Source organism: Macadamia integrifolia, chromosome 6, assembly GCF_013358625.1.
Source record: "Macadamia integrifolia cultivar HAES 741 chromosome 6, SCU_Mint_v3, whole genome shotgun sequence".
Classification (NCBI taxonomy): domain Eukaryota; kingdom Viridiplantae; phylum Streptophyta; class Magnoliopsida; order Proteales; family Proteaceae; genus Macadamia; species Macadamia integrifolia.
Window position 1 is genome coordinate 28216207 of NC_056562.1, and position 69786 is coordinate 28285992.

Here is a 69786-nt window from a genome sequence, read left to right on the forward strand (position 1 = left end):
AGTGAAAATATCCAATACAATAGGTGTGAACTGTGTACAAAATTGCATTTTGAAATCCTTGAGTTCGGCAATGGAGATTTTAAAAACTCTCAAAGGTCGAATGACCATTGAATTTTAAGGTCTAAGATTGGTCCACCGGAGCTGTTGACCTTTTAATTATTTTTATTTTGTGGATGACAGCTTAATTATTTTAATGCATCCTTTTTTATTTCATTATGGGATTTGCAAGATTGCAACTTGTGTTTGTGTGGGAGCCTTTTAAGTTTAAGCTACAAAGAAAGTTAAAGTAAGAAAAAGATTGAGGAAGAAAAACAGATGTCCTTTTTGTTCCCTCTTCTTCCTTTTGTCAAGGGGTGTGCATTGATTGAACTTTTCTTTTCAAAAAAATAAAAAAATAAAAACCATTTTCTTTGTTTTGATAAATCCATCTTTCATGTTTTCAGCAATCAATGGAAGCATGCATCACAAGTTTCCATGAGATAACAATTATTATATGATTGGAGCCCATCAAAGAAAGTGTGTGCGTGTAGGAACTAGGAGGAAAGGGGATTATTCATCTCATGATCATGTACTCTCATTGTTTTGAGGTTATAATGCAACTTTGCCACCGAAAGAAGGAATAAAGGGAGACAAAGATGAATGATGTTGTTGAAAATTCAACAAGATTAAAGTTATTAACAAGAAATGTGATTTGGACTAATGGTCGGGTCCTCGGGACTAATGACTCTCATTGATGTTTGATGATCCACCTTTAAATGATGACTTCTTTTGGTGATTTGGCTAAACATCATTATATCTATTTTTTACTTAACAATTGACAATTAACATTATGTGAGGAAAATGCAGTGTTACAGATACCACGGCTAGGAATATGCTATGCAGCATATGTAGGACATAATGGCTGCACTCAATTTATTGACTTTTAAGACTCTGTACGTATAAAGCTCTAGGTTGTACATAAAGTTATCTTCATTAATAAATTCCATTTCGTCAAGAAAAAAAAAATAATGGTAACATTTAAGCATCAACTGACTCAAGAACTTTCATTTAAATGGTGAGGTTTTTTTACCAATAGAAATGCATTAGATGATAGGTGAAATTAACCCCAATTTCATCATAATTAAATAATTAATGTATTATAGTACAGTAACCCAATCTCCACTGTTTCATCACCAATATCTAGTGGTTGGCTCACTTATCTGGATGCCTAATATACACTCAATTTAATTGAAGACCAATATTTAAACTACCCATAACCACTTCATCCTCTTCTCCCACCGCAGTTTATGGAATTTTCCTTACACTGGATTTAATGGACTTTGGAGAAGACCAAGTTAGGCCCAGCCCTTAAGCCTGGAATCTGTTGATTGGGCTTAGAATCAAATGATGTTTTTGGCCCTATTCAAGCCTAGAATGCCCGAAGGCCAAGACGCCTTCATACCCTGGGCCCGGGCTTGGGCCTAGAAATGCCACGCTCCTTTGGGGATTTGGCGGGAAATCGCGTTAGACGCGCGCCAGACGATTGAGGAGACTCCCAACTCCAAGGCTCCAACTCGGATAAAACTGAGAAACCCCAACGCTCCGAGTTGAGAGTTGAGAGTTGAGAGTTGAGTCGAGAGCGCAAGGCAAGCAGAAGCGGAGGGCGGAGATGGAAGTAAGGAATCTACCACTCTCACCAACACAGAGAGCGAAGCTGATATCGGCGGGCTACACTACTCTTTCATCCATCTCTGCAATCTCTCCCCCACACCTCGCTCGCGGTACTGCTATTCTTCTTCTTTCCTTCTCTTATACGTCTTTTACCTTACTTGAACGAGAGAAATTGTATTCATCATCTCTCGTTTTCTCAGACTTGAATATTTCTGAGTACGAAGCACTGGAAATTCTGAAGGTGGTTGCTTCACAAAGCAGTAGGACATTAGATGGAACTAAAGCTATTGTAGCCGGTACTCTCTCTTTCTCTCCTCCTTTACTTGTGCTATTGTTACTGGAACATCAAATAAATCTGCAACATTCAATAATTTGTCCCAAGTGACTGTAAGGGTTTCCATTGTAATATCAATTCCAAGGAGTGTTAACATTTGGAAAGATCATAGACATAAGAGGTACTTAGCATCAATAATCTTTGCTGAGTTCCGGGAAATGGAACCCGATAGAAGGAGTGTTAACATTTGGAAAGATCATAGACCTAAAACTTTATTTCTCCGACTTCTTAAAGAGTTGGAAGGCTTGGGTCCTATTGGTTCCCTTTGTGCAGATCATACAAAATTTCTTGGTTCTTTAGGTCAAATTGGACTGCATTGGCTATGGAAAGGAGGCAAAGTCCTTAACTGGCCCGGCTATTTCTTAGTCACTGTGGGTAACAAGGGGCCAGTTGATATTTGCAACTTCTGAAATTTATGGGAGTTGGAATCCTAGGGTAGGTTCTGGTACCTTTGGATCCAATTTCCCTAAGGACTTTGATAAGGGACTAAACCGTCTGAAACGCCTAGTTATAGCCACTGTCCGTTGGGGTGGATCTGAAGTCACTGAGATCATTGGCAAAGTTCAGTTCGCAGCTGCATTTGGTCTTAGTGCACGTTGAAGTAAATTTGTGTTCTGCTGCTTTTGATGCTAGGTTTTAGACTGAAAGGCCCAAATTATCCTCTATGAACTACCATCCGATATGTCAACTGAAACGCTTGTAAATTGTTCACTTAGTTCTGGTAGCCTGGTTCAACAACATATTGTGAATGGTTGAGGAAATAATATAGGAGTTGATAATCTGTTGATCTGTACGAAAGACCCACACTTATTTTTTTAGTATTATATTCTTTGTTTACCACAGGGGCACAGACTGCCTGGGATATGCTTCATGAGGAAGACTTCATGACACGAATTACTACATCCTGCACAGTGCTAGATAACATTCTGGGCGGTGGAATAAGTTGCAAAGAAGTTACTGAAATTGGTCTGTAGTTTCTTTGTGGGAAATGTGATGCTACTGTGGGCATTAATTGGTTCAGTTTCTCATTTTTGTTTAGGTACATAAAATTGTACACAGATCCTTTGATACAAAAAAATTTACATCATTTTTTCCCTTTTGCATGTACTCTTTTACAGGTGGAGTACCAGGCATTGGGAAAACACAACTGGGGTATGGCTTCGTGAAATTTCAACTAGGCTGTGTGTTACAATGCCTGTGATTTAATAATAACTCAATCCAGAATGTGCAGGATTCAGCTTGCAGTTAATGTTCAGATTCCGGTTGATTATGGTGGCCTAGGAGGAAAAGCAATTTATGTAGGTATGCCTCTTAACTTATTTGAAAGTGATTAGTGCACCTTTTGGAACTGTCCACTCAAATATTATATTTTCATGGTGATCAGATACAGAAGGAAGCTTCCTTCCAGAGCGCGTTTTCCAAATTGCAGATGCATGCATCAAGGACATGGTGGAAAGCTATCCCTTTCAACGGGAGGATTTTCAAGCTTTCCAAGACAAATTACAACCGAATGCTTTCTTGGAGAACATATTCTATTTCCGGATATGCAGTTATACTGAGCAAGTTGCATTGATAAACTACTTAGACAAGTTCATTTCTGAACATAAAGATGTAGGTGTACTACAGTAGTACACAATATGTGAGATTATTTGATTTTAGTTAGAAGCGATACACTGGACACAGACTTGCACACCCTTGATAAAAGTTCTTGACTCCACTTGGTGGTCACAGAAATTCCAAATTTCCCACACCTCAGAAGTTTTCGGGTTTGCACCATCCATAAAACCTTTAACACCATATCCATGATCTATTATGAAATTTCCATGCTCAATGAATACAGGCCTGGAAATGGTGTGTTCAAGTTGGTGCAAGAACTTTTTTGGGCTGATTTTGGGGGATGTCCAAATTATAGGGAAGAAAGTAGCACCATTTGAATGGACAGGTCCTCAAATGTATTTTTCTCAAATTAAAGAAATTGCACCAACTGTGTTTCATGTTATGCAAGAGAGGCTGTTATGTTTCTTTGAACTCCTTAGTATTCTAAGAAGCGTCCATATACATACACATTTCTTTGCCTGCAACCAGTCTCTGAACTGATTTGGAATTCCAGTCTCATCGAATGCCTCAATTTGCCAACGTATTATTTTGATTTTTTCCTTTGCACCATTTTTTGTACAAAAGCCAGTTTAGTCTCAATGGTTTTCTTACATTTTGATTATTGTATATTCCCTATGTGTTCACTAGCTACCTGTCGTGATATTATTTTAATGAATTATTGTTTTACAGGTAAAAGTTGTAATTATCGATAGTGTTACTTTTCATTTCCGCCAAGATTTTGATGACTTGGCCCTTCGAACTCGAGTACTTGGTGGTTTGGCTCTGAAATTGATGAAACTTGCTCAAAAGTTCAGTTTGGCGGTAAGCATTAATGTGTGCTCCATGTTGATATAATCATGCACACACACAAGCATAGAACACATTGAAATGGTAAACCAAATTTTTAACTACATAGAGGTTTTATTCGAAGTTTGTGGATTTGTTTGCATTTTTCATTTCCTTCTTCTTCTTTTATTTTTTATTTTATTTTATTTTTAATTTTTAAATATAATTGTCCATAATATTCTTTTGCTTGTCAATTTGAGATAGAGGGGCCATTGCCTGGTTGGCTGTATCGTAGAAAGCTTGGGCTGCCAGCATGAAGATGCTGGTTCTAGTCTTGAGAGTGGCCACTTTGTGCAAAAAGGCTAAAGGTTAGACTGTCTACAGTCCACATCTCCTGGAACCCTACAAAGAAGAATTTGCACCAGGTTACAGCCCTTTATTTCCATTTGAGGGGGAAAGATGGTGAAATACATTATGCACATCTATATTATTTACCACGTAACTTCTACGTCCATTTTTCAAACCTCTGCATGGGTGTCTGTAGGACATGGTCTAAACTGCAATTAGGAAATTCCTTCAATTTATGTAGTTGCTTCTGCTTTAAGACTGATAAAATACAATTCGTTTATGTATCTTTTAACTTTTGGCCATAGAAAATATGACATTACCTTCCACAAATTTGTAATACATGGCCATGTCAAGCACTTGTTTTTTTTTTTTTTTTCTCCATTTCCTTGCTATGCTTTGGGACCAATGTGCCAGTCCAAAGTCTGTAACCACAATCTGTATAGTCCGTTCATAGGTGGGGACTTTGATCAAGTAGATCCATCTAGTGTGTACCCACAAGTTATGACAAACAAAGGGTGCATGAGGGGTCTTCTGGACAACTTATTCTTGCCAATATTCTTTTCTCAGTCATTCAGTCTCTCCAACTTTAAAACTTGTTGGAATTCTGAAACATATTCCAGCTCAAGAGGAGATCTTATGTCACTTAACACTGGCCCCTCGCTAAATTGATTTATATGTCATAGTATTCTTTGATGTGTGGTTGGTAATGTTAAACTATGTACTAGGTTTGGTTTTGGTTGGTCACTTAGTCAACTGAACTTGACATGAGCCACGCAATGTATATGGGTTAACATATTGTCTATTTTATTATATACGGAATGCAAGAAAAAATTGGTTAATTCAGTAGTGTTAGTATTATTCAATATTGAAAATTATTGAATTCAAATTTCTTTATGTTCATTTTAATTACTCCTACTTTATGATCTTTATGTCAATTTAACCGTAAGTTGAAGTTGAAAAATCCTAATGGGCCTAAACACCCTGCATGTGTCTCACAGAATTTATTATGATCTAATATGTATATTTGTGAAATGGTTTTTAGACTCAAATTATCTCCATTTATTGAGAAATTAACTTGCTGTGTCTCTGGTATCTTACTACCCCACCCCTTTCTCTAGGTTGTGATATTGAACCAAGTAACCACAAAATTCAGTGAAGGTTCAGTTCAGTTAGCTCTTGCACTAGGTAATCACGTTCTCCACTAGGCATTTGGATTTTTCTTGAACCCATATCATTTGTTCCTTGTTAATTGCCTTGCTATAAATATTTGTCTAGTTGTAGAACTGCTGTAGCATTTATGTGCTTCTCGTTTCTACTTTCTGGTCAAAGCATATGTTTCCTAGATATCAATGAGGGTAATTTGACATCACTAATTAAGACTTTTCCCAACTGCTTGGGTTCAGCTATATTAATCCTGATCTGCATTATCTTACAGAAAAGTATGCGTTTTACAGTTAATGACCTTTTATCGTTCCAAATTATTTGAATATGCTTTATAACCTCCTTTTCCTTGATCCACTTGCAAACTCATTTGTGCGGCATATATTTCAAAGATATACCATTTGAGGGTAATGGGCCCAACAGATATAGGAAAGTTCTCCCACCCTATCAAATAAGGATATGCTTACTCATTGGGCAATTATGGGTTAGATTGGCAAGCCCTAGGGTGACTTGTTCTGTATTCGGATTAGGTTTCAAAATAGGGTGTTATGAAGTTAGTTTGTGATTTTGGAACTCTTATAGCCAAGAACTAAGCCTGACAGCAATCAGCAGCAAGTAACAGTCCATGGTAGAATCCAGTAATGGTCACAATGATAAAAGCGACCAGTGGGGAACTCCCGAGACAAGAAGAAGAAAAAGCCCACAAAATGTAGACTCTCAAATCTCAAATGGAATGTTAAAAACCAGCTAAACAAGCATACTACTTTGCTATGTAGTGAAGTGGGAATGAATCTCAGAGAAAGTGAAAGAACTCTGTACTCCTGGGGGATGCATGGCCAATAGCTTCGGCTATTGGTCCTTCTCCATCCATGTTGGCTTTGCAGCCTTCTAGAGAAGATTCTAGTGAGTGCTATGTGGTGCAAGGAGGTGTGGCTACTGGTGGTGAGAAGGTAGGAGTTTCTTCTGTCCATGCTTTTAGAGATTCCTACTAGGAGAATGGGGAGTCATCTATGGGAAAGATGGATGCTATCAATGGAATTCCTTTTGCTTCTTTATTCTCGCCGAATGTATGGAAGAATAAGGAGGGTTTTCAACTCAAGTTCATTGATCCGGTCATGGTGGGTGATCAAAAGGTTGCTAATTGTCCTGTTGAAGTTGTTAGAGGACGGATTAGTAGATGGAAAAATGCTCGTGTAGGGCATTTCATAGGGAAGAGACCACCTTTTCATTTCACTACGGAGTTTCTTCTCAATAAGTGGAAGTTTCAGGCAATGTTGAGATAAATCTACTTGAAAGTGGTGTTCATCTTCAGGTTTAACTTGCAAGAGGATAGAGATAAAGTCTTGGAAGGAGGTCCGTGGTATGTTTAGCGTAAGCCTCTTGTTCTTCGCTCTTGGAGCAAAGAGGTATCGTTGGGGCAGATAACTTTAACCTCTATCCCGGTGTGGATTTCTTTATCCAATCTTCCCTTTCAATTCTGGTCTCTAGAGGCATAAAGTGCTATTGGGAGTGTTATTGGGCGTCCAATTTCTTTAGATGTGAGGACCAAGAGATTGGAGAGATTATCTTTTGCAAGGTTGTGTGTTGAAGTTAATGCTTCTAAAGAACTACCTTCTATTATAGCTATTAAGGATGAAGAAGGTCACATTTTTAATCAAGAGATTAGATATGATTGGAAGCCTCCTAGATGCAATGTCTACAATGTTTTTGGCCATTCGGTGGAACATTGTAGTGGAGCTTCGGTGGTTCAACAAAATCAGAAAACAAAACCAGTTTGGAGAAAGAAGGAAGATGGTGGAGAGCCTACACTGTCGGCTGAGAATGGTGGACCTTCTTTGCACAAGAGTAGTGACCTGAGCAAGGATTCCGGCCCTACAATTATCCAAAGTTCAAATTCAAGTTTGAATTTTGAAAAAAGTGGAGTAGATAAGGAAGGATTCATTAATGGCATATTTAGGGGTAAAAATATTCCAAACATAGAGGAATCAGTTACCCATGTTAATGCTTTCTCTCTCCTTGAAGGGTTGACCGAAGATGTGCCAATTTCAATTTTAAAAGAGTCCTTGGCTGAGGATGAGGAGGATGAGATTTATGAGGAAGAAGTTTTGGAAGGTCAGTATATTGCTAAGGTGGATTCAGGTTTCAACTTGGTTTACTCAAATGTGTTAGCGATTGAGGAGGAGAATATTTTGGTGTGCAATAAGGATATCTCGCTAGCAAATAGGGAGGAGGATTTGGAGGAAGGTGAGTTGGCAATTATTCCATATATTAATGGCGTAAATAATGGGGAATTGATGGGGAGATTTTCAAATGAGGATGAATTTCCTCATCAAGATACGTTGGTTCTCTCTTTGGAGAAAAATAAGAAGTTTGATGGAGAAAAATTAGGGGAGGAATCGCAGAATTTGAATTTGGAGGACAAAGTTAGTAAGAATTCAAATTCTAATGAAGAAGTGTCTGAGGTCGTGGAACGCACCAAGGGACGAGATATTATCTCCAATTTGAACCTTATCTAGGATTCTCTTGACATTGAAGGTTTGCTGGATGATGAGGTGGCAAAGTCAACATACTTTATCAAGTAAAAGGGGGGTGACTCTGCCAAAGAAATCTCTTATACTAATCATTTGACCACGGTTTTGCCTTCCTCAAAAAATCTGGTGGAGAATATTCCTAAAAGAGACAATGTTGATGTGGCAGATGGAGAGAATAATGGTAGGTTGATTGAAGATTTGACTCCCAAATCTGAAGCAAATGCGACTTATTTCAAGGGAGCTGAGAATCTTGTAGATTCCGTTATTTCTTCAGAGGAAGAGACAGTTGAATCATAGTGAGGAGGTGATAGATCAACTTGAGTTAAACCACAGTGAGGAGGTGACCCATCAAGATGATAATATAGAGGGTATACATTTGGATTTTTCAGAGGAAGCATCAGAGTCAAATGAGGACGGTGGCCCTGAAGTCTCTAGAAACCTGACCCATCCAGTAGTGAGAAGCTTTCTGCGGAAGAGTCGTCGCATGAAAAGTGCCCCGTACTTTCTTCGCTCCCGTGATTGGGATACTTAACTCTTTCTTAGCATCTTTTCCTAATTGTTAAAGCTTTTCTTTCTATATTAGATGAATTGTGTTATAGGGTTTGTCCTGTTTGATTTAGGGACCTCTCAACCATTCTTTTGGTCTGCCCAAAGAAGGTTGTAGGGGTTGCCTTAGTCTGTATTTTTATATTTTTCTTTTTCCTTAATACATACAAATTACCTATCAAAAAAAAAAAAGACTGCTACGTAGACCTAGATATCTCCAACTACCATTTGGAATGCAACAAATTATTCCTTTTATCCGGATCTGATTTAAATCCAATAGGGAGAGTGACGAAACTAAACCTAACAATAAATTTCCATGCCAAAATCTAAAGAAATAGACTAGTCCCTGCTTAATGTTTCTCCCACACAATACTGTGGCTCTCAGTGTCATAGAACAACCAATGTTTTCCCAATTTTCTGTTGCCTCCATTGAATTGACTGTCAGGGGCTTCGAGTGTAACCTGGCCTGTTTCAGAATCTAGCCCGTTGTGCATCTAACTTGAGCATAAGATTATTCAGTCCTCAACTAAAATTCTTATTTAGAACGTAGAACTAGGACCCTTTGTCACAATGCCTCTTTTATTCTACTTCTTACTAATATGTTTTTGAGCTAGGGGTGCTATCGAGCTGGTTTGGCTGGGTTCATTAAAACCCTAGCCCAACCCTAGGTCTACTTAGCTCAACCTAGGCCCAGCCCAAGGTCATACTGGGATATTGCAGCCCAGGCCCAGCCCTACCGGGCTCAACCCAGCCCAGCCCAATGTGGCCCTTATTGACCCTTGATCCAGATTGGCACTGATTGACCTTGGCGGCCCTTATTTTTAGGGAAGGCTGGGCTAGCCCTGTTTTTGACTGTATGAATGATATTGTTGTGTGTATGTTTTATATTTATCTACACAAGGTCGGGCTGAGCCCCAGCCTGGCCTGGAAATTTCAAGTCCGTGACTTGGGCTTGCCGGGCCAAACTTGCACCCCTTCTCTGAGCTTTTCACAAGCAACAATATTTGAAATACTAGTACAATTTCTGTTTTAGCAAGGCAGTTGTTTCCCTTGAAAGGTAACCATAACATTTTTTTTTTTGTTCACACCAACCATCCCTGTTTCCTTGTTGTAAAATGTAGCAATAAGATATAATGGAAAATAAACCTGCAAGTGAGTTGTCTTTCTTTTTTTTTTTTTTTTTTGGTTATTTTTACATCTGTTCTTTTCATTTCAAGGAAGAATCAACTCCTTGGATTGTCATGGAGACCCAGTTCCTATATCTAAAAAAAGACTGAGGAACTTCGAAATCCAAAAACTATTCCACATAATATATAGCCTTGCTTATGGCTTTGTCAAAAAAAGGGTACACATAGTTTTTTTTTTTTTTTTTTTCTTCAGGGAAAGGCTGAGGGTTGTATCTGCCCATTGAACATTTTAACTTCCTATCATACCAGAGCTTCATAGCTTCTCTAGGCCACTTTGCCGAGAATCATAATTTCACCTACGGAAAAAGTTTTATCCAGATGAGTTTAGTTTGATTTATGTGCTGAAAGACTATCTTATGAGTGTATTGATATCTTGGCAAAGGTTTTTATGATGCTGGAAGCCGGCCTGACAGACGAAACCTCCTGCTTTGCCTGGCCTTGGGACTGGCAACCAAAAACACTGGTGGATTTTTCAATGTTTGGGTCATAGGATTCTTTAATTGGGTGTAATTATGTAAATTGATATGCTGAGGCACTTCTTCGTCGTGCCTGTAATTACATTAGTCCCAGTACTAGGGTTCTACATTCTTATGTCATCTGAGTTTCATGCAACCAAGCAAATCCTCTTTTGTTTTACTGGTTTCACTCTGTGGAGTATAGTCCTTAGTGTGACACCAAAGAAATTTTTTTCCCTTGGTTTTCTTGGTGCAGGTGATAGTTGGTCTCATGCCTGTACCAATCGGATAATTCTGTACTGGAATGGGAATGAAAGATATGCATACATTGACAAGTCACCCTCATTAAAGTCCGCTTCAGCACCATATTCTATTTGTGGCAAAGGGGTGCGAGATGCTGCTTCAAATTGTAAAAGGATCAAAATGATGTAATATATGTTGGGAACTGGCTGTAAGTAAGAGTAGTCTTATTCCTTCCCGTTAGCCACCATAGTCACTGGTTTCTTACATTTTTCTGCTGCTTTGCTCTTGATTTTGGATAGGTCACAAGCATGTGTCATATTTCAAACTCAAATTGAATCAAATACCTTCCCATGTATGTTCACAGCTATCTATTTATGTACATATAACCTCTTGTGGTCCCAGTCACCTTTAGTGTTTCATTTAGCTACTGGGCAAACTCTGTTTGAGTTGAAACTCGACAAGTAAACAGGTGGCCTTGGGGTTTTACCTGTTAAGTTGCACTATTGCAACATGTTGGTCATAGATTCGAAAAGTAGAAACAAGTTCTCCTGCGAAGCATGGGTAAGGTTGCGTACATTTGCCCCCCTCTTCCGAGACCTTGCAATAAAAGGAATTTTGTACTGGGTTGCCTTTTTTACCAAAAAGGGACTTCTAGGTAGAGAAGGCTTTCTCTCTCCCGACAACTACTAAGAAAATTTTAGCCAAAACTAATGATTGAGATAAAAATTAGAGGTTAAAAAAAACGTTTTAGTACTTTTCATCCATAGATCTACTATTTTGACCTTGTCTCTCTTATATTTATTTATTTATAAAGATTTTGTAAGAAAATGCTTCTCTCTCTCTCTCTCTCTCTCTCTCTCTGTATATACAAGAATCATAAAATAAATTTTGTACATGTGTGCATAATCATATTTGGTTGCTACAGTGTTACCCAGTCTCCCAACCAAAGAAATGGAATCTTGGCTTTTCCATTGATTAAAAACATTTCCATATAATGTTTTTAATGGATAATAAATCATGTGTCATGATTTTTAGTTAAAACTAATGATTGAAATAGAGGTAAAACAAGAATGTTTTAATCATATTTCGTGAGCTGTCGAAATAGTACCTGATGTTTTTAATGGTAATAGGGAAAAGGTTCTCAAGAAGCTTTTTTCACTGGCTCCTATCATATAGATACCATGCTTTACCAAAAAGAAAAAAAAACTAAGGATTATACCATTTTCCCATATAGATACCATGAGGATTATACCATTTTCCGCATCGTCATGATGTGGCGTGGGAGATCCCTTAAATAATAAATTGAGTGTTATTGTCTTATGATTATTATTTTTAGGAAGAAAGAATATTACCGGTTTGTGGTGACAGCTCCAGCTTGAAAAGTTGGCGTCCAGTGTAAAAGGTTGTGGGATCGAACCCTGTCATATGCATTGTGTGTGTGAGTGTGGGTGTGGGTGTGTGTGTTTGTGTAGGTGTACCCATCCATGGGTTGTCTAGATGGTTATAGTGAATTGGAGATTGGTGGCGATGGATTGCTACGCTAGTCTCTCCGAGGATTAGTCGAGGTACGTGTAAACTGACCCCGACACCTTGGTAAAAAAAATATATATATTTACCGATTTGTGTTCCTCACACCTAGGCCATAGATACATGAAAAAGTGAAGTTGGGTTATAAAAAGACACCCCTCCCCACCTCCATTTTCCCATGTATTTGGTTATGGGGAATACAAGCGAAAGCGTTCTTTTTCCTTATTTTTACTATAAAATTGATCCTAACTATCGTTAGTATTTTTTTAAGTTCTGGTAAAGAAATATCATATGTAATAGAAAGCTACTAAATAGGTGTTGTATAACGTTTACGTTTTAAAAAAATTGTTAATAGAGATAAATTACCTTAGTGAATATTCTATGGTTAGGTCAATTTAAAAATGAAGGTTTCTAAAGCAAATGAATGAAGTAATAATGATTAAGGAGAGGATTGGTGGGTAAAGCTGGAAATGTGATGCTACCTACTCCACTCCCCAACCTGCCAACCCTACCTCCCTTTCACTTCCCACACATAGGATAGGGACTGAATCATATTCATGAACCGGGTTAGCTTTAAGCTCCTTTGATTGACCTTAATTTCTCTCTTTGTCCCCTAATCCCCATTTTTGTGGTATTAAATGTCAAGAATTAAAATAAGTGGGAGAAATATTATACTTCACCTTATTTTACAGTTTTGGGCATAAAATTGTGAGCACAACTTAGAAGTTTAATTTTATCTTTTCCTTTTTAATTCTGATTAAACAAAATCTTGTGTTTTTTTTTTTTTTTCTAATGATGGGGCCTAAATGAGAACCATTCAACTTTCACTGAAAGTAGTGAAGAGCACTAAGCACCCCATATGAGTGGTCCAAAGTGTACCTAGTGAGAGTCGAACTTGGGACGTCCGAATTTACAGCTCGTACCAAGTTCGTTGCTCACCAACTGCACTACCCCCTTGGGTTAAACTCTCTTGTTGAAAACTTTAAATTTTGTTTTGCGTTTCTATCTATTTCATGTTGAAATTATTACTATAAAAAAATTAAAAAAATAAAAAAAGAAGAAGAAGCTTTAAAATCAAGCATTTTGCTCTATTTTTCTTGTTTTGCAAGGTTTTTATTTTTTAATGGGTATGTCGCCCTTGTCTTTGCATAGCATTGGGTGAAATGGTGGAAGGTACTCCTGAGCAAGGATTTAAGGCCCTATTTTTTAATGGGGATGCTGATACCGATCTGAATCGTTGGGTATTGATCGATTTTGCCACATTAATTTTTTGCTATTTTACCCCTAAACCGATTCGAATTGATCAAATATTAGGGATCGATCTCAGTCGATACCATACCAATACTTGAAATCATGTTCCTGAGTCATTGCAGCGCCTAGAATTCACCATCAGGGTTGAAGCCCCCTTGCCCTTGTTTTCCTAGTACAAGCATTGAAATAATATTATCACAGCATTTGAAATATTGAATTGAATTAAAAATCAACACATGATTTGGATTCGGACACCATGATATAATTTATTTATTTATTTTAAAAATATAAAAAAAAAAAAATTGAGTCTCAATAAATACTACAATGTCATGAAAACAACTGGTTTCTAAGAATGCCCTCTTAGAGTGTCATATCTAGGTTCCTCAACCATAATAAAATATATGTCTTAGGTTATATAAATTTCATGTAAAATAATCCACATGGTCTAAAAGATTTTAGATCAGGTTAACGCTTACTAAGAAAATATTAATCAATCTATGCAAAATTAAACATCAATACACTGGCGTTAGGTAGGTGTTTCCAAAGATGCCTAGAGAGTTGTAGGCAAAATGAGATACAGAAAATGGGGAGCTTTGGATAGGGCATTACCCTCAAGACACGCGTATGGGATGGCTTCGGTGAAGGTGGCTCTTGTTCTGCACAGATACTTGTTGCCTTTGTTCTCATATTCGAGTGTTGCCTAGGGAAGTGGTCCTTGGTTTGTCTATCCCTTTTGTCAGGTGGTTTTCCTTCAATCACATTGAAGGCTACGTTTGATTGTAATGAAAATGGAAATGAAAAGAGAAGCGAAGCGAAGTGAAGTGAAGGGAAATGAAGCAATTTTTTTCTTTCTCTTTTGAGTCTTTTGGTTACAACAGAAGTAAAGTGAAATTAATTTACCATAGTTGTTTGGTTTGATGTAAAATTGATGTAAATTTTTAAAAAATTAATAATTCAACCAAACTCCTCAAAAGAAATTGGGGAGGGGGGAGGGTATTTTTCAATCCAGAACCCAGTTAGCTCCTCAAAATTTATATTGGTAATGTGATTCAGGTCATTCAAGGTCTGTACCAAATTAAACCAAATATCATCAGATACTATATTCTATCACTAACCAAAATAAACCATTTCATTCTATATATCAAATGAATACAACATAAATAAATATTTAAAATAGTATAAAAGATGATCACAAAGAAAATAGTAATAGATTACAAGTGATAACGACTGAAAGGCCCATTCCAAAAGTCTTTTGGTCTAAACAAACTCAATTGAGTCGTGTGAGATAGAGAGATCGTTGATAGTCATGAGCGGGGTGAGAGTCGCAAGAGTGGGAGAGATCGTGAGAGTAGGGTTTTTTTTTTTTTTTCTTTCTATTTTGGTGGGGAAATAAAAAGGGAAATTTTAATGGTTAATTGAAATATTTTTCACATGTAAAATATATTTCCCTTGCAATCAAATATCTAAATTTATTTTTTCTGGGAAAAAAATTCCACTTTACATAAAAAATTTGCATTCCCCTTACAACCAAACAAAGCTGAATGAAAAATCCCTCGCCTATGAGTTTGGGAGTCTTAGGATGAATATCAGGAACAATGAGGTAGGTATTATCAACTTTGTACAATAAAAAGTGTAGAGTAATAATGACCATAGATTTGTAGGTGAACCTTATTCCACTGGTAGAGGAAGAACTAAATGGTACATAAGATTGTTGGCAAACTATATAGCCTCTATATCAATGTTGAGACTAATGAGAGCATGCAAGGTCATCAATAAAGGTGAGAATTTCCATCTAACGAACATAGAACAATCATTTTATGCGTTCCTATGCCTATGTAAGTTGCACCCAACTTGGCCGGAATCTTTTTTCTAATATAATATGATAATAGATAGTAATATGAATAGTCAATTATCAAATTCATATTCAAATTCAATCATATATCTTTCCATAATTGTCATACACCCTGGCCCACATTTTATCTAGAAATTTCTAATACTTTATTTCATTATTTGATAAAAAGAAAATTATTGAAAATTATTTGATAAATTCTACATAGATTAAAATCTTAACATTTGAACACGTGACCTTGGTATTTGTTCACAAAATTTCAACCTTGTTTAATATGCTGAGTAGGAAGAAAAATCGGAGATATCTATGCAGAAATATATAGATAATTAAGGTCAGGCACGTAAGGGAGATATCTCCTCAACCTATCCGAAGATTCCGCAAAGGATCTACCATTAGATTGTTGACTTTGACCAGAAGTACCTTAATATCTAAACACGATCACATCTTCATCTAACCACTTGGCATTGGAATTGTCGACCCGACCCGACCCGAACCGAGCCGACACTATTAGTATTATCTAATCTCGTACCAACGAATCAACAAAAAAAAAACAAATAAGTATAAATGGAAGGCGAGCATTCTCTACCCATACTCAACGGTCAAGATGGGATCTGTTCTACATCTAACGGCACAGCGGTGCATCATCCTCGTGTGAACCAGAGAAGATATAAAGATTTGGTTGTTGGCTATCTTCTTCTGCCATTCTTCGTTTCTTCTTCTTCCCTTTTCCTCTTTCGTCAGCCTCTGAATTCTGAAACCCAGTTTGGTAGAAACTAGAGAGACGAAGAGAGGCTAATCCAGTTTCTATTTTTTCCATATTCTCCAATTCCCTTCTAATCTCTTCTGCAGCTGGAGTAGTTTGACCTCAAGCCCCCCTGTATTCACACCAGAAGAAACCATGGCGACCTCCTCTTCCCTCACAGTTTCCCAAGCCCTTGTGAGTCGTACCACCATTTCCCACTCTGGTTCTACCTCTCACTCTGACTGTCTCGCTCTACCTGGGTTCAGACTCAGCACTCTCTCTGGCCGAGGCATTAAATCACAGTCTCTGCGCGTTGCCGGTTTCCGCAAGAGCGTGAGCTCTCGTTCGTCCATACGTGCAACCGCCGTGGAGACTCTGGACAAGACAGAGACGAGTTTGGTAGAGAAATCGATTAATACGATTAGGTTCCTCGCAATTGATGCCGTCGAGAAGGCCAACTCTGGGCATCCGGGTTTGCCTATGGGCTGCGCTCCCATGGGTCATATTCTGTACGATGAGGTGATGAAATATAACCCTAAAAATCCCAAATGGTTCAACCGTGACCGCTTTGTGCTCTCCGCTGGGCATGGTTGCATGCTACAGTATGCTCTGCTTCATCTTGCTGGATTCGACAGTGTACAGGTGAGCCTTTCGATTGTTTCTGTTGATTGGTTTCTGGGCTGCGGATGCCTTTTTTTGCTTCTTTTTGGTGAATCCCGAAAGCACTTTCCTTGCATTCCTTTCATGGGTTATTTTCGATCTTTGCTTTGTTTTTTCGGAATTTACCTCTTTTTTTTTTTTTTTTTATGGTTAACTTTACTTAATCATATATTATATTTAATGTTGAAATCATTTGATCCTTGCATTCTGCGATAGTGATTTATATTTTTAGTCTTATGTTAACACTGGATCGAGAGAGAGAAGGCTTAATTGAAAAACCAAAGAGATCTGTTGAAATAGATTTATGATATCCATGTTTCTGTATGACCAGTTGATTTTCCTTCTTCACATCCCCGGGGAAGAAGGTGTTCGGGTTGGAACAGATTACAGGATACCCATATGCTTTTATACTTAGTGATTGTGCTCTCATATGTAGCTAAACTTCTGTGAAACGAATTGAAGGATACCCTCGTTTTGTTCTCTCATGTCTGCCTATCTTTTCTTGTTTCTGCTAAAGCAGATTTAAGGTACCCATTTGTTTGTGCTTCTAATTTTTGGTTCCCTCTTGTTCCAATGATGGTTCCTTCTTGCTGAAATCCTTCTGTGGTGCAATTCCATCTTCTAGGAAGAAGACTTGAAGGCTTTCCGTCAGTGGGGAAGCAAAACGCCTGGTCATCCTGAAAACTTTGAGACAATTGGTGTTGAAGTCACTACAGGTTGGTCTATATCTCTGATGCTAATTTCTTCCATTCCTTACATTAGAAGCCTGAGAATTCTTTGTTGTATTCCAATCTCTCTTTCTGTAGGTCCTCTTGGTCAGGGTGTCGCCAATGCCGTTGGGCTGGCACTTGCAGAGAAGCACTTGGCTGCTCGTTTTAACAAGCCTGACTCTGAGATTGTCGACCATTACACGTGAGATTTCCAATTTGTTCATTGTTTCATATTTCCTTAAACTACATGTTAGTTTCAATGATTTTGTCTTGCTGTTATCCATGATAATTTCCTTCACTTATTTCTTTTGTTTGTTCTGTTGTTTCCCAAGATATTGTATATTGGGGGATGGTTGTCAAATGGAAGGTATCTCAAATGAAGCTTGCTCCCTTGCTGGGCACTGGGGTCTTGGTAAGTTGATCGCTTTCTATGATGACAACCACATCTCCATTGATGGAGACACAGAGATTGCATTTACCGAGGACGTCAACACCCGTTTTGAGGGTCTTGGTTGGCATGTGATTTGGGTAAAGAATGGTAACACTGGATATGACGAGATTCGTGCGGCCATTGAGGAAGCAAAGGCTGTCAAAGACAAGCCCACCCTGATCAAGGTTAAATTGTTCACCTTACAATACAGTTCTGATGTTTTTTATATTAGTTAGAAGTAAAGTTGGGTAACAACTTGTTAATGTCTATCCCTTTACAGGTCACTACTACCATTGGTTATGGGTCCCCGAACAAGGCCAACTCATACAGTGTACACGGCAGTGCTTTGGGTGCAAAAGAAGTGGATGCGACAAGACAGAACCTTGGATGGCCTCATGAGCCTTTCCATGTTCCTGAGGAAGTGAAGAAGTAACTAAAATTGGCTTACCCCCTATTCTTGCCACTTGATTTCATTTGACGTATTGCAATGGTTCCTGAATGAATTTTGTCACTTTTATTTCACAGACACTGGAGCCGCCACATTCCTGGGGGTGCTTCCCTTGAAGCTGAATGGAATGCCAAGTTTGCAGAGTATGAGAAGAAATATAAGGAGGAAGCTGCAGAATTGAAGTCCATTGCTAATGGTGAACTTCCTGCTGGTTGGGAGAAGGCTCTTCCGGTGAGTATCATCGGTCAATTTGTTTGTTCTTGGTTGTTCCTTTTTGTGTCTCGTTTATGCTCATCTTGGTTGAGAATATTGCTAAAGGCCATGCCACTTGTTTGCTTGCTCCCAGACTTACACTCCAGAGAGCCCCGCAGACGCCACCAGAAATCTGTCTCAACAATGCCTCAATGCTCTTGCAAAAGTTCTCCCTGGTTTACTTGGTGGTAGTGCTGATCTTGCATCCTCTAATATGACCTTACTAAAGATGTTCGGGGACTTTCAAAAGAGCACCCCAGAGGAGAGGAATGTCCGTTTTGGTGTTAGGGAGCATAGCATGGGTGCAATCGGCAATGGCATTGCCCTCCACAGCCCTGGTCTTATCCCCTATTGTGCTACCTTTTTTGTGTTCACTGACTACATGAGGGCTGCAATTAGGATCTCTGCTTTGTGCGAGGCTGGAGTCATTTATGTGATGACCCACGATTCAATTGGTCTTGGAGAGGATGGGCCAACCCATCAGCCAATTGAGCATTTGGCTAGCTTCAGGGCTATGCCTAACATCTTGATGCTCCGCCCTGCAGATGGGAATGAGACTGCGGGTGCATACAAGGTTGCAGTTCTCAACAGGAAGAGACCATCAATCCTGGCCCTGTCTCGTCAAAAGCTTCCCCATCTTCCTGGAACTTCAGTGGAAGGAGTTGAGAAGGGAGGGTACACTATATCAGATAATTCTTCAGGAAACAAGCCAGATGTTATCTTGATTGGTACTGGTTCTGAGTTGGAGATTGCTGCTAAGGCTGCCGATGAGCTCCGAAAGGAAGGGAAAGCTGTCCGAGTTGTCTCTTTTGTAAGCTGGGAGTTGTTTGATGATCAGTCAGACGAATACAAGGAGAGTGTCCTTCCATCTGCTGTTACAGCCAGAGTAAGCATTGAGGCAGGATCAACATTTGGATGGGGGAAGATTGTGGGTACCGAGGGGAAGTCAATCGGAATTGACAGGTTTGGGGCAAGTGCACCTGCAGGAAAAATATACAAGGAATTCGGTATTACAGCTGAGGCTGTCATTGCAGCAGCCAAAGCACTAAGCTAGGCCTTGTTAGTTGCATTTCGCTACCTTATTTTATTTGGCATTTCGGTTTTGGTTCCAGCATTTCCAAGTTTGAAGATACAATGAAGAAGCCAGAGTTTGGCGAGCCTGCCAGTAAATGGCCTAATGTTATAAAATAAGAAGAGAACCTTCAATTTGTTTTTCGTCTTTCCTCTTATTTTCATCGATGGAGAAGTTAAGAGCCTCCAACTTAGAATCAGGAGCAAGAGCCAAGGGTAGAACAATGTTGATGAAAATGTGTAAGAACACTGAATGGATCTATTTTTCATTTTTGTAATATTTCGAAGCTTTAATTATCACGGATTACAACTTTGCCCAGCATGCAATAATGTTCTGTACCAATATTCTGAGGAGCAATGGAACTTGGGTTTTAGATCCAGTGACTGATAGCCTTTAAATGAGCAGATTTGCTGCTCTTTTGCCTTTAATGAAAGGGCTTTCTTTATCCAGTTGATATTTTTCTGGAGATTATTTTGGAGGACTGGAGGAATAATGGATTGTATGTAGTTCAGTAGAAAGGGTATTGGGTGGTGGATTTAAGCCACTGAATGATGCTAAGGTGATCTTGTGGTTTATAAATTGTGTCCGACCAATGCATTTGGTTGAGGCTTGAGGGGTTTGTACTGTGTATTGAATGGGGTCCAACAAGAGAAAAGAGGATGTTGAAAACATTTTTGTGGTTGGTGAGGCTCAGAGAGTCTTAGGTGTACCTATCACTTTATCTTCTGTCTAAAGAGTGACTCACCAAACTAAATTCTTGGTACCCTACCAACTACCAAGAGAGCTTTTCTACCAAGGGAAGCTGATTTCAAGTGAGATAGTAATCACACAGGTTTTATCTTCATCTTCCCCTCAGTTTGTAAGCTTCTGTTGCAGTGTCTATGACATTTGACAGTTGGGTTTTATATGGGCTGCGGGACCCATTTAGTAACTGGGATAATGGTATGATTTCAGCATATTCCCCCACAGGCCAAACCTCTCTGTTTCTCACTGGTTGTTGTATTTTGTGAATGGAGAAGTTTTTCTTCACCCACGCTAAAGAAACAGCCACGAGTCTATCATTGATATTCTTGATATTATTTTCCCCCTTGTTTGTTGTTGGAGGTCCAATATACCCTTCATTAGGTGAAAGAGTCACCTTAACAAGAGAATGATTCAGATATGAGGTAGTGATCAAACCAACTTTGAACCAAAATCCCTGATCTATCAATTTAACCAAGGTAACTCAGCCTTGATCAATTGTTTCAAGGGTTTCGTTGGTCCATTTTGTATGGTTTAAACATCAATATATGGCAAGACCCTTCAGATGGATGGAGCTAAAAAGGGCTGGGGGTAGATCAAATGACCATTGATGAGTTAGTAAGTAGACGCATGCAAAAGATAGATCTTCACCTAGTATGGCATCCAACAGAGCTGTTTGGAGGGCAACGATCCATATTGCCGATTGTTCGTAAGTGGAAATCATAGAGGGTTTTTCTTTTTTTTTTTTCTAACTTAGATGTAACGGGATCCCATTTAGTTGGGATAAAGCTCTGTTCTGTTGTTGTTGTTGTTGTAATAGCTGCCATCTTTACTACTTCAAATATTATTCATGGGCTCACTTCAGTTTGATGGGTAACTTAGCTAGCTTTGCAGTTCAGTGCATCCTCTTCCCACTCAAGGAATGGATGACAATATGGATTGGTCCAAGAAGAGTTGAGCTCACGGCTTCTTAATTATGAGGTGTTGATACTTTGTTTACCACGTGAACAAGAAGATGGGATTTTGAATCATTTAAATAATCATTACCTTTTAGAATTTGGTGCAAATCATTAGGTAGTTTTGCCTTATTTCCTCTTCACTCCCCTTCATTTGATCTCCTTCCCCTATGTCGAATTGCCTTTTTTTTTTTTTTTTCAGGAAATTTTTATTCCACGAAATCCTCTACCAGTCAATATCGTTGTAATTTAGCTATTTTTAAGTTCTTCTTGTTTGGAAGCTAAGAAAAGAAAAGAAAAAAAAACTACAATGCTATTGATCAGGGTTAGATTTGTTTATATAAAATAATTGTTTATATATTTTTATATGAGGTTATGTTTTTATGTTAATATTGAATAATTACTTATGATTTTGATTTTATAAGAATATTAGGTTTCTGAAAACGACATTTTTTCATTTTCTATAACCGTATAATGGTTTAATAAAAGATTTGATTTTGGTTTCATTATATCAAATCATTTAATAAACTGTCCGCTTTGATTTCTATCTCTAACATTGTGAACAACCAAACCCTACTATTTAACTGAAACCGAGGTATTTGAATTGTTTGTTGACATGAACAAACTCATGGAATTTTTTGAAAATAATTTCAATAGTGGATCTTGGACATATGATAGTTTGAACCCTACCATTTAACTAAAACCGTTCCATTTGACACCCCTAATTATAAACTAAGCAACCGACACTTCTTTGATACGATCTCTTTTTGGGTGGATTTCACTAGAACCCCATGTCTCAAATGTAACCGTACAAATTAGGCTTAAATATGAACATAATAGAAAGACACGTGCTTAATAGTAGCATGCCTCGGATATGATGATCACAAAATTGCTTGGAATATCCTAGCTTCCAACGCTATTTAATGTTCTACCAAAAGGACTTAATTTGTAGGTTTTCTTCGGGTAAATTTATTTGTAGAACTTATATTTATATTGTTGTTTCAACCAACCAAAGTGGGTTATGTTAGGTTAGGTGGATAGTATCTTAAGAAACTATAAGTGAAAGGAGACTACAATGAGACTTTCCAAGCATGGTTTGAGCAATCGAATTGAATTGATCTGGATTTTTGCATCAATGAATTGATATAGACAACAGGTAAAATAGTAAATTTTTATTTTTTAATTAAATCTAAGGGTATTTTTGTTCAATCTAAATTAAAATTGGATCGATATTAGGCTTGAGCATCCCAACTCAATTCTGTCTTCTCAAACCTTGCTCCCGAGTACCACATCTTATTTTATTTTTATTCATTTTTCCTTTTGAGAGAAAAAAAAAAACATTTTTCTAGAGCCAAGTGCCATATATAACATGGTGAGCCGACTTGGAGATTGATTGGATCCAATCGAGTGATAATATGTTGCTCACCTAGTTGTATCCTGTTCGATTTATAAACTTGTCAAATCAACCGAGTGAAATAGATAAATAGGCTGAGGACAAAGTTGACACATTATTTAACATATTAAAACTTAGAGAGCACTCCCCTGCCTTCATCTTCTACAGTGGCCAAAGCTGAGCTTCTGCTGGTATGCTGGTAGTACTTACTAATGACTTCACTCTAGCACTAGAGGATTGATTGCTTTGATACAACTGATATGAATCTCAGGAGAACTTTTCCATAAGACCTATCTACCTTAGGAGGTGAGAGACTCCTAGACCATATAAACCCCATCAAATCTCTCATGGACCCAATTTGGATCAATCCCCCCCCCCCCCATCCCCCACATCCACACCCCACACCCCACACCCCACAAAATGGCTATGTGGTTGTTGTAATACCCTTCTTCTATCTTTCATGGATCTGTTGAATTCTCACATTCCAAACAAGAAAAAAAATTATGACATCACCTATGCATAATTTTTTTTTCCCTAGGAAAAGGGATTTACATGCTAGCCACTTATATTGCTGAGATCTCAAATGCCAAACCAATAGTCGATAACAAAATAATATATTTCAATGATAGAATAATGCCAACATATTTAACGTATTTGCCCATGCTCAAGTCCTATGGCCCGTTTGATAACATTTCAAAAAACGTGATTTTGTTGTTCCTGTATCAAGAAACAGTAGAAACGAAATAAAAAACGTTTAACAAAACTGTTTCATTTCACCTAATTACATAAACAAAAATAGCAATTTTTATCTGCTGGTTCAAGAAACAGAAACGAGAAACGAGTTCTTGAAACAACGATGGACCAATTTTTAACCCAAACCCCGACATTTTTCCCTCAACATTTGAAGACGGTTCCTCATGTTCTCTCTTTGCCTCTCTCTCTCTCTCACTCGAATGACGCCATGTCACAGGTGAAACCCGCCTCTCTCTGATGCAGCTTAATTACCAAAATATGTTTGTTTTATTAGAAATAAGCTTAGGGTTGGGTTCCATACATGTTGGGCCTTTGATCTCAAGTGTTTTGAGTGTAATAGACCACTTTTATGTGTTTTAAAGGGGAGGGTCTAAGATTCAATACGGGATTATTAGTTAGTTTCCATTTTCATTAGTTTCCTTTTTAGTTGGGCTTGATTTGAGTTATATTTGTTTCTTTAGAAATCAAGTTATTAATTGAATCAAGTCATTAGTAGTTAGTTTCATTTTTCAACTAGTTTCTAATTTCAGTTTTTAGTAACTATTGTATTAGGAGAATAATTGGTTTCTTTTTTGAGGAACCTTCTATTTTGTAATTCCCTCCCCCATTAACATTATAAATAAAGAAGAGGAGGCTCCTAAAAGCCTAGATGATTTTGAAAAACAAATTAATGGCTGCTGCTATTGTTTTTGTCATGGAGATTTGTCTTATGTTTGATCAAGGCTGAAGGAATTGGTGTTTGATCCAATTGATTTTTTGCGGTGTGAAGCCCAAGAGGTTCATTTCAAGTGTTTTATTCTTCTTCTTATTGTTACTATTCTTCTTCAGCCATCTCAGGTAAGTGATCTGATCTTCTTTAATTTCTGATCTAAGAATTTTTCCAGAAATTCCCTAAGCATCGATCATCCTTACTGGATTATTTAGCCATCTGATTGGCCTCTAATTTGGATCGAGTACTACCCTTGCTGGAAGGAGGTTTCGATCCAAATATTAGGCCCATCGAACCAGGGGTTTGTCTGATCTGAGGTTTTCTACACTTCTGGCCGACTGTGTTTCTACCCAGATTTCAGATCTGGTTTGACTTACCTGTTCCTGTGGCATTTATTTCTGATTGTCGCTTATTAAATACTCTATACCTGCTACTGGTTAGTTCATTTTTTGGTGTAATCTCTAATTTCAGAAACTCCAGGTTCTAGTTTGAAAATTCTGATTTACAAGGGCTATTCGACTCTTAGTTATGGACTGTTGTTTGCTATCTAATTTTGGGTGATTATTGGTTGTTCTTTGATTTAAAATTGCATGCAGTTTTTTGTCTAATTGGGTGTTCAATTTAGTCTTACGTTACTCTCGCTCGCTCAAACGACCCCCTTCTGCCTCTCTACTTCGCTCAAACGACTCCATGGCTCTGGTGAACCTGGTCTCCGACTCTCTCTTGCTGAAACGTCTCCATTGTTCTGGTAAAGCTGCAGCAGTAGCTCCGGTGACTCTCTCTCGCTAAAACGACTCCATAATACTCTCTGGAACTCGGGATAGAGAGAAAATACGAGGAGAATCCAGAGGATTTTGAGAGGTTTTACAAAGGGTTCTGGTTCCTCGCTTCTACAGGTACGATTTTGGTTATTTATGTTGTAATTTTAAGATTAGTTTTGTTCAAAAAAAATTTCTTCATTATGGACGCCATTTTTTGGCTCCTTTATTGAGTTTATCTTTAGGTATTTTAAGTGCAGAAGAGGTGGATTTTGCTCTGAATTTTTATTTATTTATTTTTTCAATCTGTAATGTTGTTCTGATCATGCCCAGAAAAGGGTTTTGCTCTGAATCTTCGTCTCTGTTTAATCTGTGTTCTTGCTGATCTTTGGGTATTTTAACCCATCCATCATGCATTACATTTTCCAGCCTGGAGCTTAACTTGCATGTTGGATTCCTTCTTCTTCTTCTTCTTACTCTGAAGCTTAACTTGCATGCATGGAGCTGTTCTTGTAATTTTTGTGAAATTTTGAGTCGATGTTTGGCTATTTTGAGCCGATCTTTGGCAGTCTCAGGTGCTAGTGCAATAGGGTGCATTGCTAGTGTATGTGGATGTCAATAATGTAATGCATGATGGATGAGTAGGCATGAGTTTCTTCTCCATATTGTCCTTGATCCTCTGTGTTTCCCTCACTGGTTATGCATTATCCAGTTCATTCCAACTTATTAAGTGTGTAGTCTCTGGGATTCAGCTCCAACTACATGCTAATAAGGCTCTTTTTGCATCGTGAGAGTCCAAACATCCATAGATCGGCATCATTGTTTTAGTTAGGATATGTAGCCCTATTGGCATATTAACCTTTTGGTTAACTAATTCCCCCATCTCAATAGAAATTAATCTCCACAACTTTGGGGATTTGCTTTACTAACTCCCCCCATCACAATATAAATCAATGTTGCTGTACCTTTAGACTTGCTTGAGAGTCTAACCTTACCTGCGTTAGCAATAGAATAGTGGGCACACTATTCCCTTTGGAATGATCTGCAGAGACACCAATACACTAGCTCTGCACAAAGATTATATTTCAGGTTTGACTATTGCAAGGAAATATCATAGCACAAATTATGTTACTTTGCATTGTATTTTATGAATAAATCTCTTTAATAGGAACCTTTTTCTGGTTTAAATGTTCAGAAAACTCTAACCCACAGAGATAGTGTTATTAGGCTAGTTAATGTGTTTTGGTCCATGGAGGTAGCAACATTCTTAACAAATTAATAGGGTACTGTGCTAGTGTATGTGATGTCAATAATGCAATGCATGATGGATGGGTTGACATGTGTATGCATGTAGGCATTGTAAACAATAATTTCCTATACCCACTAGCAGATTTCTTTCTTCATTCCTTCACTTCCTCTTTACATCTCTTCTTCTCTCTTCAAAGAAGCCATGGTCTTCACTGCTGTTTGGTTTATTTGGGTTATGTTCTTTTCTTCTTCGCTATGGAGTCCATGTTGAAGCCTCTAACAAGGTTTTCTTAAACCTTCAATCTCTTCATAACAGTATTCCAGCAACCCAGCAACCTTATAAAATTGGCTACCATCTCCGACCAGCCAAAAACTGGATCAATGGTAACCTGTTTTTCATTTTCAATTTTTCTTTTTCTTCTCCTCTTTTGGACCTTTACTTTCTTTTAACTAACTTTTGATTTATATTGTGGGCATGTCTGTGATTCTGTAATGGACTCATGGGTATCTTTGGATAAACAAATCCTAATGGTTAGTCAACTCTCTTTGGAATTAAATTTCTTTTATATGGAAATTAATGACTTCTCTTTTTGTGTTGTGGTTGTAATTTGTGTTGTTTTTTATTAGGCTGCACTGGTGTATGAGAAGACAAGAATACTGAAAAGCGATATCGAAGTCTCTGAGAAAAAGCGAAGGATATTTACAAATATCCTTGATGCAGTTAACAAGTTAGATCTAAACAAAGGTGGCAGTTAGATCAAGGAGGAAAATTAACTGTTGTTTAAGATATTTGACATATTGTGAATGTAATAACAATATAATGTTTTTGAGATTAATTTATAGTAGTTAAAAATGATATACGATAAAGTGTACAAGGTTTTCCTGTTTCGAAAATGGTGTTGGACCAAATGGTTGATTTCCTTTTAAATTAAATAAATATGATGTTTTATATTGTCTTAAACAATTTTTTCTTGTAAGAAATGTTTTCAGAAACGGCTGTTATCAAATAGCAATGTGTGCAAAAAATGTTTCCAGAAACAAAGTTTATCAAACACCTAAAAATCTGTTTTTGTTCCTAGAAACGGAAATTTATGTTCCTGCCATTTCTAAATACAGAAACGGTAGAAACGTTATCAAACGGTGCCTAATACTAAGCATGATCCATTCAGACTATGAGTGTGTTGATTATTCGAGTTTTCTTTAAATGTTTGGTGAGAGATTATGACCATAGTTTCAAGAATTGGGAATTGGAATAGTGAAAAGGTTGATTCGGGTCAAAATCAATCGTGATCTATCCTTTTATGTTCCGACAGATCCCTATCGATCCTTTTATATTTCCAGCCGATTTGACTCATGGTTTCGTCTTTTGAAAAACCTTGAGTGTTATTTCAGGTGTTAAACAATGCGATTTTGATTAAATGGTGATGTTCGATTCGATCCACAATGTCAGGTAAAAACCAAAACCAAACGATTTATTAAATAATTTCATATAATGAAACCAAATTCCAACTATTTATACGTTTCCTAAATGATTTCATAAAAAAGGTCAAAAAACAAATTCCCATAAAAAATTTCATAAGCAATTTTTTAATATAAAGGGAAGGGGTAGGCACGCTACCCATTTCAGGTAAGTTGGTTGGAAACAGGCACAGGAGAGGCGGGAGATCCGATCAAGGAGTCTTTTCATTGGGGTGGGGGGAAGTAGAGTCTTTTCCCTTAATATAAATCTAGTTTCATATAAAGATGTGTAAATCTCATAATAGTTTAATATAAATCTACTCGATCTTCATGAATTTTGAATAATTACTTTCAGAAAAAAACATAACTAATTTTACCACAGTGGAATGAGACCATGAGATGTAAACTACTCTGATTCAATTTGGTTTTTGACACCCTTTGTTTTCATATACGTTTGTGGGCCTGTGGTGCCTGACAACGGTGATGGTTGGTACAGAACTAAGAGTTGGTACTTGGTAGCGGTAGGTGAATGGATGATCGCTGCCCACCTTTGATCCATATTTTCTCCAAATTACAGAATTAATTCTGAAAGCAAATCAATCGAGTAAACTGATACCGACCCACCTTCCTCCTAATCTCTTTCTCTAACACTCCATTGTCAGAGACAAAGGGAGTGAAACAGAGAGATGGTGCAGGTTGGCAACATTGCTAAGGGTCTCCAAACTGCCCACTGCGCAACCTCTCAAACCAGACCCCTGAAACGCAGGTCCTCTCTTTGCTCGATGTGGGTACCATCTGATGTCAAAGCTCCTGGCGGTTTTGGTGGCCTCAAGTTTGATAGGCCTTCACCCAGCTCTTCAGTTGCTTCTGCTAGGGTTCCTCTCAGAGTTTCGGCTGCTGTTGCTACCCCTGAGAAGCCCTCCACCGTCCCCGAGATTGTTTTGCAGCCCATCAAGGAGATCTCTGGCACTGTCAAGCTTCCCGGTTCCAAGTCCTTGTCCAACCGTATCCTCCTCCTCGCTGCTCTCTCTGAGGTTTCAGACTCCTCTCTCTCATTGCATTTCCAATTTAATATCTGTTTCTCCTGTTTATGTAGGAATTTATTATTTTTCAATTGGTTACATCTTCAAATTTGATTCCTACAATTTGAATGCAGCACCTGATAACTTTTGTTTTTTGTGAAGTCCCTTCTCAAATACTTTTTTGGGTTGTGTGAAATGTTGCTTCACGGGTTCTGTATGGGTGGAATTTGGGAAATACGTTAGCTTTTAAGGAAGCCATTTTCTTCTCTTAATTGTTCTAATACGACTGATATGTACTCTGCTCTTCTGTCGAGGTTGGTTTTAAATGAATTGCTTTGCTTGGTTTCCGTTCATGGTGACGATCTGATTCCTTTTTCTGTTGTAATCAAACATGATTTATGGATGAAAACTTTGTTACTCATCATCTCTTTATTAGATCTGTTCATTCTCCTTTGTTTTGCTGCATTGATCTTTTTCATACATTTCTCTGTTCTGTTTTCCTTCCAAGGCTGCAAAGAACTATTTCCTCCATAATAATACGCTATTAATCTTGTTTCTCTTTTTCTTTACTTGAGGAAGTAGCTTATATGTTGGCTTGAAGTAATGACTCATTACAGCATTACTTTCTTGTCAAAATTGTTTAAATTCAATTTATTACCGATGGCATGTCTCGTAGAGTTGCTAAAGAGAAATCCATGTTTGGCCCTTGCCTTTTGCATGGGCATGATAAGTTAATTAACTTCAAATTCAAATACATACTTGGGGCTTTTTGACACCATGAACATAACTTGAAACCGCATTTATCAGGCTCAGATTGTACAAGATTGTCAAACCAGCTGAAGTGGTGACAGTCGTAAGTTTGATACAATCATACATCAACCTGGTCATATGGTCAGGATTATCACCATTTGACTGGATGTTGACTGAATTGGCTTGTGGTTAAAATGGTTGGCCTAAGGTGTGAACTGCCCAAGCTGATATCTATGTTTCGCATATTTACCACTTGTAAGATGCCACAGCAAATTCAAAGTATCAAAGTCTCTATGATTGTTCTGTAGGTCCAAATATTATAGTCCATTGAATCAAAACTTATTCTGGTGCTAAATAAAGGCTGTTGTAGGATGTTCGCAATTATTATTTGCAAGCCGCTTACAATGTACGTTTTACTCTGATATTTTCAACAAGCATTTTATACGATAGAGTTGTTATTGTGTGGTTGTTTCTAGTCATTTCCTCTTAATTCTCTTATCCAGGCATTTCACATGTAGAAACCCTATCATCATAGATTTTTTTGATAAGATTTTAGGTGTATTTTCATGGACATAACGACTTGGAATGCTTTAATGTTACTTGACTCAATCGCTTTGTGTTTGTGATAAAATAATTGAATCATATTGACTTGGCTTACGGCTACCACGGCTACCTTATGATGAAGACTACTTGGCAGGGTCTAACAGTTCTATTACTATATTTGTAACTTATTATCTCAAGACATTTCTTTAGATTACTCATTACATATTTTTTTTATCAGGGAACCACGGTTGTAGACAACTTGTTGGACAGTGATGATATCCATTATATGCTTGGTGCTTTGAAAACCCTTGGGCTACATGTGGAAGAAGACAGTGCGAAAGAAAGAGCAATTGTGAAAGGTTGTGGTGGGCAGTTCCCTGTTGGGAAAGAATCCAGGGAGGAAATTCAACTTTTCCTTCGAAATGCGGGGACTGCAATGCGTCCATTAACAGCTGCAGTTACTGCTGCAGGTGGAAACTCAAGGTTTGTTGACAAATTTTTCTTATATTTCAATTGTTTGGTTTGGGTTGGATGGAGTTGGGACTTACCTGACTTTAACTAAATATGAACTAACAGTTTCGGAAGTGAACTAATGTCTTCGAAATCAGTATGCCAGATGGTGTGCATACAATCAACTTCTGTCCTACCAGTTTGATTGGATGGTGTGCATTGTAGGATTTATGCCGTTGGAGCTAAATTTTCCTTCTATTTGTATGAATTTCAGTTATATACTCGATGGCGTCCCTCGAATGAGAGAGAGGCCAATTGGGGACTTGGTTGATGGTCTGAAGCAGCTTGGTGCTGATGTTGATTGTTTCTTGGGTACAAAATGTCCTCCTGTTTGTGTAAAAGGAAATGGAGGCCTTCCTGGAGGAAAGGTGAGGTATTTTCATATTAACTTTTTTGTTGCTTGGTTTTTTTTTATTTTGTTTAGTGACAAAAATGGATCAGTTTTTATTATAAAGATATTTGAGTGTGAATACCACCTGACACCTCATCTTTTTGTAAAGTAAACATTATGTTTAATTTTTTCCATGTGGTATACAATGATCTGTTTTGAACAAAGTTAGTTGTTGAGACCACCCCTTCTTACAGCGATCTTGGTTTGGCCATAGACAAAGTGACACCACCTGAAAAAAACTAGGTTATACTCCTTCCTTGTGAACCTTGGCTTGCTGCATTCATCACCCAATCTCAGCCATACACAAAACCTGGCCCTGGTTTAAGTAGGATATTGAGCACTTACAACCTAAGTTTATGTCATGGATTCAGCAATTCCATACTCTACAAATAATGGGAAGTTGTCAAATTATAACATTCAGACAAATTTTGTCATTAATGGGATTACATGCATCTTGAAGTCCTTTCCTGCATAATATGTATTCATTTATTGTCTTCTAATTACACCAATCCCCAGGGTTGATTTATGGTAGGTTTAACAATTTCCTGGAGCACATAAAGATATCTGGGAATTTCCTTTGGTAATTCATTATTCTTTGTAAAGGCTTCCACATGCCTGCTCTTCTTAATTGAAGTTATGTCTTCATTCTTTTCTTTTTTGGTATAGAGTTATGTCTTCATTCTATGGGCTTCGTTTCCTGTATTTTCATTTACATCTATGTAGGTTCCTGTCTTTGGGAGTGGATGGTTGAAGAACATCTATCATTTCATAATGAATTCACCTTTGGCTTCTACTGCAGGTGAAACTCTCTGGTTCTATTAGTAGTCAGTACTTGACTGCATTGCTCATGGCAGCCCCCTTGGCTTTAGGAGATGTGGAGATTGAGATTATTGATAAATTAATTTCGATTCCATACGTTGAGATGACTTTGAAATTGATGGAACGGTTTGGGGTCATTGTGGAACACAGCAGTTCCTGGGACAAGTTCTTAGTACGAGCTGGTCAAAAGTACAAGTAAGCCCTCCGATATATCAATGTATTGCATTGCCAGCTGGTTAGTTATATGGAATTGTTAAGACAAGAAATGCCTACAGGTCTCCTGGAAATGCCTATGTTGAAGGTGATGCTTCAAGTGCTAGTTACTTTCTAGCAGGTGCAGCTATCACCGGTTGTACTGTCACTGTGGAAGGTTGTGGGACTAACAGTTTACAGGTAACTCTTGGGGCCATTTTTCTCTTTATCTCTTGTCTTGATTGCTGTCATTACCTTGTATTGTCATTAATATCTTTCCCTGCGAATGCAGGGGGATGTGAAATTTGCTGAGGTTCTTGAAAAGATGGGGGTAAAAGTTACATGGACAGAGAACAGTGTCACTGTTACAGGCCCACCTCGAGATTCTTCCAGAAGAAAACAGTTGCATGCTATTGATGTCAACATGAACAAAATGCCTGATGTTGCCATGACTCTTGCTGTTGTTGCGCTTTTTGCAGACGGCCCAACTGCAATTAGAGATGGTATGATCTATGTTGTGGGAACTGGTTATAACAAAAGATGGTATTTGGCAGCATAAAGGAATTCCAATTTTCTGTTACGGTTGAAACATGCAGGATTCTGAAAACCAGACCTTAAACGCTAAAAATATTGCTGAGTCATACCCCTCCTGTCCCATGAAGGTTGTGACTCACCATTTTTATGAGGTAATGATGTGGGGCCTTGGTTTCTAGAAATACCAAATCCATCTGAACCCAAAAGGGCTGATCCGAACCTAACTATGAAAGGGCGGTGTGGATGGGGCACTAATCTAACCCCCCCCCCTCCCCCACCAAAATTGCTTTCCCTTCCTAGTGACCTTTTGCCTGGGAGTTCTTGTTTTGGTAATAACTTTGTGCCTTACACTAGGAAACCATGTAAAACAGGATAGTTCCACTATTCCGTGGACTCTGACCACTGGACCGAGATCAATAACCAACCCTGTTGTTTGGTGGACAATTTTTCTTTCATCCAAAATGGCATAATCTTATTCCTTGTGCATCCACAAAATCAGATATTGGATGGTTACAGCTATCCGGTCAAGTTGATTGTCCTCCCCCTCTCTCTCTCTCTCTCTCTCTCAAAAATCCTTTATGAGGATCGCTTTGATTGTATCCTTGGACTCCTCTCTCCTGCCCACATCATTTGTGGCACATGAATGATGGGAGTTCTCTAAATCGACCCTGTTTATAAAACCCAGGCTTTACTGACATTTATTTCCTTTACATGCTTTGTGTTTTGAAAGAGAAAAAAAAAAGTTGTCTTTCTTTGATCCTAATTGAATGATCCCTTGATTACTTCTTTTGACAGTGGCTAGCTGGAGAGTGAAGGAGACTGAACGGATGATTGCCATTTGCACTGAACTTCGGAAGGTTGGTATCTATTATAGTTTTCTACATGGATTCTTGATGATGTCTGCTTACTTTCTTGACTTTTTTCCTGAGATCCTCTATGGTTGTCCATTTTAGCTGGGTGCAACAGTGGAAGAAGGGCCAGATTACTGCGTTATCACTCCACCAGACAGATTGAATGTGACAGCGATTGACACATACGATGATCACAGAATGGCCATGGCATTCTCACTTGCTGCCTGTGCAGATGTTCCTGTTACCATCAAGGATCCTAGTTGCACTAGGAAAACCTTCCCCGACTATTTTGAAGTTCTCCAGAGGTTTGCAAAGCATTGAGTGGCGCCGTTGGATGTTCAGTAAGGTGTAAATGAGGTTTAGAAATTATTTAAATGATAGGCAGGTCACTCCCCACGAGCCTATCTTCGGGTGCCCCTACTATAAGAGTAAGAATGTAATAACCCTTTCTTGTACTGCCTTTGTAATCTATGGCTTCTCCCCGGTGAGTGAGGCTGTTTATTGTCTACAACATTGTAATTTTATTCAAGAGCTCAATCTCTGAGGTTTTAGTTCTTTGAATTCATGAGGTTTTAATTCCTTGAATTTATGAAGTTTTAGTTCTTTGAATTCATGAGACTTTATGAAGAAACAACTATAAATAGGGGAAGGGGGAGCTAAGGACAAAGCTCTCTTGTAAAGCAGAGGGTTTCATCTTCTCCTTCTTTGCATATTCTCCCTCTCCCTTCAAAATAGTTGTTACTCTTTTCCAAGTGGATTGTGAACTTATTCAATGGTTATATTCCTTATGAGCATTTGCATTTTTGAATCATTAGGTAACTCTAAGCCTTACCATGTGATGAACTGAATACCCTAATACTACAAAAAAAATAAATAAAATAAGGCCCACCCTGTTGTGTGTTCCTACGCTCAAACACAAAGGGTGAAATGAATATCTTACCCTCGATTTTGGGTCCGCTGTTCGTGCGATCCTATTTACACATGTGAGCATCCAACACTTGTCACTTTTGCTTTCAAATATACCTCTCTTCATTCTTGTAATCATAGAAAGTGGGACAGGTGTTGAATGCTTACATGTACGTTTAGGTGATTGTACAAGTAGCGGATCCAAACTCCCCTCATTGGGGAAGTTTAGATAGTTATTACAGACCATCTCTCTCTCTCTGCCCCTATTGGGGAACCGTAGCCCATGATCCCCATTGGCTGACTTCCCTACTCGGTTCACCTGAGAGAGTTCTCTCCCTTTTCTTTTCTGGTTGGTTTTCCATGGCAGAAATAGAAGTCATTAGATTCGAAATGTGAAAAGTTAAACAAATATGATGGGCCTGGGCTTGTCTGCTGAGAATAATTTTGCCCTTTTCATATTGTTTTCCCCCACGACTTTTGATATTTCCAATAGTGATGGTCGGTGCATGGACATACTATACTATATATAGCTTAACCTATTTGGTTTTGGGAATTTGGACTCAATTTATTGGGCAAGTGGGAATATTTTTATTTTGTATTGCCATGTACGCAGGGGAACCAACGGTATCAAGATCTGCATTTACAAAGCCCAAAAGGTCAGGTGGGCTGTGGGCCCACCTGTGGCTTGAGTACTTGACCATGTGAATAAGACCACCCCGTGAACGGTGAACCTCAAAGTACCACCACCCCTCTCCCCACATCGCATTAGTAAGTTATAAGAAAATTTACCGCGCCACCCCTCGGAGAATGTCACATTTATAAAATCACTCCCTCTGTTTTATCAAATTATCCTCAGACCCCCTATCGTTAGTCACTGTTAAGAAAATATACCATATTTGCTGATGTTAGTAACTATATATTATTTTAAATATTAAAATACCCTTATAAAATACGAAGTACCAAAAATACCCTTGCAATAAGTTAATATTTTTTTCACCCCATTAGTAATTGTTGGACCCCATTCTAAGATCTAATTCACCTTTCTTCCAAATTGTAATTATTGGACCACCGAAGATTGTTCAGAGCAGCGGTAGCGGCTTCGGCGATGGACGATGACCTCACGGCGACCAGGTGAAACCCCTCTGATGTAGTCAATCATGTGTTTCTTCTCTCAAGTTCACGTTTTTCATGACTGGGACAAGGTACTCAATCACGTTGTCTGGGTCGACAAAAACCTCGTCCCCGACGACAATGGCGTGGATTTGGGTAGCTGGGTAGTAAGCAACAATGTTCTTTTGAACCTATGCATAGGCGAAAGATGGTTTCTTTGCGCTATGTAGAGCTTTTTGTTTGGCAATTCGATGACAACCTTGATGCCTGAACCAGCAATGACTTTAAGCACAGCGAGATCGGTGTCGTAGAGCTCGATTCTCTTGAGACCCTGAGATCGAGGAGCTAAACCACGTTCACTGCAGAAGGGAGGTTGTTTGCTACTAGCCCGTAGTTTACTCCAATGGAACCTGCATCTGCAAATGTAAGTGTTAGACATAACCAGAAAGAGATTGTTAAAATTTATATTTATTTATTATAATTAAGTTTCAAAATGAGGTTTTTCTTTTATGTGTTTTATGACTTGTAATGGTGTGGGACCCTTAGGGTCAAGGTAGTGGAAAAAGGGTCGATAACACCCTATGGATACCCTAAATTCCATTCATGGCCATTATCATGAGTGGAGAGGTGGGGCAAAGAGAATTGATTGGGATTAATTTCATTTATGAAATTAATTCTTAATTCATACCATAGGTTATTGTCAAATGGAGATAAATGATCAATGTCATTATGTGGGTACCTTAAAATCCATTCATGGTCACTATCATGAGTGGGGAGGTGGGCTAGGAAATGGTCAATAACACCCTAAGAAAGCTCTAAATTTCATTCATGGTCATTATCAAGAGTGGGGAGGTGGGCTAAGGAATTGATTGGGATTAATTCAATTTATCGAATTAATTCCCAATTCATGTCTATATGACATTATTCTCCAATTAACTTGCCATTAGTTGGAGATTATTCTTAGGGAATCCAAAAGGATGTAATGGTTGATTTTGGGTCTATATAAACTCAACCACATATCTTGCAGAGACATACATTCACACATTCACACTCCATCTATTTCTACTCTTTGCAACCATACAAGTCTTTATCTTTCTCCTTTTTCTCTAAGTCTTGTGTAAGGTTAGAGGGGGCTGCTGTGCTGTAGCTGTTTGCTCCTAGAAGGGACTAGAAGAACTGTCTCATCTTCTAGTGGAAGGTTATTTTATCTTGGAGGTAGATATGCAGAACAATTCTTGGCAGTAGAGGGCATCAATTACCTTAAAGGCAGCACTACAAGTGTGACTCAACCTCAATTCTGATTGAAGCTTCTTCAGTTGTTGTGATGGTGATTCAATATCCATTTGAAGTTTATTCCCGTCTCATTTCAGCTAAGGATCAATACTACAACATCATAATAGTTTCTACTGCAAAAGCTTTGTATTGCAATTTGTTATATTTTTGTAAGAAATTGTAGTACAATTACCCAACAAGTTTAAGGTAATTGATAGTTGTAAGATCCCATGACTGATCTTGGAGATGCAAGCCTCAACAGAGATAATGACTCCAACAACAATGATGGGCCATCAATCACTATCATAGGTGATACTTTGAACAACAATGCCGTAGATGGAACTATCAACGGAGGAGATCTCTCAAACATCAATGTTGAATGAACAACCAACAACCAAGGAGGCGGGGTTCACGTTAGCCACAATGGTAAGGGGGTTCTTCATTTACCCACCTTTGATTCAATTCCCACCAATGTTATCCCGTCGGTAACTGCTCTTATCCTGGATTTGGGTAAGATGAGGATTGTCACTGAATTTGACAAAATTAAACAGTTTGGAGGTCAAAACTTCAAATGGTGGAGGCAAATGATGTTGTTTGCATTAGCCCAAATTGGGGTGGTATTTGCCTTAACTGAACCCATGTCAGAAAAAAACAATGATCCTGTAAAGGAGGGCAAAAGGGTGTTTTGAATTCAAGCGGATTATCAATGCAAAAATCGGATCTTGAATGCATTATCCAATGACTTATACCATGTGTATAGTTTCACTGGAGTATGCATATTCGATTTGGAATGTTTTGGTAAATAAGTACTCTCTTGAGGATGCTGGCTTAAAGAAGTACTTGGTGGCTGACTTTCTAAATTTCACTATGAAAGATAGTGACACCATCTCAACCCAAAATGATCAATTTCAAATCTTGGTTGGAAAGCTAGCAAAGGAAAAAATGGTTATACTAGAAGAATTTGTGACCAGTGCCTTAATTGTAAAGCTTCCATTTTCTTAGGATGCTTTCAAGTTGTCAATGAAACACAAGAAGACGGAGTTTACTTTGGACCAATTGGTTGTAAGGATCAAAATTGAAGAAAAGAACCAGAACAAAGACAAGGGTGAAAAATACCTTGGGGAGAAACGTTTAAAAGCGAACTTGGTAGAAACCAACAAACATGACAAGAAAAGGAAGAACCGTCAATACAATAATGAACCTTCTTTTAAGAAGAAGAAACTCACTTGTTATGTGTGCGGTAAGCCAGGGCACTTCAAGAAAGATTGCTGATTCAAGAAGAAAAAACCTGAAAATGTGAACCTAGTTGAAGACAACGTCTTTGTAGCTATAGTCACATAAACAAATTTGGTTGAAAAATCAAAGGATTGGGTATTGGATACCAGTGCTGCAAGACATATTTGTGGTGGTCTGAAGATGTTCGCTTCTTATTCCATGAGTATGGGAGACGAAAATGTATTAATGAAAATTTTCCAAAGTGCCCCTATTATGGGGAAAGGAAAGGAAATGTTAAAGCTCACTTCAAGGAAGACTATAGTTCTCACCAATGTCCTCCATGTGCTAGACATTAGGCGTAATTTAATTTCAGTTCATTTACTTAATAAAGTAGGAATGAAATTAGCTTTTGAGAGTGGTAAGGCGGATATCACTAGGAACAATATATTTGTGGAGAAGGGATATCTTAGTGAGGGGTTATTTGTACTAAGCGTTGAAAATATTGTAATTGAGAAAGCTAGTACTTCTTCTGCTTACATTGTTGTCCTTACTAATTCTTTTGATTTGTGGCACGGTAGGTTGGGTCATAGTAGTGTGAAGTATATGACCAAACTATGCAAGTTAGACATGATCACCAATAAAGTGGAACCCCCTGTGAACAAGTGTACAACTTGTGTAGAGGCAAAGTTAACTAAAAAACCTCATAAAACTGTGGATAGAAAGAGTGATCTCTTGGAATTTATCTATAGTGACTTGAGTGACTATAAGTCATATGAGTCTAAGGGAGGAAACAACTATGTCATAACCTTCATAGATGACCACTCTAGGTATACCACGATTTATTTACTCAAATCAAAGGATAAGGTCGGAAAAACGTTTATATCTTACAAAACGGAAGTTGAAAATCAACTTGACAAGAAGGTTAAAAAACTTAGAACCGATAGAGGGATTGAGTATTTTAATATGGAAAAGTTTTGTGAGGAAAATAGAATTATCCATGAGACAACCGCTCCATATCAACCAGAATCCAATAGAGTTGCCGAAAGAAAAAATAGATCTCTTAAAGAGATGATGAACTCTATGTTATTGAGTTCGAGTGTACCACTTGATATGTGGGGGAAGCCATGCTAACGGCATGTTATCTGTCAAATAGAATCCCACATAACAAGACTAGTATGATTCCATTTGAGAAATGGTTTGGAAGAAAACCAAGTTTAAAACACTTGCTGATTTGGGGCTGTTTGGCTAAGGTATTATTACTGGATACCAAGAAAAGAAAATTGGGGTAAAAAATATGTGATTGTGTGTTTTTGGGATATGCTACAAATAGTACTGCATACCGGCTCATGGTGATTAAAGCCATGGATGATGTTATTGAAACAAATAGCATCATAGAATCATGGGATATTGAGTTCTTTGAAAACATATTTCTCTTTAAGTCCAACTTACCTACAAGTAAGGATAGTCAATTGACTTATGGAGAAATTGAGTCAAATGAAAGGGTTACCAATCAAGAATTGGGTAATGGTGATGGAAGTCAACTAAGAATGAGCAAGCGACTCAAAAGACCCAAATATTCGAATGATGAGTGGCTTGTCTATCTAGTAGACAAAGATCCTCTTACATACAAAGAGGCTATTACATCATTGGATGCCATCTTTTGGAAGGAGGCAATCAAGAGTGAACTAGATTCGATCTTGGAAAATAATACTTGGGAATTGGTAACTTTACCAATTGGTTCCAAAACTTTGGAAACCAAGTGGATATTTCGAAAGAAACTAAAAAGTGATGGGTCACTTGATCGTTTCAAGGCTAGACTTGTAGTCAAGGGGTTTAGGCAAAAGCCTAACATTGATTTCTTTGACACATTTGCCTCAGTCTCTAGAATTGCCACAGTAAGGGTTATGTTAGCATTGGCGTCAATATATAACGTGATCATCCATCAAATGGATGTGAAAATGGTATTTCTAAATGGGGACTTAGAGGAGGAAATTTACATAAAGCAACCAGAAGGTTGTGTTGTAAATGGACAAGAGCAAAAAGTTTGTAAGCTTCGAAAATCTTTATATGGATTGAAGCAGGCGCCAAAGCAATGGCATGAAAAATTAGACAAAGTTCTAATTTCAAATGGTTTCATTGTGAACGACGCTGAAAGGTGCTTATATAGCAGGTTTCATGATGGTAAGGGCATATTCATACTACTATATGTAGATGATATGCTGATAATGGAAACAAAATTGGAAATAGTGAATCAAACTAAGAAACTTTTGAAGTCTAATTTTGACACAAAGGACTTAGGAGAGGTTGATATGATTCTTGGGATCAAGATCGTCAAGCAAGAGAATAATATTTCACTATCCCAAGCCCATTATGTAGAAAATATACTTAAAAAGTATGGGTATCATGAAGTTTCAGTGGTTAAAACACCTATTGAAATGGGATGTCATTTAAAAAGAAACTTGGGTGAACCGGTGAATCAAAAAAGGTATGCTCAAATTATTGGTTCAGTCGCATATCTAATGAATTGTACGCGTCCTGATATTGCCCTTGAGGTAGAAAAGTTGAGTCAACATACTTACAATCCAAGTAAGGAGCATTGGAGTGCAATTGATAGATTGCTAAGATACCTAAAAGGTACTATAAACTATAGTTTGCACTATAGTGGTAAACCAGCGGTGTTGAAAGGGTACTGCCATGTAAATTGGATATCGAATATAAACGAGTCCTTAGCTACTAGTGGGTATGTATTTACACTAGTAGGCAGTGCAATCTCATGGAAATCCACAAAGCAATATTGTGGGACAGGCTCTACTATGGAAGCTGAGTTCATAGCCTTAGAAAAGGCAGGAACGGAAGCCGAATGGCTTAAAAACTTAATGGTGGATATTCCATTGTGGTAAAAATCGGTGCCATCGATATCACTACATTGTGGTAATCAAGCCGCTATACATCTAGTAAAAAATCGGATATACAATGGTAAAAGGAGGCATATACGCCCAAAACACAATCTTGTAGTACATAGATGAATGAATGATAGCTATCAATTATGTGAAGTCAGAAAGTAACCAAGCTGACATGTTCACAAAGCTTATGTCTGTCAAGAACTTGTGTAGTGCATCTACAGGAATGGGGTTGATGCCTAATCCTTAGGTCATATGATAGACACCTTACCTATGTGAAGAGGCTTAATGCCTGAATTAGGTTCAAGGGGTACAAACGAAGTCATAGGTGACCAGCTCAGTACTCCTGCTTATTTAAGTATTCATTCCAAGATGTAGATGATGATACTAGTACCACCACAAAGAGAAAGGTTGAGCGGTAAAGCTCTTAATTAGTCCAATCCCAGGAAATGTAGGGGTGTGTTAATTGTGGTGCACATCGGAGACTAACCTAAGTGGATGTAGGGGGTGTGGCCACCGCTAATGAGAACTTATAGGCAAATTCTCTAAACATTCATGAGTCCAAGATAAGGGACATGGCCGGTTCAAAAGTCTAAAGTGATTATATGATGGGCAGCTAAAAAATCGACTTATAGGATGTGATTGATGGATCAGTCAGCTACACTAATGAGGAAAGGTTCAAGGAGTCTGACTCTACCCGTACTCTGTAGGGCGACTCATTAGACCTAGTGTAGGTTCAAGTCTGAAGACACCTACAACAATGCGTCCTATAGTGTCTAATATAGTCACAACAAATGTGTCATTCGTGTCATTTGAAACTTGTGGGGGATTGTTAGAATTTATATTTATTTTATTATAATTAAGTTTCAAAATGAAGTTTTTCTTTTATGTGTTTTATGACTTGTAATGGTGTGGGACCCTTAGGGTCAAGGTAGTAGAAAATGGTCAATAACACCCTATGGGTGCCCTAAATTCCATTCATGACCATTACCATGAGTGGAGAGGTGGGGCAAAGAGAATTGATTGGGATTAATTTCATTTATGAAATTAATTCTTAATTCATACCATAGGTTATTACCAAATGGAGGTAAATGGTCAATGTCATTATGTGGGTGCCCTAAAGTCCATTCATGATCACTATCATGAGTAGGGAGGTGGGTTAGGAAATGGTCAATAACACCCTATGAGAACTCTAAATTTCATTCATGGTCATTATCATGAGTGGGGAGGTGGGCTAAGGAATTGATTGGGATTAATTCAATTTATTGAATTAATTCCCAATTCATGTACATATGACATTATTCTCCAATTAACTTGCCATTAGTTGGAGATTACTCTTGGGGAATCCAAGAGGGTGCAAGGGTTGGTTTTGGATTTATATAAACTCAACCAAATATCTTGCAGAGACATACATTCACATATTCACACTCCATCTATTTCTACTCTTTACAACCATACAAGTCTTTATCTTTCTCCTTTTTCTCTAAGTCTTGTGTAAGGTTAGATGGGGCTGCTGTGCTGTAGCTTTTTGCTCCTAGAAGGGACTAGAAGAACTGTCTTATCTTCTAGTAGAAGATTATTTTATCTTAGAGGTAAAGATGCAGAACAACTCTTGGCAGTAGAGGGCATCAATTACCTTAAAGGCAACACTACAAGTGTGACTCAACCTCAATTTTGATCGAAGCTTTTTCAGTTGTTGTGGTGGTGATTCAATATCCATTTGAAGTTTATCCCTGTCTCATTTCAGTTAAGGATCAATACTACAACATCATAGTAGTTTCTACTACAAAAGCTTTGTATTGCAATTTTTCATATTTTTGTAAGAAATTGTAATACAATTACCCAACAGAGATAAACAACAGTCAAAGAAAATGCAAAAGAGAATAGAGATAGAGATACCATGTTCTTCCCTGCAGCAAATGTGAAGATGCAGAGAAGTAAGAGGAAGCAGGGAATGGTGAGCCACTCCATGCTCTTGTTTTAAAAGAAGCAGAAACAGAGCATGAGAGAGAGAGAGAGAGAGAGAGAGAGAGAGAGAGAGAGAGAGAGAGAAGGAAGAAGAAGAAGGGTGGAGAGTCTAGAGGATAATGGGGGAGGAAGTGGGGAGGGTGGAGTGAGTCAGTGTGAGGTGGGGAAGACTAGAGACAAAAACATAGAAGAAGAGTACAGAGAGAAGCTTAATTTTCACTCCCCCATTAAGGTGTCCTCGCCCATAGCCGTCAGTGCTCTGTAGAACTCGTACCCTTCTTCCGTGGGATCCTTCAAACCGGAGCTAATCGAGATTGTGATAAAGCCCATGCTGGATTTTCTCTGACAGACGGGTTTGTACCTCATGGTGAATGTTTACCCTTTCTTCGCCTACTCTGCTAATGCCGACGTTACCTCAAGTCACAGGTATGAAGAGAAGGAGAGAAAGAGAAAGGAGAATGAAATGGTAAAATGATAAAAGGTATTTTTGGGATAATGAAAATTGTAATTTATTAGTGTTTTACCCATAAGGGTAAAAACGTCATTTCATATAATTCTTTAACAGTGACTGACGGTAAGAGGATAATTTTGTGAAACAGAGGGGGTGATTTTATAATTGTGGTATTCTCCAAGGGGTGGCGTGATAAATTTCCCTAAATTATATTCACTATGTGAATAGTACCACCCGTGACTAATCCTCGAGGAGATTAGCATAGTAATCCATTGCTATGATTTTTACTTAAATCACATATGCACAGTTGTGAAATCCTAATAAGAGACTAAGTACGTTATTAATTATGTGACTAAACTATGTTGTTAACAACATTCCTCTTTAAATTCCAAGCTTACAACGTCACATATGCATTGGATACCGTGAGACCAGAAGTATTAATTAGTAGTAATTAAGTGGGATGACCTTGGAGAATGATTACATTCATGGATAAAATGTGGTTCATATTAAACCCACTTGGGTAAATCCCTAAGAGAGTGGAGTGCAAGTACCTCGATTTGCTTCGACCTTGAATCACTCGATTTGCGATATAGGTTTATTAAGTTTTGGAAAATCTAATCTCTTGATTAAATAAAAAAAAAAAAAAAAAAAAAAAATGAAAAGTATAAGGGAGAGGATTCTTTGAGTGAAAAGCAATGAAATAGATCCGTACATAAGGGGTCGAGAGATTATCTCATGTGATAAGAGAAAGAGAAAGAAAGAACTGACGTGCCCTCTAGATTGACCGAAAGAACCGCATCCTTAGATCTTACTTGCATATTTTGTTGGCTATCATCAAGTAAACGACTATGTTTGGGGTATCTTATATTTAAAAATAGGGAAAAGGGTTGGATACACTAATGCTCTGTAATGAAATTTTGCAAGCTAGTATTTTTTTATCATTAGATCTCTTTCTTGCTTCTAATCTTTTTAACCTGATAATTGTTGTAATTCCTCCACCAGTGCTGCACCCTCTCTGTCCCCACTCCTCATTTCAGCTAACCAGCTTTAACTTCCTCTCACCCCTCCCCACTCCCTCCTCCCCCTCACGTTGTTCTCCTTGGGGGCACAACCTGTATCACCAGAGTAAAAGATTCATTCCCACTCCAAATTTCTAATCTCTCTCATCCTGTATTTGCCATTTATGTTATTTTGATTTGGTTTTGACCTAATTTGTATTTATTTTAGGTATTTAAATCAACTTTTTACATCTTTAACATGAAAATTCCCTTATCAGGGAGAACCGGTTTAAATTTTCCTTCAACGTAAACCGAAGGGTCAACCAATATTCTAGGGTCATTAGTGTTTAACCCCCTACAGGACGAAGTTGATAATGCCCACACCTTGGTGCCTTACTCTTGTTAACATCATCATCCACACCTATCGATCAAGAGATTCCATGAATGGGGGAAAATTTGTAATCTACAATGACTACAACATTAAAAAAATATATAATTTATTCAGTTAAAATATAAGTAATTCAGTTTAGGGCGAGTGGTAGCAGGACGTACGCATTGCAATCTTATTTTCACTTTCTTTTAATATTAACCATCCATTTAAGTTTAGATTAATTTAAACCATCTATTAGTTTTTTATATTGTAACTGATTCCTAGTTTTTAGGGTGGAGAGATGACGGATGTGATTACTTAACTTGTATAATATTTTTTTATATAAATAAATAAATAAAAAATAAAAATCTAATATAAGCGGACTCCTCCTTCGATTTTGTTGGAAATCTCAATTCTCTCTCTCTTTCTCTCTCTCTCTCTCTCCTTGCTTTTCTTCAATGTTGTTCTTTCTTTCTACAGCCGCCATCAACATCATCTCTCTCTCTCTCCTTGCTTTTCTTCAATGTTGTTCTTTCTTTCTACAGCCGCCATCAACATCATCTTTCTCTCTCTCTCTCTCAAAATAGGATGAGATAAGAAAAAAATCAACATAACTATTTTCAGGCACTAAGCATATGAGAGACTTGGCCACACATATCCAAATATCATGTTTACATATTAATCATCAGGGAGGGGATTTGGACAGTAAAGTTTACATGTATGGCAAAAGACAAATTTGAATTTATAAAGTAAACAAAGCTGTTGAATATCTAGGATTTTATTATTACTTATTGGGTAAATATTATTAACCTATGAGAATTTATCATGGATGCAAATCATCACTGAAATTGGTAAACAAAACTTCAACTAGACTGGAGAGCGGTGAGAAAGGAAGAAGAAAGAAGGAACAACCTTGAAAAAAAAGGAAGGAGAGAGAGAGAGAAAGAGAGGATTGAGATTTCTAAGCGGAATGAAAAGAGGAGTCCGCTTATATTAGGATTTTTATTATTTATTTATTTAAATATTAATAATATTAAACAGAGTTGTAACTGATTACAACTTTGTTAGCAGGATTAACATATTTAAAACGTATCAATCATATCAATTACGTGAATATTCACCGAGCTCCGAATGTTTTGCATTTCTATTTTTTTGCACGTACCATGACCATTTTGCCTTCATTTTAATCCGACGACTTCAATCATGAAATCAAAATCAAACTGAACTGAAAAATCTTTCAAATTTCATAACCAAAACCGAACCAATTTATTTTAATTTAATTCGATTTTAAACTGTCAAGGGCCTCCTTCTAGATGGGGCTTTCAAAACTCGAGACCAAGACCACAAGCCCTAAAAACAGCCTTAGGCAGCTGTCCAAGGATGGATGACTTGGCTATCCCTCACTTGAGGTGTTGATTTAAACCCCCTCTCTCCTTCAACCATCCCTTGGGTCATCGCATGTTCAAAAGTCACAGGACCCCAAAATTGAATTGAACACTCAATGGTTCTAGAAAGAGAAAATTTATTCCATGATCTATATCGCAATTGATTTCAGATAGTTTTGTCCTCATATTTAATTAAAATTTGTAGATTTTATGAATAAATTTAATCTTAATAAGAAACCTTTCAGTAATACACGATCGAGCAAATATTGTTACTGTATCAATATGGATCGGCCAAAACCGATATTTAATTCCATGATCTGAGCTTAACTCCATTATCAAAATTTGGGCCAACTCATCAAAAAGGTTGTTTAATGGCTCATCCATCATGTGATCCTATTCAATCTATTATCTTAAATTCTTAATCCATTCATTCCTGCTAATTCTACTCTATTTCCAACCAATTTTGATCGATTCTTGCTGATTCTACTCCGGTTCCAGCTGATTTCTTTTGTTTTGATTCTCAATTATGTTTTTTGTAAACCTTAGGTCTAATTCGATTCTATTCCTGATTTGCCAAATTGATTTGGAATCTACTATAATTGGCTATATTTTACACCAGATTTGTCGAAATGGGTTGGGAATCTGCCAGAATTGGCTATATTCTGCCTTAAGAATCCAGTTTGGAATCTGTCCTCAGATCTAAAAACTCAGCTATTTTAGGAGTTCTTGGCATGATTGATCGTATTAGATCAAGTGGATTCACCCAATTTTATTATGATTTAAATCTGTTTATAAAAAAAAAAAAAAAAGATACACCCGGTGCATGAGTGCATGAGGGTAAAAAATGTAGAAACGCAATCCTAAAGCAATGTAAAAAATAATGGAAAAAACAAAAATAAACAATACATAGATTTATGAGGTTCGCAAGATAATCTATGTTCTTGGTGAGATGGGATTTTACTTCACTATCGAGGGAGAATAGAATTGTAATGTTTGTCATCACATTTCTTAGAATTACTTACAAAGAAAGTAACTCTCACTATAAATATATAACAAAAGATCATAATATCTTTTTATGACCTCATAATCTGCTTATCGACAAATGGGACCGTCATTCAATTGAGGAGATTTACAGTAGTATTCCTTAATTAAACTACATCAGAAGACAAAACATTATGTATTAACAAAAAAAGATCATTTATAATTTAAATCACAATAAAATAACTTTGCCGTTGCACAAAAGTCCACAATGATTATGATTCAAACGAGTGACTCAGACAAATGACAATAGCAGCAACTGCAACATTCAACAAAATAAGTAGCATGAGAATTAGAAAACAAGATGTGTAATGAGTGGATGCTTAGACTTTGAGGGAAGGGAAACCCTCGGCTTTGGTCTTTTCCCCTTATTTTTAATTTGTCAATTTCAGGTCGTCAGCAGCAGCATGGCTTCGTGGGGTGCCACTCACCCTTCATTATATTCCGATGACCGTTGTAGCCTCTAGGGACCCCACCAAAAATGGTTTTCTTTTGTCATTTCTGCCCCACTAGTCCCTTTCACCTCACTGTCACTGTCACGTGATTCTCATTTCCTCTCTCCTTCTCACATTGTCATCTCTCTCCATTAAACCCATAAAACTGAGAGGAAAAAAACAAGGGAAAATAAAATGATATCATTGGGTGATTTTGATATAATTCATCTTGAAAAAAATTAGTAATTATATAAAATTAGCCATTATATAAAGAATGCTTAAGTCTGTATTCAAGTTTTTATGTCTTTTACATTGATATGAGATAATTGTTATTAAGTGAAACCCTAATAAATTGTATTGATTTGCTGGACAAACTTATATCTGTTAAAAATTAATCATTACGTAAGAGATGCCTAAGCAGGATAGTTGTTATTACGTGAAATCCTAATAGATTATATTGATTTTTAAGCTAATTGATATCCAATATGATTTCATGCATTGAAGCCATGTTTTGATATTGCAACCCAAATGAATCACCTTCATTAACTTAAATATAGGATTAATCATTTTTTATGAAATCAATTTAAGGGTCAGTGATCCACCAAAAATAACTCTGGTTCAAGCCCATCTATCCACCAAAAAACAAACAATAATTCTCTTTTCATTCTGTTGTTAATGACTGGTTATTAGATACCATAACTAAAATTAGTAAATAAAAATACAAAAATTCTATGTCATTTATTAGTTGTTTATGAAAATACAAAAATTCAATCTCTTTAATTACTTACTAGAGTTTGACTCTCTTCTACACCCAACTCTCAATTATCCCCTTTGGCCGATTCCATATCCTTCTCTATCTTTTTCTCGCGATCTCTCTCTTCCGATCTTCAAGGCTTGCAAATCCAAAATAGGGGAATTGCAGCAACCCTTCCAAGGAACCAGAAGATTTCTCAACATGAGCGAAGGAAGAGAATAAGAGAAGAAGAGACCCTCGTTCCTCATTATCTTCTAACGCAGCCCTTTCTGTGAAACAACATCAGAACAGGTCCTGAAATCTGAATCCTAAACCATTTAACCTTTACCCTAACCCTAACCCACCTGGCATTCGTTTCCATTGTGGGGAAGAAATTGGTAGAACGGGGAGGGGAAGGGTTCCTCACATACCCAGATCACTCTGCTATTAATGTCGCAGTTGAAGCCGATTTCCCATCTCGATAACATTCCTTCGACGCCTGGCAAGTTCAAGATGGACAAATCGTCTTACATTCATAGGGTCCGGTGGCATTCTTCGCTAACAAAGCTTGCCTTCTGGTCCTTTCTTTTTCTTGGCCTAATCCTCATCTTCTTCTTCCGATCTCCTCCTCCTTCTCCATCGACTGAACCTTTTCGCCGATCTCTTGGTACCTCCAACTGGGGCGGCCCAGCTTGGGAGAAGCGTGTCCGCTCCTCTGCCCGTGTTCGCTCACGGAACGGCATTTCTGTACTAGTCACTGGGGGTGCAGGATTCGTTGGTACCCATGTGTCAGCCGCATTGAAGCGCCGTGGCGATGGCGTCCTTGGCCTTGACAATTTCAATGACTACTATGAACCAACACTGAAGCGAGCCCGCCAGGCCCTCCTTGAGCGCACAGGAGTGTTTGTTGTTGAGGGAGATATCAACGATTCGGCTCTGCTTCGCAAACTGTTTGATATCGTCGCATTCACCCACGTCATGCACCTTGCGGCTCAGGCAGGCGTAAGGTACGCAATGCAGAATCCAGGTTCCTATGTCCACAGCAACATTGCCGGGCTCGTTAATTTGCTTGAGGTCTGCAAGTCTGCCAATCCACAACCTGCAATCGTCTGGGCTTCATCGAGTTCGGTTTATGGCCTCAATTCCAAGGTGCCATTTTCAGAAAGAGACCGAACCGACCAGCCTGCTAGCCTCTATGCCGCTACTAAGAAGGCTGGCGAAGAGATTGCCCACACCTACAATCACATCTATGGCCTTTCGCTTACCGGGTTGCGCTTCTTCACGGTTTATGGTCCTTGGGGTCGACCTGACATGGCGTATTTCTTCTTTACCAAAGATATTCTCAAGGGGAGGCAGATTTCAATCTTTGAGGCACCTAACCATGGGACGGTTGCGAGGGACTTCACTTACATCGATGACATAGTGAAGGGATGCTTGGCATCGTTGGACACCGCCGAGAAGAGCACTGGCAGTGGTGGAAAGAAGAGGGGGCCTGCACAATTACGCGTCTTCAATCTAGGAAACACTTCACCGGTGCCCGTCACCGATCTCGTGAGCATATTGGAGAAGTTGTTGAAGGTTAAGGCTAAACGGGTGATGTTGAAGATGCCTAGGAATGGAGATGTGCAGTTCACTCATGCGAACATTACTTTGGCACAAAGGGAGCTTGGCTACAAGCCTACGACGGATCTGCAGACTGGGTTGAAGAAGTTCGTCCGGTGGTACACTAGGTATTATTCAAGTTCTGGGAAGACGGCTTTTGGGTAAATCATCTTCATTGGTTTGCGATAGAACCAATTCCATTCTTCTTCTTTTTTATTCTTACGATTTTTTCCCTCCTCTCTTCATCCAGTTCTCTTCTCCTTATAAATCTTAATATTGGCATATAAGTGTCCTGTGGTAGAGAGGTCTTGGTGGGTGGGAATTGTTTGAAGGGCATTCCTGATCTGTATCAAAAGAAAGCAGGAAGCATCTCGATTTCATTGCTTCTTTTCTTCCTTCTTTTCTTTCACTCTTAATTAGGATTGTTGCTACGTGTAGTTTCGGCACTGTATAATCCATGGTTTATATAGGTAACAAGCATCTTATATTCTGATTGGTGGACTTATTTGATTAACTTGATGGATTTCAATAAAAGCATCACTTGCCTATGGGTTTTTGTGGATGGCTTGTATTTTTGTAAGAGCAAACGCGGCAGACATCAAGGGATCGCTATAATTTATTTGTCAGTTCTGCATAAACATTGCTTGTGGTTTAATGGTGCTCCCTTTCCTTTATATTGGTTGTTCTTTGGAGGCATTTATGCATTATTCATTTGTACTACTGCACCAACTATAAATTTGAAACTCGTGTTGGTATTCAATATCCCTCAATCCAGGTCCACTAAATTCATGTCATGCTTGTATCTTGCTGTATATTGACTACCTTAGAAAGTATCAATGTCAAAAGCATTTGTGTGGGTCCGAACATTTTTTGCTTTTCATTTGCTCTGGGGGAAAACTAGTTTTGCAAGGGGAAATGGCTTCTCTTGGTATCCATTGGTTCAGAAGTGAGACTCCACCTGGTATCATAGTTCCTGTGATAATTTGATTCACTGGGTCCTCTATAATTTGTGGTTTGATGGTTGTAGTAGGTTGCACGAATCCTCATGGATGGTGCTCTAGTTGGGTCACACTCAAGGCATTGTTGAGTTGGATCTGTTTGCAAAATTTTATGCAACTGCTATTTATTTATGCTTTTCTGAATTCTTAAGCATCAAAGATTTCAGGGATTAGTTATTCAAAAGTTTAACATAACCTTAATACTTGAACAATTTCATCTTTGGATAGCAGAGTTCAGTGAAGGGAATCTTTTTTCCCCCTCTCTTTATTTTCTCTTTTTCAAGAACCTCTATGTACGTGATGAAGCGGAGATTCATTTCTGTAAAGATGGATTCTCTAGGTTTCTTTGGGTGAATGAATCGGTTGGACTCGCCTATTTAACTGTTTCATTATACATTTTCTCTTGTGACTAGAGTTTGGGTCATAGTTGTTCTCTTTGAAGCCTCATTCAATGTCCCTACTATAGCCTGTTTGTGGCATGATCATAGATTGTACCTTCAAAGAATGATAAATTACAGTTTTGGATTAGAACCATGAAATTGGTCCCATTGCCTGTTTCTGTATCTCGGAGCTTTCCTTTGTATTTAGTGGATAATCATTTCCTGTTTAAAGTATAGAAATTCATGCATTATGAGTGAACTATAATTTCTGTTTAAAATATAGAAATTATAGATTATAATAAGAACATACAGGCTAGAACTTTTGTGAAGACTTGGAAGTAGTGTGACTTAACTCAAAGAATCCTCAAAGTGGATTCTCTGTATCTTGGTTTGGTCATATTGGAAGAAGAGTTTTTCTAGGGTTATACATGGAATTTGATTGGATGGATAAAATGCCTAAGTCTTCTAAAGTATAGATCCAATTGATTAGTGTAAGAAATAGGATCAACTGAAGTTGATTAGTCACTTGCAACGAAGATGAATGATGGTGGAAATTGTGGATTGTTTAGTGCAGGGCTTTAGACAGACAAAGTGGCAGTAGGTGGTTCTACCAGAAATACAGATTTGGGTAGCTAGAGAAGATTTATGTCTTATGCACCAGATTATAGGGGCCCTGAATTGTTGAAAGGCAGAAGCACATTCATGATTCAACTGATGATTCATTGCAGTTATTATTTTCTCCTCTCTCCAATATTACTGTAGCTGAGGTCTCAAGAAGCAGTGTTTTCAAATTGGTTTATGTAGTTGGCCTCCTTTCCTTTTTAATCTCTCTTATAGGTTACCTTTAGGATCCTTTAGTCCATCTTATTTTTCCATGACAATGCTTAGCCCTGGAAGAGTTGGTTTTATACTTGTATGTGCTTGACTTGTACAGAATTCTCTTGGGTATTCTAAATGTCAGATCTGTACAGCAAGAGTTAGTGGAGTTAATTGAGAACCAAAGCTTAGTCTCCTATGTGACCTTTGAGTCCCTTGAACTTGATCGAGGTGGACGGCAGGCATAGTAGCATAATCTTTTAATCTGCTTGCAGAACTTGAAGAGACGTGGGAATTGAGGAATAAAAATGGAAAAGGCCCACCCAGAACACTAGCATTGTTTGATTTCAGATTCCATTAAGTAGGGAATGGAGACTTGGGCACTAAAGTTGCTTCTCTAAATCAATTTGGCCATCTTTGTAATCAGTTGTTCAATTCAGAGCCAAACTAGGGCTTGGTTAGCTTATTGCTCTTGCAAAGAGCAGGCTCACCAGGACTGAGTTGTGTCTTAACCCCACTGAGCTGATCATGTTCTTACTACCATATTCTTTTCTGTTCCTCCATCAATTGGATGAGAGAAGAAATTTATAGTTATCTAGTACAGGTTAACCCTACTGGAGCTGATAATGAGTATTGTATTAGTCCATCTTGCATATTCTATTAGAGGTGTTTGATACTAAGTTTAGGGGATGAGCAACAGTTTCATTAGCTATACTCAATCCCCTGTTTCCGGGATCTTAGCAATAAATTAACCCTCATTTTTTTTTTCTCGCAATGGGCAACACGGATGATAATTATCAGGTACAGTGAGGTACATTTTTCCTTCAATTACCGCGATGTGATTCTGTGGATGTAAGGTTCCTCTCAGGTCACTGGAGAGGTATAGGGGAATTTGTGTGTGATTCTGTGGATACAAGGTTCCTCTCAGGTCACTGGAGAGGTATAGGGGGGAATTTGTAATAGAAAAATCAGTTTCTGGAAACTACATGAATCTGTTTGGAAGCTATGTTATCTTATCTGATTATAAAAATATAATTAAATAATAATTTATAATTATAAAATACACCTATCAGCTCAATATATTACATGCACTTAAACAAGAAACTACATGAACAAAAAAAAAATCATGAAGACATCCATATACTTTCAAATAGGACGCTTTAACATCAATCCTAATCGAGTTTTTTTTGTCTTCTCGTAAATAGATAATATATATATTTTAGTATTCGTAAAATCGACTTCTAGAAACCATCCAAATCAGCTCAGAAGCTAATCAGATGCGAACATGAATAGTATTATATATGATTCATATTCAATCTGTTTACATATCTATTCCATGTAAATGATATAGTTGAGTTAAATATAATCTGTTCTAGAAAGCTCTATCAATGAAGAAAACCTAGTCAAATAAGTATGAACTGAAGAAAAATGAGTCATCTGGTTATGGCTTTGCGTGTCTCTTATCTCTTATTCAAATTTGGTGAACTACAAAATTAAGTATATGAAAACAAACCTTACAATTGACCTCCATGAGATAAGACAAGTTAGACACTACTTATTGATTTGCTCAATTGGCAAAGTCCAAAGAACTCTTGGCATTAGTTAGAAGTATGACGATCCATGTGATGCTCCCTCCTTCCCATTTTCTGTTGCTTACCTCTGCACTTAATAGGATTAGGTCAAACTAGACTACCGTGAATATAAATTATTACATAACTTGAAACAATCAAACATCTCCAAAGTTGGATATCAAAAGGATTGAGTTTTTCTCCACATTGACTGAGTTTTTCTTCACATTCCTTTGCCCGGTACTGTCAGATGACCAAGGGGAGGGGTATTTTCAACCCCAAAGGTGAGAGTTTGTGATGGGACTCATGGACACATCATTGGTGGTGAGAAAATTCTTCCCACTCCCCTGGTGAAGGTTCAAAATAATATCAGCAATTTTTAGGGTTTAGCATGATAGAATTAGAATCAGAATCAAAATTGAAATCGGAATCGGAATCAGAATCGGAATCTATGGAAGCCAATTCCTCTTACTTGAACCTTGCTTAGGCTAGCATTCCTGATGCAGGGCTAAGAATATACCAACGTACGAAGAAGAAATCAGGCCCTATTTGAGGCCTATAATTGGTTTAACTTATAACAAAGCACATCTATGCCCATTATAGGCCATCGGTTGCATTACATCGAGGCCCAGATTTGTTTCTAATGGGGCCATCGGTTGCTGGAGATTTTGGACTACATATCTTGTGGTCCCATCTACTTTTATAGTTTCTTGTTATTTTTTTTTGTTTTAATTTTTAGCTTTCCTAGTTTCTATTTTCCTTCTTTTTTTTTTGGGAAGAAGTTCCTATTTTTCTATTGGAAAAAAAATAAATAAATAAATAAAACCTAGAAGGTAGTGTGGTCTCTACACCGGAGAGGCAAAATGACTCATGCTCCCATGAAAAATGAAAATCCCACCACTATTGATACTTCTGTTTGTGCTCCCATTGATCCCTGCACTGGCACAGGGCCATGCTGCCTTTTTAGAGAACCCTCTTTTTCTATTATAGGCTGATTGGTAGCCAAGGATTTCTATTCTATTTTATTTTATTTTTTATAAATGAGTTTTTATTATATTTGAATGTAGGCCACTTAAGCTGGCAATGTTTCTATTCCAAATTAGTATTTTTGAGTTGGAAATAAATTTTTTTTGTGTGTGCTTCTTTTGAACATTGCCAATTGCTATATAAACCCTCAGTGGCCAAGGTTTTTATATTTGTAATACACCTATTCAAGTTAGGGCAAGGGTTGGGAATGTCACCAACCCACTGCAAGTTAACAATGAGCAACAATGGGAGGGCGAGACAGGGTTGGGCATGGACATCATTTCAAGGGGGGGGGGGGGGAAGAGAGAGAGAGAGTTGGGAGGGCAAGTCAGGGTTGGGCATGGACATCATTTCGGGAGAGAGAGAGAGAGAGAGAGAGAGAGAGGCAGACGCATGACTGGGCATCCCAACAGATCCAAGGGTAGGGAGCCCTTAGACATGCGGCCCATGGCATGGACGCACAGCCCAAGATGCCCCCCCCTTTGATCTTCACTTCACGGCGTGCCGTGCAACAAAGGATCCCCATCCCATACTGGTGGTGTGCCCAACCTTTTCCCTTCAAGTTAATAATAGAGGAGAAGGGAGATGCCTCCCACGATTTCGGCCAAGATATCGAGTCTTCAATGAGACAACAAGCTCCTATGGTAAAATTACAAAATAGCATCAACCAAGGTGGTGAAACCTCACCATCTTGGAGGTGGTAAAACCTTGCCCTTTTTTTTTTTTCTATAATAAAACCTTACACTTACCTATCCTTGATGGTGAAACCAAACCCCACTCTCTCTTCTTTCTACCTTTCTAATCCTTCTTTGTTCTGTTGATTCCTGACACAAAGACTTGTTGTAATGGGTGTCTTTCACCATTATAAGAACCGATGTCTGAAGTTTGAAGAGTTAAATTGTTACATAGCTTGCAGCACAGTACTTCTCAGGTTTAATCTCTGTTTTGGGCTGTGTTCCAACAACCATCAGTTCCTATACTGAGTTTGTTTCTCTCTTTGTTCCCCTCCATTCCTTCCATTCTACTTGCTTTTCTGTCATAGCTTTGCTCACCGTTCTGCAGTATTCATTTTCAGCTCTGTCTACTGTGCTGTACTAACCTATTCTAGTTGTTGTAAGGTGGTATACTTTTTTCTATATATTGTTTACTTCCCTGTCCTCCCTGCATGCAACCAGAATTCGAGGGGCTTCTGAGCCATAGACTGTGAGATATCACTGACCTTTGAAGATACTAGAATCCTGTTTTCTTAGAATTTCTATTTTCTCCAGCAGATCGGAGATCTAACCAGATAATCAGCTTGTTAAGTCTTGAACCAAATAGATTCTGAATTCAGCTCCCAACCGTTAGTTTCTTGATTTGGATCACCATGATTCTTCCTATGGTTAAATATTACCCCGTCTGGACTCCAGAGTTCCCTACAGCAAAACTCAGGCAGGCAAAAAAGACCATGCCCCCCCCCCCAAAAAAAATAATAAAATCATGTGCTGAAGATGCTCCCGCACCCGGCACAGGAGCCACAGTGAATGCATAGCTCCCTCACTGAATCGCCTAAATGAGAGTTTGTATCCCCTTGGATTTTCAGAGTGATGGTAGAAAACCAACCAGGCACCACATTATCTCAAGATTCTGACTTCAGTAAACATTTTGGTAGGTAGATTCACCATTGAAGTTCTAAAATTGCAAACAAGTCGCAATCAATTTAAATGATAAGAAAGGGTTCAAAATTCCTTTTATCCGAAAGATGCATAAATGAGACCTCTCTACATTAACTTTGAGGACATGGGCAAAAACGAATAAAGACAATGACAAGCATATAAATTATGGATCTGCAATTGTAACTTCAACCTCCACACCAGGTTCAATGGTGATGGAGGTAATCTGCTTCACCACTTCAGAGGAGCTAACAAGATCAATTACTCGCTTATGTACACGTAGCTCAAATCTATCCCATGTGTTAGTTCCTGACAATAAAACAGAAAAAATTCACAACTATTAGTATGCCAGCAGATTGATCAACACACATCTAGATAGTACTCAATTGTAAATCCAAAAAACAAAACCCAGGCACACAACTGCAATGGGCTGTGGTTTGTAGTTAATTCAGATATGCTGCAATGTAGTGTTCTGCCAATTTTTACACATAATTTAGATCCTAATTTGGAATATGAATATACTACCCAAGTCAACTTCAAATCATTATACGAGTGTATTTCAACTCCTCATTCAGAAATGGTGGATTAATGTATCCCTCAAACTTGCAAAAAAATCTACTTTCTTGGGTCATCCAACCCACAAGTCACCAACAATTATGTGGTGTTATTGAAGATCTAACTCAGGGTTCTAGCTTACTTGCTCTTCAACATATGAAAGAGTATGATAAATTTAAGCAAGACTTCCATCCTCCTGTGTACACATTTACAGAATCTGCATATGCATGCAAGGGTGATACAGAGCAGCACAGTAAAAGGTAAAAAAAAAATGAACATATAGTGTGTGATGAAAGTGAGAGATCTAAACAAAAAAAGTGAACAAATATAGGTAAAGGTTCAAGTGATATAAATCACCTCACAAGTAACCTATACAAAAATTTTGCAGGCTGCTAACCATAAAGAAAACTGATCCACTTGAAATTTTACATATACATGATCTGATTGGTTTATATATGAAACCCATGCATAGGACCTCGACTATATTTGACATCAAGACCAGAACCAAACCAAAAGGTAGTGATTGCTGTAGTCCTGGTAAGGAAGACCAAGCTGACTTGACAAAGAAGACCAAGATGTTCTGAATCTAAATTTCAGTAGATGCTTTGTTAAGATCCTACATTAGTAGGAAGACAATTTTCATTTTTCCTGGTTCCCTTCGGTATGAGAAATCAATGGATCAGAGGCATGCACCACACTTGTGGTATGGAAGATCTTTCATATTTTTCACAGCGCTTAGGGGTTCTTTCATGCTATACACAGCACTTAGTCCTGGTAAGGAAAACCAAGCTGACTTGACAAAGAAGACCAAGATGTTCTGAATCTAAATTTCAGTAGATGCTTTGTTAAGATCCTACATTAGTAGGAAGACAATTTTCATTTTTCCTGGTTCCCTTTGGTATGAGAAATCAATGGATCAGAGGCGCGCACCACACTTGTGGTATGGAAGATCTTTCATATTTTTCACAGCACTTAGGGGTTCTTTCATGCTATACACACTGTGTCTAGGCATATGCCGCATATCACCCCATGAAGATGGCAACTATTTGGGCAAAGAAATTGCACATAAAAAAAGAATGAAAAAAGAAAGGAAAACAGAAATGTTGAATCCACAGAGAGCTCATTATCCTGTCACTAGATGATTCCCTGATAAGAAACTAAACCACCAGAACCCAAAAAAAGGCAAGAAAATTATTTCTGTACACTTCAAGAATACACGAAAACCTTAAAGAAACTATCAAAGCAAGTAAATGTATTGATTTTTTCCAAGATTAAAATCCAATGGGAAAAACAGTACCGAGTAGCACATAATAAATATACTCAGATAGTTAAGAACATAGAACGAAATGCAAAATGCAGAGCAAGGAAGAGACTCTAATATCTAGAATTCTTAAGGTGCCACAATTCAGGATAAGAACACAAGAGGAAACGCAAGAAAGTGAAAAATAGTAATTATGTTGCTACCATAACACCCAATTACTTAACAATCCAATTTTCAAGACTTTTTTAAGCCACTCAGGGACAAGGCCTTTTCTTAAATGCATCAAAACTATGAGTAAAGAAAATGAGGAAAAAATATATCATATACCCTCCACACTCTATGTCATGCGATAGGGTAGGCCCCAAAATACAAAGAATCTCTTTCGCAACACAATTATCACCAGTGATAAATTCCAAAGGGATGCAGAAATTCTCAGAGGCTTATAGGTTGATAGAAATGATGAAAAAGAACTTTCCAATGAATGAGAATATAGACAAACACACCAATCTGCGCACCTTGGGATAATGCCATGCCACAAAGTGAACAAAAGGAAATAAACGTCAAGGAAAGCATTCAGTAAGTTGTGTATAATTGAATAATACCTTCACCACAGGGGGACTTCCGGGTAGTGATGTGGAGAACTTTGGTGGGCATCCTTACTGGACCCTTAACTCTCAGCCTCTTATCCTTGGCTCCACGGACTAGATCCGCGCACACTATAAATGATCACAAAAGAGCATTATCATACAATTTATAACTCATTAAAGTCGGAACCAAAACCAGAATAGAATCCTAGGGTTAAGAACTGGGCAAGAGAAACACAATAGAAAGGAAGAAAGAGGGATACCTTTCTCGAGATTCTTGACATTCTTAGAAGAAAGTGTGATCCGGATGCGGTGAAGCTGCTCCTGGGGTTCCTCCAAACCAGGCTTCGTAGGCTTCATCGCTGCGTACGCCATGAATTCGTTCGTTCGTTACTTCTGCTTCGCTGCATATAGCAATCATCCATCTTAAGAAAATTTGATATCGAATACATAAAAGAGATAATTCAGAGGAAAAGATTATGAAAAACTGAATCAATTGATTTCTGAAGGCCATTGTTCTTGCTCTAATTGAAAGTGTGATAGCAAAGAATTAAAACATTGGGGAGAGATCTAAATTAACCTAAATAGCTGGAACGAACGATCGACGCTGTTATCTCCTCTGTATAGCCAGTGGATGCACGATAACCAAGTAACTAAGCTCTTCGTCTTTCTGAGGAATCGACATATATATGTATGTAACTAGGGTTTTAGAATAGTGTTTGTTAGGGTCCGTTTGGTTGTTTTACCTCTAAAAAGGTTAATCGTTAGGATTACATTTTTATTTGGCAAAAGCAGTTGCAAGGACAATAAATGGAAGAGAAGTGAAAATTTCCAAACCTAAAATAGAAACTTTTATAATCATTATCTCATGCGCTTGAAAAGTATACCCCAGTGTATCAATTTCTGTCACATGGGTGTGTGAGTTTGTATTTAGTGTGTTCCCCCCCTTTATCATTCCCCCAAGGGGTGTCAAAAAAGCCCGATCAACCCGAATCAGCCTTAACTGGCCCTAAGCCCGAACAGGGCTTGGGTTGAGATTTCAGCCTATAGGGTGGGTTAGGGTTGAGATTTTCAGGCCCCAGGTAGAGTTGGGTTGGACCTGGGTTGAGGTCTCAACCCAACCCAACCCAACCATATTTATTAAGTATATAATCATATAAATATGTTAATAATTATTAATGGGTATTTATAGAAAAAGGTCTTTCGCTACACATATACGAAAAAATTTGGTCTGCGGCCTCTTGCAATGCATTAAGATCAAGCAATCAAGTAACCAATAGTATTGGGTTAGATTGAATTGGGTTAAACCTGGCCCAATCAGGGTCCATCAGGGCTGGGCTGGATTGGGTTGGGCTAAACCCAACAGGGTTGGGCCTGGGCTGCTCTTGGGTTAAGTTAAGAGACATTCGGGTTGGGCTGGCCCATTGACACCCCTAATTCCCCCTACCTCTCTAGTGTATGGGTGTTAATTGGTTTGGTTTCGATTTAAATGGTTCGGTTCAGTTCAATTCGATTCACATATATTTTGTTTGAAACCAAAACCGCACCATTTACTAAACGGTTGCACTTTCTGAAATCGTAACCATTTGGTAAATGGTTTTGATATCCACGGTTTTTAAATGGTTTCGATTTCATGATTTCAAACGGTTTCGATTTCGATTTATTCCATAAGATTTCTAAACGGTTAGCAATCGGTTTGCTAATTTATTCACATGTTTACTAAAATTTGCTTCTGATGATAAACAATTCAATATTGAGAAAGTGAAATGCAAACCATTATGTTTTGTTAAAATAACCAAACAACTAAGTAAAATAATATATTTTGATAGAATATAGTCTCAAGCATATCTAACAAGTCAGTAAGTAATGCTTACAGCAAAGATTTTATTCCCCCCCCCCAAATAATATGTTATAATATTAAAAAATATATATTTAATATGCCATGTTATAAGCAAAAATTACATTTTTATCAGTATACATTCTACTTAGTGCATTAGATTAATTTAATCAGCATTCCAAACAATTAGCAAGCTACCTCTAGAATTACTTGCAGGCTTACAACACTCAATCTTTGAATCAAATGAGATACTAATGATATTTTGCAACCACCTTATTTAATCTTTAAATGGGTTAATTGAATTGGTTTTGACTGTTTAAATGGTTCGATTTTCACGGTTTCAATTTGATTTGAAACCAACCGGTCAAACGGGTCGGTTCGATTTCAACCAGTTTAGCTAATCGGCCTAAAACTTGAAACCAAAACCAAACCATTTACTAAATGGTTTTGCGATTTTAATGTAAATGACTTGATTCGGTTTCAATAAACGGTTTCGATTTCAAATTCACATCCTTACAGTTTAGTGTGTGAATCTTTTCGCATTAGATAGTTCATTAGGAAATAGGGGAAAAAAGTCTAAATTATTTGAAATTTCTTTCCATATTTAGTAATGATACATTGTACATACACTTTTTGGGGAAAACTTGCCTTCACTGTGTGGTAAATTATCATTGTATGATCAAAACTCACATCTCTCGACTCTCCCCCCCTCCCTCCCTCCCTCCCTCCCTCGAGTGGCCTTAGGGAAACTCAACTCTATACTTTTTATTTTTCTTTTTAAATCAAAGGAATTTGGATGTAGAGTGAAATATAATAACCAAATATGGAATGACTCAAGTCCATAATTGACGTGGTCCTTCTCATGCGATATATAGCATACATGGTTATGAACAAACAATCTAACCTTGATATCACTAATCTTGACATTGATGTACCTAAATACTTTTCTTGAATTTAATTTTCTTCTTTTCCATAATATATAATTATATAAATGAAATGATTTGAAGTTAATGATATAGTCACATATATGCATGGGTGAAACATGATTGGGTTGGGTTGGGCTTGGTCCCCAAAACTCAACTTAACCTTGTCTGTTTATACCAACCCAACCTAAACCTAATTGACATTGATTGGACTGAATTGGGCTGGGTTGGCCCTAATGGGCCTTGATTTTTTGCCTTCATTGAAGAAGTATATCTAATATTAGAAGCAATCATGAAATTTTGTACCTGATGAAGTTAGAAACTTTCCATATAAATTAGATGTAAGAATCAATGACCCAAATTTATTTTATGGATTTTTTAAATCAACCTTCCCTATTGTTTGCCAAAATTACATAATCCCCTCTAAAATCAAAAAATTATATTTAAACCCACCCAAATTAACACGGTGGGAACTGTGTTAGTTTTTCTTTTACATGGAAAAGACGATTTTACCCCCTCCTCCTTCTTCTTCTACTTCTAACACCGTAAGGGCTCTGATCAGTGTCACCGACGTTAACGACCGGCCAACCTCGCTAGAGGATCTGATCATCGTCACCGACACTGGCATGAGCCATACGAGCCACACGAGCCCATCCATTTCTGATTTGATGTTAATAAGATCTTTAGGTATTCACGACCTCGTTCTTTTATTCGTTTCGTATTTTTCAAAAATTTTCGTGCGTGTAATCGATTAGTCTCTGTAGTTCTTAATGTCAGATGGTGGTGAACTTTGTTTTAATTTTCCAGTATGAGCTTCGTTGTGAAGCATTAATTATAAGCTTTTTCTTTGGCGAATTCATCAACGATCAGTTGCTGCGTGTTCAAGCTACTTGGTGAACGATCAGAAATCAAAGAATCAAAAGTATTCCGCCTAGAAATCGATGGATCCCTGGGCTGGCTGTAGCCCTGAAAGTATTTGCTCCCAAAAGATCCTCGGCATGTGTTGCCCATGAAACAGAGACAAGAGCTCGGGCTTTAGAGCTTTCACCTCATACAAGAAAAACTCATTGACCAAAACTGACAAGTGGAGGATCCAAAAGAAAACCCTCATATCAGGATTGTCTTTTTCCCTTTCTATAATCCATGACATAATTAAGAAGAAGAAGAAGAAGAAGAAGAAGAAGAAGAAGAAGAAAAGGAACACGGAAAGATAGAGAAAGAGAAAAGGAAGAAAAAGGTCGAAGGGTGAAAAGTATCTCTTACCAGCTGAAATGGGAAATGGAGCTGAACCTTCGATTTAAAGGCGGCAACGATTGTTGGAAAGAATCTTTCATGGCTGCTTCCTTATCACATTTGAAGACGGTAAATGTTACCCACTAACAGAAATCCTCTAAATCGATAGCTCTGTCGAGCGAAGGAGAGGGTTGCGGAAGAAGAAGAAGGAGGAGGGTAAAATCGTCTTTTCGATTTCAAAAACTCACTGGATGGATTTAAATATAATTTTTTAATTTTCAAGATGGATTATATAATTTCGACAACGACAGGGAAAATAAATATAAATCACCCTTTTTTTGTTAAGGATATGATGATATTCCTAAATTATATTATTATATTATATTATATATATCCAAACCGGGCTGAACCTAAATCTCAACCAGGCCCACCCTTATGCTGAGTCAAGGTCAGTGTTTTTCAACCCTAACCCGTCCAGAAAGTCAATGTTTAGGCTCATGATGAATTTGGCCATCATAACCAAACTTATACCCCTAGACTCACATGGGATATTAGTTACAAAATTTTCATTTTAGGTTTCACTTCCCTTCCCTTAAACTCCAAGCCTAGAGGAAACTGTTTAATACAACTTTGGATGCCCTTACACTATGTTATAGAGACGCGAGATAGAGTTGGTTGAGCAGCAAGATTCGGAAGGATAGTATCAGATAATACATCTGTCATCGATATGAATGCCGCATTGGCTTTATCTTAGCCTCTACCGTTAACAAACATGAGTGTAGGCCTGGTAAGCTGATCATAAATCCAATCTGTTGCATTCTTTAGGTTGGTCAAGAGTCGAGCAAGAAAATTGTTGGCTGTAAATATCGGATACAAGCAGTGTTTTAAAATGCATAATTGGTGATGGAAGTGGTCAGTGCTGATTTTGATTCGAATCAAATCAGATTGAATCGGTCTGAAAAGCCCTAGGATCAATTTATTCGAGGACCATTCCAACGATTCTGATTTTTATAATCCAAGAATCGAACGTATCAATTGGCTGAAAATCAGGATCGGTGACTGCCAATACTGATCTGACACGGCAATTCCCAAACCAATTTGATGATTCGTGTCCTTGATTAAAGCTATATCTTAATGTATATCTAGCCATGTAAGACTGCGCACATTTGCCTCTCCTAGACCCTACAATAATGGGAGCCTTGTGCACTAGGTTGCTCTTTGAATAGAAGAATTTCACAAAATTTAATGATCAATAAAAGAGCTCCATAATTGGGTTGAATCTGGTTTACAATAGCATCAGAAGGAATCCTTGAAGTATGCATATTTACACTTGATCCTCCCTGGCTTGAAATGTTCTAGAACTTCTTGTGATGCTGGAGTTCCTTGGACATTATCGAGTGCTGCAATGAGAATGTGCCATTCATGGAAATTTTCTGGCTGAAATCTGATTTGTACATCGAAACCTATCAATTAAAAATCATACTTTGTTCTTCCACGCTTCAAGAAAAGGCACAATATGTCTGAAATGTTAGAATCAGAGGCATTGAGGAAGTTCCAAGCCTCCAACATCAACCGCTTCCTTGATCCCTTGAAATAAACCACCTGTTTTAGACCAAATAAAACCAAACCAGAAACAAACTGTGAAGAAATTCTATTCACATTCAATGAAGAGCATACCCAGTGCACGAGACTCCCACCACTGCAAGGTCTAGGGATGGTCATAATGCATGCAACCTTACCCTTGATTTGTGGAGAGGCTTATTTACAGATTTGCACTTGCGACCACTAGATCAAAATGGAGCAATCTTACCATTGTGCTGAGGCCCACCAACCAGGTACTAGGTACAATAAACTGGGGGAAAAGTATCCTACATACGGCCCATTGAACAATAGGTCCCTAGGACGCAACCACCCTGTAACCCCAAGTGGCAACTTAACAATAAAGCTTCCTGATAATTGGCAGCTAAGAACTGTCAACTATAGCACATGCAAAACTTAATCCCACTTTACCTTTACATCTAAGGGCATGCCATGAAATTGCCCTGCACCCTCAGGTGGTGTCCAATTGTACAAGGCACAAGGTAGAAATAGCACCGATGCTCCATGAATCTCATCCATAAAGGCTTGTTGTCTGGTAAACCTCTTTGAATCAAATGAAGGATGGGACTTTACAACCCAAGCCAGAGCTAACTGGTCTCCTAGCATTCGGGAAGCTTTCATGAATTTGGAACTGTAAATTTCCAGCACTTTTTGTAGAAAGAGCTTTGCCCTGCAGATAATGAATTAAGCACTTAGAAAGGCTAGTGTTTGTTTAGAAGTGAAGAAAAAGTTTTGAACTCTAAAGTGTGGAAAGAAAGCATCTTTAAATGGGGTTTTGGTTGGATACAAAATTACATTCAGGTATCACTTCAAAATCAAAGGGGAAAAGGATTGTCGAGTGAATTTTTTGAAACTAGTGGAGGCATGACATTCCAGGTTCTTTTTTCTTGTTTTCCAATCTAACACTATGAGAGATGCTGTTCCACTGAAACTCAATACCATTTTCACTCCCTTCACCTCTAACCAAAGACACCTGAGAATGACAAATGGGATTCAAGTCACTGACCTTAGAATTCCATCAGTTGTGCCCCTCATTGCAATAAATCCTGAATTTAAGGGTTGATTTTTGTTATTCTGAAAAGTTAGAGCCAAAAAAAATATGGATATTTCTGAAACATTGGTCCAAGATCATCAACCACTGCCACATCAGAATCTGTAAAGATATAATGATTAACATGGTCCACTCTCTCTGAATACTCCTTAAGCCTTCTTTCTACATAAGCCTGTACAGATGAACATACGACCAGTTATAAAAGTAATGTGACTAATATGGTTCCCATAGACTAGTACTGAGATTAAAGTTGCAGCAACAATGGGTAATTCCTTAACCGATATTTCAAGATAATCCTAAGGTGCTCAACAACCACAGAAATCATCACCAAGCAAGAAAATATGAAGCATCAGGTAATTGCCTTCTAGCCCATTTAAATTGTGAAATGCATGCAAACCGACAACAAAAGGAAATGAGTTCCATGATAAATAATCTTCTATCCCACGACTAGGACAGCTTGCAGAGCCCTATATAAATAATCTTCTAACAAAAGAAAACTAATAGATTGGGCCCAGGTCACTACACACTCCCCTATACATCCAACCATTGGGGCCCACAAAAAAATTCAAAACTAAACTACTTCTAACTTAAAACTTATCTATAGTTTGGGCCCAGGGTACTACAATACTCCCAATTAACAAAATACAAATCTAAGGCCCTATTTTAAGATTAAACCACATCAAAACACATCGGATTTTGCTTCTGCATTATACAAACTGAAATAAAAATGTAAACTTATACATCAAGGCATGCACTCTTATAATATACGATTTGATTCGTTGAAGCATCAATTTGTCTCTCGAATATTCACCTTGAATTGGAAATACAGTGACACTGTTTTTTCCCACTGAAAGTTCAAAAGCAGGATCAGTGAGAATGATTACATTGCTCTGGGGCATAGAAACCTGCAAACATTACAAGTTCAAAATCTGCATTTGGTTATATAAGTAGGATCATCACATGGATAGGCATATTATAATTTACATTATTTCCAAAATAAAAGCAAGTTTTATCTATTTGCAATCAACTCAGTAGAAAATTAGTACTTGCTAGAAAGATTATTTATATGTTTAGCAGATAGTTTTTCAGTTTCAAACTCAACTCAACTCAGCCTTATCCTAAATAAATGGGGTAGGCTACATGGATCCTTTTTCTCCAATCAACTCTATTCAAAGCCATATTTTTTTCAGGTAAGACCTCAAAGATAGTTGAACTCATGACCTCTTAATTGTTTGTGTACTTGACAACTGAGCTAAACCCTTGGGGTAAAGCCATACTCGTTACTAGTTCTAAGCTATGCATGTCTTTCCTCACAACTTCTCCTATAGTCATATTAAGCCTACCCCTAGCTCTTTTAGCTCCTTCAATCTGAATCAAATCATCATTCCATATTGAAGCATTCAAAGGCCTCCATTGCACATGTCCATGCCATCTCAAACGACTTTCTCACAACTTATTATGTATCGGAGCTACTCCTAAATTAGTTCTAATTTGTTCATTCCTTAGTTTATCTTTTCTAGTTTTATCACTCATCCATCTCAACATCCTCATTTCAGCTACACTAATTTTGTTTATCCACCCCAAAAGAACTGTAATTTATCTCATTATCTGCAAACTATGATAAATTCATTCTGTTAAAACTTGCCGAAGATAACTTGTAAACATATCAAAAATAGTTCTCATCTGAGTTTCAAAGCACTAGGAATTAAAGTATAATGTGCATGAGCGTAGCTCTGTTTCTCTATTTGTGTAGAACCGTTCATTTATCATAAGCTGCCATACCTGAATGAAGTTAATGAAGGCATGCAGAATAGCCATTGACCTCTTTGCTTTACCATATGAAGCGTTCCCGACAGTAACCAAGTTTGATGACTTATCATCATAAGAATGGGAAGAGATGTTGGGGACAGCTAACACAGAAACAAAAGAAACAGTGTCTCCAAAAGTGGCAAAATGAGATGGGGATGACAAGTGGGTCTTGTGCAAAGCTTTGAGACCTATGATAAAAAGAAAATATTAGATATACCAAGAAATATATAGGGTCATAAAACAAATAATTGCAGCAAAAAGAATAGGATTACCATGTAGATGGATTATTGTAAAGATTTAAAGAAATATACACATGGAATTAACAGTCACCTTGACACTGCAAGCAGTTAGGTAAACCTTAACCAGCAGCACGCCCCAAAACCAGATGATCAAATTTCTTATCATGTTTTTTGGGGAGATCTTCAACCTTGACAGTATGGTGCATTTATTGTGGAAGGCGACGCCATCCACAATAAATTTTCATACCTAACAAGCTCTCCACAACTCTGCAACCTCAGCAAGCATCAGCAGGTCCAAAGGGCAGGAGCATGCCAGCAGGATCCCACTCTAAATGTACCACACTGTCATGTTCAACCTTGGCTAGACAAATCACTACTCACTAATCAGAAGAAAATTCATGGACAAACTCAAACGAAAATCCACAACTATGGCGTCCTAATCATATTTAAGGATTTAAGCATCAGTATTGGGTATCGTACCTGAGGGGTGATTTTAAGAGATGTATCGTATCTTATCGTGTCAGAGAGACACAAGATACGTAAAGATGTGTATGGATGTGCTTATGATACATATAAAATACAGTTTTGAAGCATAAACCACCTTATTATACAAGATGAAAATATATCAGCTTGATGCAAGGATTTGAGTATGAGAGAGAGAGAGAATAAAACACTACCACTTTTTTGCCCAAATCTATTTCAATCCATGATTGAGCAATATAAATCCCCAAACTTGTTGAAATGGTAAAGATTTGGGATTTTTTAATGTCATCTGATTTCCCCCAAACTCATATCAAAGAGTAAAACAAATTTCCAAGGTCTTTGGATGCTCTTGGTTTCATGTCTCACTCAAACTTTCTGTTTTGCGGGTGAAAGGAGGCATATCAAGTGTATCTAACTTGTATTGATTCGTATCTGACCATATTGAACTGTATTGGACTGAATGGACCTGTATAAGTTCATAGAAATTGTTTTAAAAAACAAGTATCTTATCAGGAAGTATCGTATTGATATCTACAGATGCAGCTACGTATCAGCTGATATGATAGTATGATGCACACTGATACTTAAAACCATGGTCATATGTATTCATTATTTTCAATGCTTTCATAAGGTTTTTATCTCATCCCAAGCCATCAATTAGAAGGGAAGTTATGTTAAGCAAAGAAATCTTATCTAGTCATGTCTACCACTAAATAAATCCACTATACCAACAACCACAACAACAACATCCAAAACCTTATCCCAACTTAATGTGGTCGGCTACATGGAGATTCTAAGCAAGGACGAGTACAAGGATCCATGCAAAAAAATTGACAGGTAATGGCTAATTATAATACGTGCCGGTAGTCAACCTGACTCACCATTACAAATTAGACACAAACTTATAACAACAGACTATAATAAGGTATTGGCTGTCTACCTGACGTACCATATAGATCGGTCCAGCCAAACCACTAGTTTATGAAAGATGAGCCACTAGTGGTTACCTTAAGAGAGTCATAGGTAAATTTGCTATACCAATTGGATATTAATTCTAAAATGCCGTTCTAGGAAAGCATAAGGAACAATAAACAAGACAATAAAATGGTTCTAAAAATCCTAGACTGTCTTACAATAGAGTACTAAATGAATAAGAACTACCTCATTTTCCTTGTGCACTAAATGAGAGATTTAGGCTCACCAAGGAACTAAGATTTGCAGTTTTAAGTTGTTCTGCAGAAAAGTTGTTATCAAAGGGAAAAAATTTGGCTGCTGCCTGGGGTTGCAGCTAACAGCCAAGGGAATGGAATCCCATTGTAAGTTTCGTTCTTACCAAAGACACTAAGAAATCATTGCTTCTCATTGCACTGGCATATGGGGGAAAAAAGAAAAAGTTGTCATTGCATAGTTATCTTCTTGCAAATAAGAATATGATAGAAACTTGACCATGTTACAAGATCAATGAGAGATGAAATCATTTAAAAGAATTGGATGCAGAATCATCGTCATTGGAGTCCAGTTTCCACCAAGGCTTAGACTTCTCCTTTATCTTAGAGTTATCTTTATCGGACAGAAGGTTATCTTCATCAAACAGAATATCTTCATTGTCCACATCCTCACTCTCAACTTCAGAGTCGTCAAGCTTAACCACCTTTTTCACCTTTTTCTCCAATTCAGGCCTATAAGTCCATTCAAGTCTCTTCAAGACCTCATGGTCCTTCCAACGTCCTACAACAGATACAGCCTCCTTTTTTGCCTTCCCCAAGATTACTTCCTTCCATGAAAACCCTGAATCGGCGCATCTTTTAAGATTCCCATCATCATTATCACCAATGACTACAGTCTTAAGACACCTAAGTCTCGCTTCCCTCAGAACATCGACGAAATCAGAATCATCTGATACAAGGACTAAACATTCAAACAACTTGTGATCCATCATGTCCACTATATGATTTCTCAATGCATTATCTGCTGCTTGGGGCTT

General features: G+C 37.9%; 7 protein-coding genes and 1 long non-coding RNA gene across 16 annotated transcripts in view; 5 read left to right on the forward strand and 3 right to left on the reverse strand.

Annotated features, from left to right (window-relative positions):
* The first annotated feature begins 1571 nt into the window (after positions 1-1571).
* On the forward strand, positions 1572-11204 carry LOC122082882 (DNA repair protein RAD51 homolog 3). Of its 2 annotated transcripts, XR_006141440.1 has the most exons (10): positions 1572-1760; positions 1851-1946; positions 2828-2950; positions 3103-3136; positions 3216-3286; positions 3369-3595; positions 4271-4402; positions 4631-4791; positions 5833-5899; positions 10851-10905. XR_006141440.1 is itself a non-coding variant. In XM_042650694.1 (9 exons), exons 1-9 carry the CDS (start codon positions 1649-1651, stop codon positions 11024-11026), a joined length of 1038 nt encoding a protein of 345 aa, XP_042506628.1. In that variant the 5' UTR covers positions 1573-1648; the 3' UTR covers positions 11027-11204. The 2 variants fall into 2 exon arrangements, 1 of the variants encoding a protein (XP_042506628.1); XM_042650694.1 differs by lacking the exon at positions 4631-4791 and having other exon boundaries at positions 1573-1760; positions 10851-11204.
* A 4949-nt stretch (positions 11205-16153) lies between these two features.
* LOC122081854 (transketolase, chloroplastic) lies at positions 16154-20157 on the forward strand. The gene is made up of 7 exons (XM_042649206.1): positions 16154-16848; positions 17492-17582; positions 17673-17778; positions 17909-18191; positions 18287-18435; positions 18532-18685; positions 18801-20157. Exons 1-7 carry the CDS (start codon positions 16363-16365, stop codon positions 19758-19760), a joined length of 2229 nt encoding a protein of 742 aa, XP_042505140.1. The 5' UTR covers positions 16154-16362; the 3' UTR covers positions 19761-20157.
* Positions 20158-24342: 4185 nt separating this feature from the next.
* LOC122082527 lies at positions 24343-27203 on the forward strand. 4 transcript variants are annotated; one of them, XR_006141336.1, is made up of 3 exons: positions 24343-24458; positions 24956-25226; positions 26964-27203. It is a non-coding gene; the product is annotated as an uncharacterized LOC122082527 (long non-coding RNA). The 4 variants fall into 4 exon arrangements; XR_006141337.1 differs by lacking the exon at positions 24343-24458 and adding an exon at positions 24751-24766; XR_006141335.1 differs by lacking the exon at positions 24343-24458 and adding an exon at positions 24752-24766 and having other exon boundaries at positions 24927-25226.
* A 1088-nt stretch (positions 27204-28291) lies between these two features.
* LOC122080626 (3-phosphoshikimate 1-carboxyvinyltransferase 2-like) lies at positions 28292-33967 on the forward strand. The gene is made up of 8 exons (XM_042647420.1): positions 28292-28828; positions 30348-30592; positions 30834-30987; positions 31810-32024; positions 32105-32222; positions 32314-32524; positions 33351-33412; positions 33509-33967. Exons 1-8 carry the CDS (start codon positions 28481-28483, stop codon positions 33725-33727), a joined length of 1572 nt encoding a protein of 523 aa, XP_042503354.1. The 5' UTR covers positions 28292-28480; the 3' UTR covers positions 33728-33967.
* Positions 33968-48251: 14284 nt separating this feature from the next.
* Positions 48252-50336, forward strand: LOC122082751 (UDP-glucuronate 4-epimerase 3-like). Its single transcript, XM_042650515.1, has one exon. The coding sequence runs from the start codon at positions 48637-48639 to the stop codon at positions 49951-49953; it is 1317 nt and encodes a 438-aa protein (XP_042506449.1). The 5' UTR covers positions 48252-48636; the 3' UTR covers positions 49954-50336.
* Positions 50337-56207: 5871 nt separating this feature from the next.
* LOC122081226 (40S ribosomal protein S20-2) lies at positions 56208-59368 on the reverse strand. The gene is made up of 4 exons (XM_042648252.1): positions 59209-59368; positions 58892-59032; positions 58647-58760; positions 56208-56537 (listed from the first exon to the last, which is right to left on the reverse strand). Exons 2-4 carry the CDS (start codon positions 59001-59003, stop codon positions 56395-56397), a joined length of 369 nt encoding a protein of 122 aa, XP_042504186.1. The 5' UTR covers positions 59004-59032; positions 59209-59368; the 3' UTR covers positions 56208-56394.
* Positions 59369-63867: 4499 nt separating this feature from the next.
* Positions 63868-69786, reverse strand: part of LOC122081817 — a 7192-nt gene continuing 1273 nt past the window's right edge. The window contains exons 2-6 of one of the 5 annotated variants that reach the window (XM_042649143.1): positions 67411-67680; positions 67054-67268; positions 65227-65443; positions 64632-64890; positions 63868-64223 (exon numbers count right to left, since the gene is read on the reverse strand). In XM_042649143.1, coding sequence (XP_042505077.1) covers positions 64092-64223; positions 64632-64890; positions 65227-65255 — 420 coding nt within the window. In that variant the 5' untranslated portion in view covers positions 65256-65443; positions 67054-67268; positions 67411-67680 and the 3' untranslated portion in view covers positions 63868-64091. Of the gene's footprint in view, positions 64224-64410; positions 66680-67053; positions 67269-67410; positions 67681-69786 lie in introns of those variants that run through there. The other 4 variants (XR_006141231.1, XM_042649142.1, XM_042649144.1 and 1 more) reach the window with 4 other exon arrangements.
* Positions 69178-69786, reverse strand: part of LOC122081815 — a 1547-nt gene continuing 938 nt past the window's right edge. Inside the window, exon 1 of the mRNA XM_042649140.1 lies at positions 69178-69786. This exon is cut by the window's right edge and continues 938 nt beyond it. Coding sequence (XP_042505074.1) covers positions 69277-69786 — 510 coding nt within the window. The 3' untranslated portion in view covers positions 69178-69276.

Bases quoted from the DNA above. Each gene is read 5' to 3' on its own strand.
- LOC122082882 (XM_042650694.1), top strand. From the start codon at position 1,649: ATGGAAGTAAGGAATCTACCACTCTCACCAACACAGAGAGCGAAGCTG. The intron at 1,947-2,827 runs GTACTCTCTCTT...TGTTTACCACAG, and splicing joins AACTAAAGCTATTGTAGCCG to GGGCACAGACTGCCTGGGAT. The intron at 4,403-5,832 runs GTAAGCATTAAT...CCCTTTCTCTAG, and splicing joins CTCAAAAGTTCAGTTTGGCG to GTTGTGATATTGAACCAAGT.
- LOC122081854 (XM_042649206.1), top strand. From the start codon at position 16,363: ATGGCGACCTCCTCTTCCCTCACAGTTTCCCAAGCCCTTGTGAGTCGT. The intron at 17,583-17,672 runs GTTGGTCTATAT...CTCTTTCTGTAG, and splicing joins TGGTGTTGAAGTCACTACAG to GTCCTCTTGGTCAGGGTGTC. The intron at 18,436-18,531 runs GTAACTAAAATT...TTTATTTCACAG, and splicing joins GTTCCTGAGGAAGTGAAGAA to ACACTGGAGCCGCCACATTC.
- LOC122080626 (XM_042647420.1), top strand. From the start codon at position 28,481: ATGGTGCAGGTTGGCAACATTGCTAAGGGTCTCCAAACTGCCCACTGC. The intron at 32,025-32,104 runs GTAAGCCCTCCG...AAATGCCTACAG, and splicing joins CGAGCTGGTCAAAAGTACAA to GTCTCCTGGAAATGCCTATG. The intron at 32,223-32,313 runs GTAACTCTTGGG...CTGCGAATGCAG, and splicing joins GTGGGACTAACAGTTTACAG to GGGGATGTGAAATTTGCTGA.
- LOC122082751 (XM_042650515.1), top strand. From the start codon at position 48,637: ATGTCGCAGTTGAAGCCGATTTCCCATCTCGATAACATTCCTTCGACG.
- LOC122081226 (XM_042648252.1), bottom strand. From the start codon at position 59,003: ATGGCGTACGCAGCGATGAAGCCTACGAAGCCTGGTTTGGAGGAACCC. The intron at 58,761-58,891 runs GTATCCCTCTTT...GATCATTTATAG, and splicing joins TGTCAAGAATCTCGAGAAAG to TGTGCGCGGATCTAGTCCGT. The intron at 56,538-58,646 runs GTATTATTCAAT...TTTTATTGTCAG, and splicing joins GAAGTCCCCCTGTGGTGAAG to GAACTAACACATGGGATAGA.